This window comes from Alosa pseudoharengus, unplaced genomic scaffold (genome assembly GCF_046254945.1).
Source record: "Alosa pseudoharengus isolate Yale_2024_CS ecotype anadromous, Long Island Sound unplaced genomic scaffold, YU_APseudo_1.1 YU_APseudo_1.1_scf_5, whole genome shotgun sequence".
NCBI classification, from domain to species: domain Eukaryota; kingdom Metazoa; phylum Chordata; class Actinopteri; order Clupeiformes; family Clupeidae; genus Alosa; species Alosa pseudoharengus.
The window spans coordinates 15,947,483-16,019,571 of NW_027468837.1; the positions used below are offsets into that span (position 1 = coordinate 15,947,483).

The window sequence follows — 72,089 nt, forward strand, 5'->3', positions numbered from 1 at the left end:
ACCGGGGTTCGAGGGGGGCCAGGTGAAGCTGCGCCAACGCCACTCCGCTCCGTCGAGTCGCCGACCGGGACAGACAGGCACCGACTCCACAGCAACCGGACCGCGCTGAGCTCTCCCGCTGCAGCTACCGTCTTCGGCGTCCCTCCTCGTGTTGCCATCTCGCAGAGCCGTACTGCTCTGTTCCCAGCCCGTTCCACTCCTTCGCGGCCTCGGCGAAGGCACGACCCCCGAGATGGTCGTGCTATCGAACTCCACACAACGAACTTTTTTTTTTTTTTTTTTTAAAGGCGCCGGCCAACAGGCCAACTTGAACTAGCGCCTAGCACTGCACGGTGCCCCTCACACGCACCCAAAAGTTAAAGCACACACGAAACAGTCACACTCTAGAGAGCCTTTCCGTCGAAGCTGCCCCACCGTCGTGAGTTCGCTGCCCTCAGCGGCTCCGCCAACCGTCCATCGTCTAAGAACCTCTTCCTCGCCGCACTCCCTCGGCTCTGCTCACGCGTCGCGGCTCGCCGTGGAGTCAGCGCCCAGGCCAGCGTCGTTTTCTCCGCGACCGCTTCTTCCGGCCAGATCTCCTCCCATGGCAGCAGGCAGGTCCCGGTAACAGCTCCTCTCCTCCGGCGGCAGTCACGATAGAAGGCCTCGAGCTTTTTAGTAGCCCTGACAAGGGCTCTCTCTGGATCCTCTTGCGTGGGCCTCCACCCAGTGATGAGGTCTCCCGCTCCCAGCTTCTCCCGCTGAGTGGAGGCCATGTTCGAAAGTCGCTTCTGACACCAATGTAGCGTTCAAAGGTTTCAGGACGCCAAGAGTAGTTCAAAGCAAGCTTTAATACTCGGAACGAGGGCAGGGACTCAGACAGACCAAGACCAAGACACAGAACACAATGCAAACAGGGCAGGTCAAGCACGCACACACACTACACATACAGGGGAGGACGCAGCCTCCCACACAAAAAGGATCACACACGAGGGAGAACTAAAAGGGAAACATGTCACAATAAAGACGCTAACATTACACTTATAACTTAGGAGAATAACGACATAAACCCCCCAAATGTTCACCCTCGTGTCCCAGCATGCCTTTCGCTGGAGAACGCTAACACAGTCTTTATGCGCCGACGTTACAGTATGTTGGTCTCAAGGGCCCACATCAACCTAGCCCATAATCACTCATTTGTGATTTGCACCCCCCCGGTAAAAAATGAAAATGTAATATCATTCTGCTTTAATCGCCCCTCTCTTCAGTAAAGACGTTCAGAACTGCACCAAATTTTATGTGTATGATTAACCTGACATTCTCTGGGGGTATGCCAAGTTTCGTAGAATTTCATCCATGGGGGGGGGGGGGTCTAAAAAATTAAGTTATGTGTATATTTAGTGACTGTACACTCATTGGCCTGTAGATGGTGGTGCACACATATACACACGCACACACACACACAGGCACGTATACCATCAGTATCGGCAATTAGAACGGCCGATACATAATTACAAATTCAGTAGGATTAAAGCAAAACCAAATATTCATCATAATAATAATTTGGCTGCATTTCCAGTATTGGCGTCACGTAGTCGTTTGTCCACTAGATGGCGCATCGTTGCAGTGAGACGTAATTTTGTTGGAAGTTAATCTAAAGTGGGTTGGAAAGACTACACTTCCTACAAGGACAAGACTGTAGCTTCTAGGCTACAGTAGTTTACCGCAGAGAACGTCTAAGGGTAGGATGATTTCTGCATGACATGTAATTCCTATTTCCTCTTGAAGCCGAAATAAATCTGAGAATGTTTATCGGACATGCTTGTTTTTTACTGCAGGTAGGCTACGTTAATCCTATCAATAGCATCAATAGCAGAACATATGTAAAATAATGTTACCGTTAGCATGGTTGAGTGATGGAGGCCAATTTGATTATTGATGTATTTGTAGAAAACCATAAATGCGTTTATAGGCTACCAAGCAAATCGATAACAGCACTATTTGTATCTTTGAACTGTCATCTCATTTGCTTATGACCATAACCTAGGCTACTAACAAGAGATAAGTGAGTTAGCCACAACACGTTCGCTACGTGATGGTTTTTTAATGGAAAATATATAGGCTACCTGAAAGATAACCAGTCTATGATGCATCCTAAACACCGCTGGGACATTTCTGCTCAAGGTCTCAAAAAGCATCTGAGTCAACGTTCATTCCCAAACACCCATATAGGCTACTTCAATCCTCTATTTTCAAAGGTGATTCAAGTAAGGAAGAGCATGGCTCAAAGTAAAGTAACTGAAACTACATACATTCGTCAAAGTGAATAATTTGTGTCAACTCGCCGCAATGTAGATTTATTAACGCACCCGTGATGATCTACATCTCCATTTAAACCAGATGTTTTAGAGCGCACGTTGAGATGTATTCAGGGCAGGGCTGTACCTACACATATTTGTTGCACGTGCTACAAAAATCATTCTTTGCGATGGATGAATTAGTACCAACGTTACACCGGTCAGATACAGTTTTGCCTATGGCTATTCCGTGAGACTGAGGCGCTTTTTGTTTGTTCGAAGTGCGTGTTTAGGGTGTGAGAGGGGAGTCGATGTGATTCCAACTTGGTAGTTAGTCTATGCGATTAAAAAACACGTGTGTGTGAAGTATCCAAACAATGATAACGCTTTCATTATGGCTGCTTTAGCCACAGACCTTGAGCTACTGTACAGTGGGTTGGGTTCCATTTAGAAGTGTCCACTTCATCCGCCCTTTCCGTGATTCGCCAAGAGGTGGCAGCTTGATACTGTAAGGTGTAAGCCATTGGTTCCAAAGGAGATTTTATTTGGGTCGCTAGCATAGCGACAAGTGTTGTGTAATAGGCCTAGCATAGGGCCTACCTTATATAGCTTATAGTTTGTTAACAGTCACGGTTTTATAATAACTCCCTCTATGCATTTTTGCATTTAGCTCTGAAACCGGGGGGCGAACACGTCGCAGGGGGGGCGCCAGTGCGTGGATATCTCAATCGCAAAATTAAACAATATTTCTATCGGGCGCATACCATGGACTAGGCTGGGTGAAAGTCAAAAGATTGAGCTTAACCATGGACCTCATAGTTGCAAAATGCAAGGGAACATGAATCAGCATATTATTTGCACAAACAATAACGGACAGCTCTTCAACTTTGCCCGTTAAAATGTGTATGAACAGTCTCGCAACGCATTTCATGAAGGCCCTTTTGGACATGTCAGTTATTTGCACCACTGGGTAAAACGGCATTTTGTTTTAGACTACTGGTATTTAATTTGTGCATTGACAATAAAGCTGAATATCATTTGAACTAGATGACTAAATTTATGCATATGTAGAAGAAGAAACATTCACAAAAATCCATGACATGACCTCTCTTCTTGATAGCTGTTGAAAACTGCATGGAACTGACAGGGATTGTTTTGTTTAATAATAAATAAATAAATACATTATGCTGCTACCTTCTGCTTTTCCCAAATACAATGTAGCCTACAGGTGTACCTTTCATCAGTCCAGTTGCAATGGATGGACTGTGATGAACTGCCCTACTTGTGATTGTTTAGAGATTTTAAAGGTTTTATAACAATGCTACAAAATTTTTGGCCCAGAAACAAATCTATTCAACTTTGCAGCGCCAGTAGGCTTTGTGTGCGGAATGTGTGCACACACACATTCCAAACAAGCATACACAAAAGTTTCAAGAGCGGGGGATGGAGTAGAAGATGGAGACAAATTCATTAATATGATTTATTTTCGCGGAATGGACAGGACTGAGCGGCGGTCATATTTTGTACCGCTATGCGGTACATCTAGTTATGTAGGCTAGCCTACTAGACTGTTCTCACGTTGCAGCGCTTTACTTATATGAAGTAGCATTAATCAATATGAGGGGCAGAGGGGGAAAAATTTTGTCCCCCCCGACGATAAAAATAATTTAGCAGAGATAGGAAAACCAGAGGGGGGGAAATCCTCACCATCCCCCCTGCAGTGTTGGGAGTAATGCGTTACAAAAGTAATGTAATTACTGTAATATATTGCTGTTTGCGATAACGCGGTAATGTAAGGCATTACAACAAAAAAAGGGTAATATTTACTCGGTACAAACTTCAGTAACGCGCGTTACAATGCAGTTTAACCCAAAATTAAGCGCTTGTTTTGTTTTGATACATATTCGCAAACACCACGCGAGAACAACAGAGGAGAAAAAATCGGCGCAAAATAGTAGAACGTTATCTCCTGATACTGGTTGAATATGACTGTGGCTGCAGCAGACTCGCAGGCGGACTCTATTTGCTGGATGGACATAAGCCTACGCTCATTATTTTCAGCTTGTCAGAGACAAGGCTATGAAGAACATAGTGCACTTTGTGTGCGAAACCGAAAGATCTCTCAGCTCGCGAAATAGCACAAGTAAATTAATGAAACATCTAAAGTAGTGCCACGCTAATCTTTTTGATTCTTGATAAAACACAATCGTGTTGTGCATGTCAGCTTTGTGCTGTGAACTTGAATTGAAGAGAATAAAGGGATAGAAATGCAGAAAAAGATTGTGTAGCCTGGCAGTGCCACCGCTCCCACCACGCGCATCACGCACTTTGCGTTGGGCACCAAAGGACAGAGGGGGCACCCAAATGTAACCAATGAATAGTAGCTTTACTGCAAACTGCGTTTCACTCTTCATCAATAACGTTTACAATGTCAAAATGCACTAACACGATGTTACATGCAAGTTTGATACCTTTTGGGTTCTCTCAATCACCACGTAGTACTAGAATTGGTGGGTCTTCAATCATTCGTTTTCCAAGCATTTAGGCTACATGAAGCACATGATATGCTGAGTCGACTGAAACGCATTCCATTCAGATAACTAGGTGGATACCAGGCTCATAATTCACTTGTATTCACAAAACGAAATGTGAAGCAACATGTCATTGCATACTTCCATTTCCAAAGCAATGAACATTGCTTTTTAACATTGTGCATATTATTGTTAATATTGTGCTATCAATGTAACTCAAACAAATAAGGCTTGTAAACAAGAGCTGGCAAAAGGGCATTATGACAACGTAAAGATCAATGCTCTTAAAGTGACAGTGCACCATTTATAAGTAAAACAGCATTTCTTCAGAAATTAATGTTTAAAAATACACAGTAATGGTCTGTAAATAATATGCCTTTTATTTTACTTTAGGTGTTGGAGTTATCATTTAAATGTCACTCACTCAAAGCCACTCACTTAGGGCACCGAAATGGCCAGCAGGCATCATGTCTTTATTAAAGGAACCGTATGTAAAAAATGTATTTCAATTAATCATAAAATTGCCCTGATATGTCACTAGACATTAAGAAATCATGTTCATTTCAAATACTTATATCACTGACAACAGTAGTCTGGCCAGGATATTGTCATTTAAAAAGTGAAGTTGCAGCCCTCAACTGATGTTGATGTTGTCATGTTGTGTTTTGGCCTAATGCGCCACCCTCCACCTATCTACTAATCACAAAGTCAGTAGTGTTTCGTCATCCGGTTGCCAACTCTGCCAGTCAGAGGGGAGGGGAAGGGGATACACCGCACTACAGTAATTTGAAAGTGATTGTAGTACCCGTTTTGGCCACAATCTTACATACGGTTCCTTTAAGCTTTGATTTACAATATAGTAGGCTCTCTATTGATTTTAATGAGTAGGCCTAGGCCTTAAAGTTACAGTATTTCTATCACAATTTACCAGACTTTGACCTTTTGTCGGTTTTTAACAAAATTCTGACTATGATTGTTCCTTGTATTGCATTATGAGCACTGCGCCTATTGCATTCTACTGTTGCCTTAAGCCTAGCTCATGCTATACCACATCTCCCTCCATTGGAAGAGCAAGCTGCATTGAGCGTAATTAACTGCATTTAGAATGGCAAATCCATATTTCTAGATATTTTGGTGAAAGTAACTTAAAAGTAATGCAATAGTAGTGTAATGCCTTACAATTCAGAGACAGTAATATTATAATGTAACAAATTACTTTGAAATGACAGTAATAAGTAATGCATAGTACATTACGATTTTGAAGTAACTTGCCCAACACTGCCCCCTTTTGCTGCCAGCAAGTTGCTGTAAATTTTATGTTAAAGTTTTTACAGTGTTCCTTCTAAAGCAGCCATTCAAAATAATAAGTAGGCTATCGGCCTACCGAAGAGAAGCTATCTCTCCACCCCAACATGAGCTGCTTAACAGGCTCACTCTCCTAAGTTGCGTGGGAACTTGGATCTGCAGCACTTGGTCCCGTCTTCTATTAATCCTCGAAATATGGTTAGATTTTGTTATGGACACGTCGACACCATATTTTTGCACAGACCTGTTTATTGAATCAGAGTCACATCTGCAGCAAATACGGTAAACCTGCTCGTGATAACGTGCTAATTGTTTATCCCCAGTTAACATGCATCCCATTAAGATCCACGACACCGGATTGGTTTGTCCTCAATTTGTGGTGTTCCACCTCGTTGATAACAGCGGACATTGTGAATGTGTCCATCTGCATACTGAAGGCTTTTCTGACCTCTGTTTTTTGAATATATCAATATTACTTGACGCCCAGAAATCCAGCATATTGTTGCACTCGGCTAAATGGGGGTGCTGCGTCCCCATGTTGAACACGCGTTCTCGCACACTTTCCTGCAAACTTGTCCGACTTAGCAACAGTAACTATGGGACTGACAATGGGAGGAGGGGCTTGGGATCGGTCAATAGAGTCCCGAAGCCATGACGTAGCGTTGCCAAGGCAGCAATTTCACTGGATCTAAACAAATCAATCTAACCATTGAAATCGCCATTGACCTCTCCAGAATAAGTCCCGCCTCCGTAACTTCCGTATCCATCCAACTTCCGGGCGTGGATTGTCTATGAGAAATAACATGGCGTTTCGAAATATCATACCGGTAAAACATCTGTAGGTAGCGAAGTTGAAAAAGCTGGTGGGCAGATTGGCCTACACACTTCTGCCATATAGTTTCCACTGGATTTTTTGATTGTCGGTGCCGTTTAAGTAGTATACTATAGACTATACTACTTAAACGGCACCGAAAATCAAAAAATCCAGTGGAAACTAGATGGCAGAAGTGTGTAGGCCAATCTGCCCAGCAGCTTTTTCTACTTTGTCACCTACAGAGTTTGACAGGTACAATCTTTCAAAACGCCATGTTATTTCCCATAGACAATCCACGCCCGGAAGTTGGATGGATACGGAAGTTAGGAGGCCGGATATATTCTGGAGAGGTCTATAGCGGTGGCTTTCTTAATCTATTTCAATAATTTTACAACGTTTCTAAGACGTTAGTATATTTTTTTACACTGTAGGAATCACATACTACAACATATATTCATACCAACACGATCCAATTTGTGACTACAGAGTTTTATTTTAGCATGGGTTTCCTCCTTTGAGAAGACGTGAAATATCCACTGGAATTTTGTTTCTTTCTATTACACCTGCCAGGGAATCCGTGTTATGTGGCTACACTGCTGCCTAGCAGGTAAAACACGTTTAAATTGATATATTTATTTTTATTAGCTAGAAATGATGCCACATGTCTACATTCAATGCTATTTATGCCACTTCGAAAGTTTGTTTAGATCCAGTGATTCTGCTGTCATGGAAACGCTACGTCACACTTCGGGACTCTATTCTCTGAAACTCTTACACCATAATTTTGCTTATCAGTTGTTCTACCTCATACAAATCCAAAAAAGCCACAATAAACAGTAATGAGAAAAAAAGAAACATTATAAACAGGAAAGTAGCATTTACCCATAATCCCTAACTGCTTTGTATCAACTGTGCCACTAGTTTATGGGACAATAACACCAATTTCTAAGTTATTTGAACAATTGTCTTGAATCATAGTCAACTTCAGACATCAGACAGGATGGCAGCTCTTCCAGAGGCCTCCCATGGATGTTATGAACCGATCCATTGTGGCTGCAAAAGGGTGTACTATGCGTTGCAGGTGCAAGAAGGCTGCCTTCAAGTGCACTGATCTTTGCTCTTGCTCAGGAGACTGTTAGCCTGGACACAGCCAATAGAGACATGACATTAAAAAAGGAAAACATTGTTGAGACAAATACTTGTGTTTTTTTTTAAAGGGGTCTTTATTAAATTGCTCTTTATCATATTATTTACTATCTACCATTCCACTATGTATCTATCTATATGACATAGCAGTATAGGCCTAAAGGTGAAAAAATAAATCACATTTGTATGTGATTAGAATGTTGCCAGTTAAAGGTTCCATTTGATACTGTCATAATGAACTCAAGCAACCAGTTTGAATGGCAGTTAATGTAAGTTCTAGATCTTTACAGTAGAATTCTGGAATGATTTGTAAAAATATTTTACTCCTCAAAGATGTCAAGTCAAGTCAACTGTATTTCTATAGCACATTTAAAAACAACTGAGTTGAACCAAAGTGCTTACAAACAAACATAAAACAATGACAATGGTACAATAACAATAATAACATAACATGGGGGGGAAATAAATATGTCAGGATCTGGCCCGGACCTCTGAGTTTGTGCCACCCTGGTGGCCTTTTTGTGTATTGTCGTGTTTGTTTTTGCCTGTTCCCCATGTGCTTTGTGTTTACCTGCCTGTCACCTGTCTTGTCTCCGCCCCATCTCCTTATTTGGTCTGTGCTTCCTGTCTCGTTTGGTTTCCCTCCTTTTCTGCCTCCTCACCTGTTCCCTGTTATTGTCTCGTTGGTTTCGTCCAGTCCTCTGTCTTTCTGTTAATTGGTATGTGTATTTGTACCCTCCTGTTTCTTTGTTCCCTGTCGGCTCGTCTCTCTGTTTCGTCAAGTCCAAGTCCTGTATTTATGTATGTATGCATGCATGCATGCATGTATGTAAGTCAGTAAGTCAGTCAGTCTGTAATAAAGTGTGTTTTCCGTCAGAAAAGAGTCTTGCGCTTGGGTCCTCCTTCACAACCCTGACAGTACGAGCCGACCCAGAATGGACCCAGCAGACTCTGATTTCCCGATGGACGAGCTGAGTGAAGTGGATTACGCTCTCGGCAGGCTCAATTCTGAGCTTGTCAAGTCCACTGACTTGGAGCGCCGGCAAGCTATCGTTACCTTGATGCAGAGGACTATTTCCTCAAGGCCCGGGCTACTGAAGGTTCCAGGAATGGCTACCCTGGCCAACCAGCTCTCAGGTCTGGGTAAGAGCCTTCAGTCCCTCCTTGTTCCCTCCGGCAATCCAGTTTTTGAGGCTGCTAGTCTCGCGCCTGACCCTGCCCCTGCCCCTCCAGCTCATTGCCAGGGGCTTAGGGTGGGCGTGCTGCGCCTGCAGCCGGTCACCTCAGGTCCAGAGCCTCAGCCTGACTAGTTCCAGTTCCCCCCTGAACTCATCCAGGTCCCTCAGGCTACCTCCAGGAGGAGACGTGCCAAGCGTCGTCCAACCCGGTCCTCTGACACCATGCCTCCGGTGCCCAGCCCAGAGGCGCCTGCTCCTGCGCCCAGCCCAGAGGCGCCTGCTCCTGCGCCCAGCCCAGAGGCGCCTGCTCCTGCGCCCAGCCCAGAGGCGCCTGCTCCTGCGCCCAGCCCAGAGGCGCCTGCTCCTGCGCCCAGCCCAGAGGCGCCTGCTCCTGCGCCCGCAGCCGAGTCAGCTCCTGCGCCCGCAGCCGAGTCAGCTCCTGCGCCCGCAGCCGAGTCAGCTCCTGCGCCCGCAGCCGAGTCAGCTCCTGCGCCCGCAGCCGAGTCAGCTCCTGCGCCCGCAGCCGAGTCAGCTCCTGCGCCCGCAGCCGAGTCAGCTCCTGCGCCCGCAGCCGAGTCAGCTCCTGCGCCCGCAGCCGAGTCAGCTCCTGCGCCCGCAGCCGAGTCAGCTCCTGCGCCCGCAGCCGAGTCAGCTCCTGCGCCCGCAGCCGAGTCAGCTCCTGCGCCCGCAGCCGAGTCAGCTCCTGCGCCCGCAGCCGCGTCTCCCGACGCCACGCCTGCAGCCGCGTCTCCCGACGCCATGCCGGCAACCCAGCCTCTGCCCGAGCCGGACCCGCCTCCCTCTGACTTTCTGGCCCCGCCTCTGCCCGAGTCGGTTCCGCCTCCATCTGACTCTCCGGCCCCGCCTCTGCCCGAGCCGGCCCCGCCTCTTCCCGAGCCCTTCTCTGTCCCTGTCCCCATCGCTGTGCCTGTCTTTGTGCCCGTCCCAGTCACCGTCCCAGTCACCGTCCCCGTTCCCGTCTCCGTTCCCGTCTCCGTTCCCGTCACCATCCTAGTCACCGTCCCTGTTACTGTCCCAGTCACCGTCCCAGTCACTGTCTTTGTTCCTGTCCCTTCTCCTGCCCCTGAGTCTGTCCTACCTGAGTCTGTGTCTGTCCTGCCTGAGTCTGTCCCGTCTGCTTGTTCCCTGCCCAAGCCCTCCGAGTCTGCCCCGTCCGAGTCTGCCCCGTCCGAGTCTGCCCTGCCTGCTTGTTCCCTGCCCAAGCCCTCCGAGTCTGCCCCGTCCGAGTCTGCCCCGTCCTTACGGTCTGTCGGACCAGTCCCTCCGTCCAGGCCCCCTCCGCCCACCCTGGTTGGACTTTTCTGGGGACGCCAGGAGGCGTCCGTTGAGGGGGGGGTACTGTCAGGATCTGGCCCGGACCTCTGAGTTTGTGCCACCCTGGTGGCCTTTTTGTGTATTGTCGTGTTTGTTTTTGCCTGTTCCCCATGTGCTTTGTGTTTACCTGCCTGTCACCTGTCTTGTCTCCGCCCCATCTCCTTATTTGGTCTGTGCTTCCTGTCTCGTTTGGTTTCCCTCCTTTTCTGCCTTCTCACCTGTTCCCTGTTATTGTCTCGTTGGTTTCGTCCAGTCCTCTGTCTTTCTGTTAATTGGTATGCGTATTTGTACCCTCCTGTTTCTTTGTTCCCTGTCGGCTCGTCTCTCTGTTTCGTCAAGTCCAAGTCCTGTATTTATGTATGCATGCATGTAAGTAAGTAAATCAGTCTGTAATAAAGTGTGTTTTCCGTCAGAAAAGAGTCTTGCGCTTGGGTCCTCCTTCACAACCCTGACAAAATAAATAATTGAAATAATAAAGAAATTGGTCTAAAATAAAATAAAGTGTGTGTGTGTGTGTGGGTGGGGGGTATTAAGGTAGATTAAAAGCTTGGGAGAAAATGAAAGTCTTTAAGTTAGACTTAAAGCAGTCAATGGTTGGATATGTGTATATTATACAGCAAATATCTAGCCCCAGAGGTCAGATCTGAAGTGGCTCCACGTCTGAAATTAAACCTTAGGGGGTGAAGAGTATCCTTGTATCCTCTATTTGCCGTGAGTTTCCCCGAGTTCGGGCTTTCAACCAAAGATTCTAGAACAGAGCTCTGTTCTAGAATCTTTGCTTTGTCTCCCCGGAGTGTCGACTCCTTTACATGCTTTTATTTTGATAAAGAAAACCAGACGCAAAACTGGTCATGTCGTCACATCCGTTAGAGTGTGGCGTTCCCTGTATCAGGCTGCGCTCCAGTGTCAACACGTGCAATTATGTCCAAAGCTAGTAAGTATGTTCTTTTTTAACTGTAACATGTGATTTCTAGGTTCCTATAAGAGTAATTTACACAGAAGTTGTAACTTTGCCAACTGTCTTTCAGAACAAAAAAGAGCGAAAAGGCTTGGTTTCATCGGTAAAAAGGTAACTAGCGTGAAGTGTTTTATGGGTTACTACCAGTTCGCTGATGGCTAAGGAGCATCGGTAGCAGATGTGCATGTTGTTGAATGCAATACTAGCAGAATGCAATATGTGTTATTTACTTGTGAACAGTAATGCTGTGGCCTGTGTCTATTTAGGTACAGTATTAGCGAGTTGTCGAGTGTTGGTATGGTAATTTACTGTCTCACATAGCAATTAATTGTAACGTTATTTGTCAGAGCAAGGATGGAGGGCAAACCAGCACCCAGGGAAGCAGAAAGGATCCTGGTGTGCCAAACGTTCGACACTTCAAAGAAAATGCGCAGAGACAAGCTGAACTTCGACAAAAAAGGGTGAGAACGATTGGCTGATATTAATAGCAAACCAATCATTTTGTTTACTTGCTGGCTGTTGTCATTAGACACCGTCTTGAAATTGCGAATAGGAATAACGTTGTTATTTTGATTAAAAAAAGAAAGAAAGTAGTTGATGTCATTGTTTTGTAACTCAAAAGGCACACGGTCCTGCCCATGTACTGTATGTCATTTAGCAGATGAAGTCATTAGTCTCTGACAGTCTGTAACAGATTGTGCAGACACCACAGCAGCAAGTGTATTCCCCCCCCCCCCCAGCGCCCACATATTTTGGTCAACTTAAAGGAACCATATGTAAGAAATGTATTTTAATTAATCATAAAATGGCCCTGATATGTCACTAGACATTAAGAAATCATGTTCATTTCAAATACTTATATCACTGACAACAGTAGTCCGACCAGGATATTCTCATTTAAAAAGTGAAGTTGCAGCCCTCAACTGATGTTGATGTTGTCATGTTGTGTTTTGGCCTGATGCGCCACCCTCCACCTGTCTACTAATCAGTAGGCTAGTGTTTCGGCATCCAGGTTGCCAGCCCTGCTAGTCAGGGGGGAGGGGGAGGGGATACACCGCTCTACAGTAATTTTAAAGTGATTGCAGTACCAGTTTTGGCCACAATCTTACATACTGTTCCTTTAAAACTACTGTTGTCCTATGTATAAAAGCACAGCTAGCAACATAGCAAGAGGCTAACAACCATACAGTTTAATTAACGTTAGCCTATTTCATTACATGTGTAGGCTAATAGGCTACTCATAAACAGACGCCATAGCTGTAATCTTTTCCTCGTTTCTCCTCTCCTTTTCCTCTCCTCTCCTTCTCCTCTCTTCTTCCTACCTGATGGCTTGACTCTTTCTTGTCCTGTGTTTATTTGGCACATCAGAATCAAATCACCTATCCCTCAACTACGACGGAGTATTAGGGCCACACATGAAGAAAAAAAAATTTTTGCCATTTTTTTTTTAAACTCGACATGTTGACTTTAAAGTCGCCATGTCGACATTAAACTCGACGTTTCGAGAATAAAGTTGAAATATTATATCTACTTTAATCTCGACGTGCCGACATTCAACTCGAAATACAGTTTAAACATACCCTACAGTTTAAGCTATGTAGCCTACACTAACACACAATATGTGACATGAATAATAGGCCTACTTCAAATAGGTGTTATTTCAGGTAGATTAATGCTAGATTGCTGATAGATTCAGATAGATTGCGTCTTGTCTGTTAACAACTCATTGTCGTCATATATAGCTAGAAAAATTATGTTTCCAATGATATAATGTTTCTATAAAACAAAATTTCACTCGGTTTTTACGTGGGTATAGGCCACCGCACATCAAAATAACTGCCCTTCATGACCCACAGGCCGTCACTCTCATTTTTTTAAAACTGCTATTCCATGTCTCACGTGCATAAAATATAGTAGGCTATAAACATAGATATGTGTGCATTTACTTAGAATACATGGGGTTGCCTGGTCAGGAGGACAGCTTCAATCGTCGCTCCATAGACATTCAGCGTAGCTGGCTGTTTTGCATCCATTACAAACAAACGTGCAATGTGAAAGTCTGGGATTAGGGAGAGCACTTATGCCTAATGCCTAATCTAGTGCATGTCAAACCTTTAGATGAAAAACACTCTTTAATAATAGGCCTACAATAAATAAATAAACCGATAATGACGTTTACTTTTGACCATCACATCGCCTGTAACTCCGTGATAAAAGGACGTAACAGGAAAGTATTTGGCTGAGCAACGGAAGTTAATATGTTCTATGTTTTGTCCACATGATGTCTATGTCTATCGTTGTTGCATTCGAAGAAAACTGGAATGTTTCATTCGTCCTCCTTTTCAATCGTGCCGGTGCTTAGGCCTACCCTACTTTGGAGCGGTCGTTCTCTCTCCAAACTAACTTTATTCTTAAAATGTTGAGTTTAATGTTGACACGTCGAGATTAAAGTCGACATGACATTTCAACTTTATTCTCGAAATGTTTAATGTCGACATGGTGACTTTAAAGTCGACATGTCGAGTTTTATCTCGTCATGGAAAAAATATTTTTTTCTTCATGTGTGGCCCTAATACTCCTCATAATACGTACTCAACACCGTCAACCAATTGTCAAAACAAATTTAGATTTAATAGAGACTCAGTCAGACCAATAGTATGAAAAATCAGGAACAGAGTTTATTTACAATGATGCGCATCAAGGGAGAGACAGCATGACTTCACCTAAAGATCCTTCAGCTGCTCTAACTAGACAAGGAAATAGTTAGGGTTTAAGTATCCTTCCAGGCTGACGGGAGATGGCGTTGGTCATCCCATCTCATGTGGACTACACTGAATCAGACCCTGATTAGTGGCAACCTGGCAATCCGGAGCAGATAGCTACTGACGCAGCCATGCAGAACAGTGAAACACTGCAAAGTCATAATATTCCTGCTTATCTTTAAATACAGTCACACACAGATATACACAGGGACAGTACAGATATCATACTTTTAGTATCAAAGTGACCCACTGATGAGAAATGCAGAACATTAAACCACATATTGGAATATTGGACATAATGCAGAACATTAAACCACATATTGAAATATTGGACATAATGTTCTATTCCACTTTCTCTCAGTCCCCCTTTTTCAGCCTTTATGGCTGGAACATTTCATCAAATAGTGCCACTATATAAAATATAAATGATTATACAATTGTTTCATTAAAGTTAGTCAGATCCAAATAAGCAGGTAAATGACAAGATACATGATTTAACTGAAAAATAGCTACACATGATTGGTGTACAATAACAACCACATAAATCAAAGAGCAAACCATCATGACAATTAGAACAAGAGCTATAAAACTAAAAAGAATATATTTGGTCATTCCCCCTAAACTATCCAGAAACTCATCTATATAATTTCTATATCAGGTTGGGATAATCCCATTGGTGTACCACCTTTTCAGATTATCAACCGATTTAGAGGCATCAGGACATAAATCACATGTATAAAACTCTCAAGTCCCCCTTTAAAAGACTTGAAGCCTTTGACACTAAACAATAGCACAAATCTGATTTGAATCAGAATGAGCCTACTAATTAACTGAGAGCAATGCAGTAATTGTGTCTTTTTACCATGTGTATAATACCTAGGCAAAGCTGAAAATAAACCAAAACACGTAAGAAATGTCTCTCAACAATTCTCAAATAGAAGCCAATAAAGGAAATGAATCAAATGAAACATGGTTACATGTATAAAAGTGGCCCTGACTGTCTTGATTTCTCACAGGGTGTGAAAATAAAGTTTACAGACCACAGAGTACTAGTGATAAAACAACAATAACCAAACAGTTATAGGGGGAAAAGAAACAATAGACAAAGGGAAAAAACGTCTTTAGTCTGTAAGGCTGCCCCTTTTTTAACCACTGATTGCACCTGAAACAAAACACAGAGATATACAAATCTGGGCCCAAGGCCCCAGTTGTGCTTCCTAAGTTTCAGCTAACATTATTAAAAAGATTTCAATTGCAATACCAACACCAAATTATAAATTAGCAATGAAATATATATTCACATGATCATGATCTTCATGGATACTCTTTTTTTTTTTGTGTGTGCCTCATATCAAGAATTGTTTATCATACAGCAAAGCTAAACTAGACTGCATTTCCGGCGGGAACTGCGAAAGTGTGCTTGCCCTGGTCCGGTCAGCAACGTGAGCAGACAGTGGCATATGCTATGCTGAACCTGGCTTGATCCAAGCATTCTAACAGTGCCTTTCAGTGTTGGAGCAGTGGCAATATCTCAAAAGCTCTAGAAGAGGGCTATTCAACTATTGACATGCGGGGTGAATGCGGTTCGTTGGATTTTACCTGTGGCCTGCCTTCGAATTTAGCTTCTATGACTAAGATCAAATCAATAAAATAAAATGACAGCAGTGATTGGCTGCAAAAATAAATAATGTCACGTGTCTTGCGCCTCTCAAACTGGGCTATCAGGTAACCTACAGAAGAATTGAAATTATGAAATATGACCAAGGCATTAAAATGTTGCTTGTTTGTCAGGATACTTTTTCACTGATTTATTTAAAAAAAATATGAGCTATGAGTGTTATATATTCCATCCCCTAATTATGTTTTACTGGTTTATTTGACAAATAATCTATATGGATTTGCTCTATTTTGAGAGCCTGGGATTGTTTTGAGAGCATCTATATCTCAGATGTATCTTAGAATAAAGGAATACTTCATATTACTCTAAACCACCTTCTGTAAATCAACTGTATACTACTGTCTACATTGCACTATATTTCTTGTCTCTGTATATTTCATCCCCTTTCTATACTTTGCATCACATTACATGTATACATGCATCACAGCTAAGATCTTTGGTTGCTATGAAGGCCAGTCGTTCTAAATGGATGGTTGCTATGGCCAAAGGCCAGTTCTATCTCTGCCGTTGTCAAGCGGGCATATCCTAGAATTCTGATTAAGTTATTTTATTTGAAACAGCTCTAATTTACTTAGCCTACTTCCATACAGTGAGTCCCATTAAGAAGTGGCCACTTCATTCGCGCTTACCGTGATTCACGCAGCAACATTAATCTGTCACCATATGCCTACGTTTGCAAAGAGGAGAACATTTTAATTTGATTCACAATGAAACGTTACATTTAATGTACATGTTGACAATGAGTAGGCTAGTTTTGGTTGTTGTTGGTGGTGTTACTGCATCCCTTAGTTATGCCTACAATGCAACATTGTTCCCTCGCGATTGGAAGCTCCTTTCAAAACATTGCGACGTGAAATGCCACCACAAAAAACTGTTTGTGAATCGGTCGTAGTGAGTTAGGAGGAGTCCTTGTGACTTCTTTTAAGCTGTCACAGACTCAGGTGCTACTTTTAGGGCTAAAATTCTTTCTGAATTACTCTTAGTAAAAAAAAAATAGGAGTCCTAAAGTTACGAGTGACGAAGTTATGAGTACAAGCATCTCATATCAAATGATGGCATTACGCTAAGCAACATAAATCCCATACAGCAGGGATTCCCAAACTGTGGTACGCGAGCTGCTTCTAGGGGGTACGCGAGATGAAAAGGGCTATGGCGGACAGGTAGCCTATAAAATGAAAATTTTAAATCTTTTGTAATTAATTCATGAATAAATACAGAATTTCGAATCAGGTCATAATGATATGAAAACATGAAATTAAAGGATATCATTTATAAACTCTGTATGTGTTCATCAAAAAAAGGGCAGCTTATTAAACATGACGCCTGGAATAGCTAATAGAATGCGTTACTTTTGAATGCGTTGGATGGTCCGTGGGGGGAAAGTTTCGCGGATATAACAGGTTTTTGAAAACAACAAAAACACAAAGGAGGGAAGGAGCAAAGCTAGGAGTTATTTCAGATGGGCAAGAAAGGTAACATTAAGCTAGGCTTTACATTTAACAAACTAAAGGTAGCCTAAGTTTAGCCTTTCTAGGCTGTATAGTGTTGTACAAACGAATACATCCTTGTCATGCGTTGTTGTAGGCCTATTATAAGATAAGATATTGTATGTGGATGTAGTTAGGCTACTATGCAGGCTAATTTTCATAACTTTTTAACTGACCAAATGCATGCACCTAAAACCGGGAAACGGACAAATATTGTCAACGTGGGGGGGTGTTATAGAATGCGTTACGTTTTTAGGCTATGTGTTTATGTGTCGGATGGTGGGGGTACGCGAGCCGAGTCGGAATGTAGGCGGTGGTAGGTTGACCACTACAACATGACTCATTATGTCTGTAACTCTATAAAACACTTACTTTCATAAAGGACGCACACCATCCAGCACATACACATGGAAACCGATATTTTAGGTATTTGGCCACGAACTCAAAACGTGTCTCTCTGAAGCTCTGTTCTAGAATCTTTGCTCTGAAGGCCGTTCCCAGCGTTGCTATGGGCAACATCAAATAAACGAAATGAGAGTCTTTCAGTATTAAATGTGTACGTGTACGAATGGATGTGTGTGGTTTGCAGTTAGAATAAACAAGAAATAACATTTCCAATAATTTCCCGTTATAAATTACATAATATTTGCACCTTTCTTACTTGCTCACATAATTCTAATGATGTTACCGTATGTATGTGAAATACAACGTATGATGTGTAATACAACGTTGCCACCTAGCGTTCAGATGTATTTAACATTAATGTAACATTTCCTGCTTGTACTGTCGTCAACTCCATGCTTTGAGGAAAACAATCTTTTTATCATAGTTTCCTCTTCAGTGAGCGATTACCAGGTCGTTTTTGTAACAGAGATGGCTGTTTTATTGTCCCTAGGTTTACAACACCTATTCATATTAATACGTATGGAAATCAAGTTAATGCTGTCGACCACTGTTTGTCTATTACATGGTCCAGAATGCCTTGCATGTCTTTACAACAAAACAACCCAGTAAAACCTAATTTCCCGTAAACATATGAAACTTGTAACATTTTTAATAATACTCTCCTAGGGGTGTAACGGTTCATGTATTCGTATTGAACCGAAACGGTACGGACGTCACGGTTCGGTGCATGCATTTACACGGAGAATACACGGTATAAAAATACATAAAACTCGTGTGCGGATTAATTAATGTCATGCGCAATTACTGTTAAGTAGCGAGAGTTACGGGAGTTCTTTAGCGACACCTAACGCTAATCTGTAGCCTCGCTTTAGCTCTGAAGCTCTGATTGGCGCCTATGTTTTTTTTGTCAGGTCGTCGGTCGAGTCCGTCAGTCATTAGCAGCACTAAGGTTAGACCCACAAGAGTTAGAGGATCCGCTGGTCTCTTTAAGATCGCAAGTTTGAGAACTTCAGTTACAGTAACGTTAGTACAGGCGAAAGAGTGGTGGATAAGATGAAACTGTGTGTCGGCGTTGTTCAGCAGTTGTTGGGTATGTGAGTGGAAAAAATGCTACACATATTCGAAGCCATCACCCAGATGATGTAGGCTACCAATCACTGAAACGAGGGGAAAAAACTTCCCCTGCGCTTCAGCAGCCTTTGGATACAAATAGGGCCAAAACCTATGGCTTACATTAAATGATTTCGTAATGACAGAAAGCTATGTAAGTCGCGTGGTAATTACCTTTATGTTGGGGTAACTTGTAACTTCTCACATGAGGTTCTGGTAGTGTTAAGTGCATAGACAGTAAAATAAAGTGACAACGCTAACCAGGCTAATAAACAAACCATGCTACGGTGAGTTAACGTCAAAGGGCAAAGTCACGTGACTTCTAGTTGTAGTCTGTTTATGAAATGAAAGGAGCCATTTCGTTTTTTAAAAAAAGGCAAAATAGTGTGATATTTTCACAGTTAGTAGGCTAGATTATTACTTTACACACAATAAAAAAAATATTGAGGCAAATTGTAGACCCTTCCATATACAACTAAACACAGATGTTGAAGGTCTTGCTTAAGTGGATTTTTAAAAATCATTTTTCTATGTAATTTGCACTTTCAGAAATAAGAGATGCTGTAGGCCTATTTTCAGTTTTATAGCTGATTGTCTTATTTTGTTTACAAGTTACAGATGGAGTCTGGGTACTTATTGTACTGTTTAGCCTACATCTTACACACTTCAGGCTGTTGCAGATGGCTCAGGGAAGAGACTGTATGACACTAGGTGGTACAGCCTGAGACATGTACAAAAAAAAATGCTTTCTGCATTTTTGTTTTGCTTTTCCCTCCATTGTACCGAACTCGTACCGAACCGTGATGTCCGAACCGAGGTATGAACCGAACCGTGACTTCTGTGTACCGTTACACCCCTATACTCTCCCATCATGACATTTAACAATAAGGAAAATTTTAATTTGAAAACCGTCAATGTGAAAACAACTGTATTATGTAAGCTGTATATAGCTACTGTTCTCCTTGCTATTTCAGTTCGTAAGTCCATACTATCCCATGGCAGAGCAAGGATTTCATGATTGGGCAAGGCTGCCCAGAGACATTGTGGCTGGCCAGAGACATTGTGCATACTTGTAAGGCATTGTGATAGAAGTGTAACTGCAAAGTTGTAAGGGGAGTTACCAAATATGGGTGGGGGGGTTTGCCAAATGCTGGAAACTTTTGGAATATTTCTTTTTTTTTAACTTATGCACCCTCACATTGGAGTCCCGAGTTCATATACAAAATTTGGTATCAATATGTGACAGTGTTCCTGAGATATGGACTGTTTCGGAGCTTCGCCGCCGATTTTGTTTGGCTGTGACGGGCAAACGCTTCTGAAAATCAAAAATCCTTTCTGTAACTTTTGTGAGGCTTGGTCCAAGGATCATGTACGTCAAGTTTCGTGAAGTTCGGACCAAATTTGTGACCTGTGAAACTTTAGTTTCGCTTTCTATTCAATCCAATATGGCGGAAGAATGACAAGGGTCAGTGACATCATTTTCAATTTCCACACTACACCGGTTCCGGCCGGACGTTCCAGAGTTGGACCGGTGGCGATATCTCAAAAGGTCTTGGAGCAGGAGCTGGCCAAAAATCGCAAAAATTTGCAAGCACACTTAATTATCTTAACTTTTTTTCGACATTGTTTAAAGCAGGCCTAAAGGAATGTTTTAAAGAATTTGGTTAGAACTTTATTCTTAAACAAATGAAAAGTTGTATTTTATTTTATTGCATTGCTGTATCCAAAATAATTGTAAACAATATAGTCTAGTATGCATATCATCATACCACATTATCATCTTGACACTGGTTTGCATACAGTAGCTGTGAAAACGGTTGTAAAGACCTTTTCATGTCAATGAAGAGAAAAAAATAATAATACCAATATAATAACTGCAGTGGGTGTGTTAATAAACATATGAGCCTATTAGTTCAATATTAGTTCAGAATAGTGAAGTGAACATCAACAACCTCCATGAAAGTAAAAGCTATCTTTAATTATAACTTGATACACTGCAAGAGCTAGCTGTCAGACTACTCTTAATCAGACTCCCCCTTATGATCTGCAGCAAGGCTACAAGATTATCCCCTTAGCTAAAGTGTTGTGGCGTATAACACTGTGTCCTAGAGCTAAGTGCATCAGAGCATCAACAATTTGATCAATTCACTGCTGTTGGTAAGATTACAACTTTGCTAAACTGGCCCCCAAGTATGAATTTAAGCGATATGGTTCAACTCTTGTCAGTGTTGTCACTGCCAGAAGCATGAGATTGTGGAGCAATGCTTAATACATATGTCCAAGCTAAAAGTTCTGCCACTTTTCCCCCTCTCCCCCTTTTTCCAGAACCTTCTCTGCCCTCAGAACCTGTATGTCTTTTACTTTCGCCCATTCAGCCAGTCGCTCACCATAGTGTATTGTGCCCTCAAAGCAGGACCTGGCAGGGCTTAAGGCCGACACACCTAGCCAAACAACAGTCAAAACACATCTGTGTCTACCTTGAAGCAGGAACATAGCGTCCGCATGGCTTCCAGTGTTTGCGGCCTACATGTGGAACATGATAACTTGGGTCTGGTTCTATTAGCATGGGGAGCAGGGAGCTTGGAGAAACAATTAGCCTGTATTTAAGCAAAATGGTCATACTTTCTATGGGGCCTTCATTAAATTTACAACTGGAAAATCTAACCAAAACTGGAATATGTAATCTGATATAATTAATTAATTAACATACCTATCATCTCGCATATGTGCTCCTGTGACTTGTAGTGGATTGGGGAGAGTGTAAGACGTGAGAAATTATATATAGCCTCGGAAACATAGAGACGTCGAGCTATAGGCTATCCTCGCTTGAAAGAGCTTGTGTGGACAAATAGGGTGAAGAGTTAAATGGCAATGATATTATTACATACTCGTTAATCTGACTCCATTTGATTAATCATTTGTATCACCAATCAATTACCAAGTAACTAGTTTATCAGCTATGGAGGAGAATGGCATGGCACACTACGAGAATTGAAGTTATCCGACTGGTAGGCAAATGAACAATTTATTAGGCATTAAGCCTTAAAGGTAAATGTAACCAATATCACTTCAGTTGGATGTACAAGTAAACTCACATGGTCTACTGTAACAAAGTAACAACCAAAGGAACAAAGGAAGCTTATCAAAACACAGAGATAAACTTAACCAGTTAACAAGTTATGAATTTACAGATACATCAGATAAAACAATACAAATCCAAAAATAGAGGAAAGGGAGAGAGAGAAAGACAAAGGGAGACAGAGAGAGGAAGAGGGAGAGAGAGGCAGAAGACCAAGCCTCAAGGGCCTAGCTCAAGAGGAGAGTGGAGATGGAAAAGGAGAAAGAAGAGCGAAGAGGACAAAAGCCTCCACTTTTATCATTAACTTGGGCCACCCCCGACTCATCAGAGCCTTTGTTGTCTGAGGTGGCCCAGGTGGATATCATAACTTTATGCTACAGTTTAATTCTTAATCTACAACTATGCACAGATACATTCAATTGTAACGAAACCATAATCAGACTGTTTACCACATTACAAGTATTAATTTAAGACCAAACATGAATGTATTATTCACAACACATATTTACAGAGCAATACTGTATGATAATGAGGTTGGCCTATCTCACCATAAGACATCAAGTAGGCCCAGGACTGAGTTACCTCTCAGTAGAGGGGCCAAAATATTTGGGGATCTTTGGCCATGGCCAGCTAAGACAATACAGATCAAACACAGGCATCCACACATGTAAATTGAATGCAAAAGGCATTCTTTAGAAATGCATATGGTTTGGGCAAAAGACGGGCCTTACAAGAGCAAGGATGGCTTTGATGCTTTGGTCCAGGCATCCAACACTCTATAGCACTGTTGTATAAAATTATCCTATGGGTTGTAGACATCATGATGAGAGAACGAGTTTGAAACTGTAAAGCATGTATTCATATAACCTTAATCATAATCAAGTAATACACTGAAGTTATTCCTAACCATAATACTCTTATAACATTTTAAATAACAAGTTTAACTAATACTATTAACATACTGAAGCTATTCTACCAGAATTCCCCCTACGTGCGCTCTGTATCCCTATGTCTCTGTTTGCTGCCCTGTGTCTCATTTTGTTGCACTGTGTCTCATGCTGCCTTAGCCTAGGCCTTTTGAAGAAACCAAAGTCGGCCTTGAAGCTGCAAGATAACGCTTACACAGGGCGAGCTCTACTCATAACAACCAGTAGGAGGGTGCAGGGGGTGAACGATATTTAACCCATGCACAATGTATGACCTGTGATCACTCTATACTGTACACCCCTGAACTTTCTGTAAACTTAAGGTGAAAAGTTCGTTCGGGGTAGTGTTGTGTCAGCATTTTGGAGGGGTATAAATAAGAGAGTTCTACCTTTGTTCGGGAGTGCGATCGTGCGATCCACTCAGGCTTTGCGCTATGTAGTCATTAAAGGAATTTTTGCACGGAACTCTGCCGGACTTTTGCGCCTTCTTTTTGGGACAAGTTTTTGACTTCAGCACTTATAATGGTGTATTTTTGTTACGTTGTGGGCAAGATGTTTGGACTTCATTTCTGGCCCGAGTCTGAATATCTGTCACGACAGCACAGCACACAGCATTTAATTTTCTCTGCAAAGATTCACTAAATTTAGTTAAAACAGATATTCCTAGGTGGAGATATCAGATATCAAAATGTATATAAAACACTGGAGGATGATGTAGGAGGTTGCGACTCTATGACATTTTAGTCATTGATTAAATCAATGTAATTTGAGGCTAACCGTGTAAATATACACTTAGATCATCACAAATAACATACAAATTTGTTATTTCCCTCACCAATGAGCACTACGTAGAGGTCCTTATAAATATCCAAAGGATCTCATAAACCTAGGTTTTTCTATTTAGGATGAATCACCCCTGAGCCTCTTCGCTTTGGGTTTCTTTTCATCATAAGACTACTTCTACCAAATAGCCCTCCTAGTAGTTTTCTTATTTAGGATGAATCACCCCTGAGCCTATTCGCTTTGGGTTTCTTTTCATCCAAAGACTACTACTACAAAATAGCCTCGACTCCCTCCGGAGGAGATTTTTTTATTTTAATTTTACTTTACTCACCGAACGTTCGCCTTTTTGCTTGATCACTGGTTCTCGCTCCGACGTCTCAGGAGAATTCCCTTTCAGTAGGATCCAGTCACCAGTGGTCAGAAGATTAGCCATCTCGCCTTGCTGTCTCAGACAACTAAGGGCTTTCAGGATTCCAAATCCAAGGTCCCAGACCTCACCGTGTACGTTTTTTCAGGAAGCTGGTTTTGAAGCATGTTTGAATCTGCAAGCACGTTCACTAATGAACATTTCTTGATGAAGCTGGCCTATCTTAGCGATATATTTGATATATCTTAGCGATACATTTGAGTTAAATGTCCAGTTACAAGGCAAAGACAAGCACCTACCTCACCTAGCAAATAAGATTTGCGCCTTGATCGCGACAGTATTATGCCTTCGAAATCGCTGAAACGTCTGATTGGGAGGCATTCTTGTGATCCCATGTATTAAACAGTAGGCCTACATCACATCCCTGCAAAGTTTATTTCAAAAATATTTCCCAACCAGCAGTGCTCAGTATGACTGGATTATGGATCCATTTAATGCAGCATGTTGGTATTTCATTGAATATATTGTACAATGCTGTAAAATGGCCTATGCTTCCTAATATGTTGCTGGAAAACAGAAATATATGTGTTATGTATTTATTTATTATTATATCTGCAGCACCAGCTGATTTTAACTCTGTTGAAGGGGATATATTTAGAACTTGTCATTATTTCAATAAATTTGACCATTTTAAGCTTGACCTACCACTTTCTTAGAGCGATGAGGGACAGGTGGGGCTCGAGAATGCCCCCTTGATCAAAGTGGGGAATGAAAGAAAAAGTTTGAGAACCACTACTTTAATCAAATGTTGGTGGTTTGTTTCCTTACTTGTTGTTGTGAGCAGATCTCTCATATATTAGAATCTCAGGCTTCTCTGAGTATATCTTATTCTAGGGCTAGGGCCTGAATCACCAGGGGAAAAAAAATAAGATGGGCTGTAGCAACCTAACAGCCCTGGTCTGGCTGTAAGTCTCTGGTTTATCCGTTGCTGCGTGTTCAGCTCCCTTACGGGTGTTTCTAAAGGCCCATCCCCAGAACCAGGACTGAAAGATCACCCCCCTCCATTTTGTTTCAGAGGAAAAACAAACACTTAGGACGGTAGAAATTATTAAATGACAACTGTAATTCAATGGCACATAATTTTCCAGAACTGGCAAATCTAACAAGAATATCAAACAAGGGCATTACATGTCTCGTTTAGCATTGACAGGAAAACAAACAAAATAAAATAATTAAAGCATGTTGACCAAACACAAACCAAAACAAAACATGTGCCACTTTTAAGAGAAGTAACTCTTGACTGAATTAATATGGTATGCTATCAACATTAAAACGTCATTTTAAAAGAGAATTTAAGACACCTCTGACAAGCAACACCTTCAAATTGTTTGAACTTAGATATAAAATATTTGTAACTTCATAATTCAAGTGTAATAAATGTATTTTCTCTTCTCCACTCTCTCTCTTTACACTGGCTCCCTGACCTTCAAGTGCAGAGATAACAACCACTCACACACACACACACACACAGCTAAGTCAGAGAAGATCTGTACCTTATGGTTAAGTGTGTTAGTGTTTTCCGTACCAGCAAGAGTGCCCTCAATGGTGACCACAGAATATCCTCAACTCAACAGGGGAGGAGGAATTAGACTTCAAACACTTAACAAAATCTTGGCTTCAGTTTAGTCGAGAATAGTTCAGTAAATCAAACAAGTTTGAATCCCAAGCAAAAACCCAAAAAGAATTCTCTTATTGAGAGGAAGCAAAAAAAAAAAACAATTCAATACAATTAACAGTCAGATGCATCTTTCTTATGTGTATTCTCAGTTACAGTCTGTAACAGATAGGTGACCTTCATGCATATCAGCTGGCCAACATACACACACACTCGCACTCAGGCCTCATGTCGACTGACAGGAGGGAAGACAAAGAAAACAAACTCAGTCTTTAGTTGCAACACATACAACACATAACATGTAGCCTATAGTTTTAGACATTCTTTCTCCTAATTATTTTGTGGTATATTTGATTAGCTGACACACAATGTTAGCAGCACTGGGATGTTTTGAATAGGCGTCCCCACCTTTATCTTAGTTTGGCCCAACTAATGCTGCTGACCATGTGTGGCTGCCACAGACAGACAAAGCTGCCAAGTAAGTTAACTTTCCCTTAACACGCAGATGAGATGGAAGTTTTCTTAGATTCAAATAGCTTTGCAGCTCCGAACAAACTATGTCAACTAGTAGTTCAAGCAGGGACAGGTTGACACTCAGACATGTTAGTATCAGAGAGTACCTTTAGCAGACAATTGCAAAGCACACATACACATAATCCATAGGTCAGAAACATACATAGACATACATGTTGAGACAAAAACTCAGACTCATGTTCCTGATTGGTTATCTTGAAGTGACTGGTCTCAAAATTTGACAGATTTTCCAATTTAGCAAACCCAGTGATGGTGATCCCCCACCCAGACCCAGCATCAACCATCTGTAACTCTCCGGAGATTCGTTGACGTAGGCCCAACCTGTGTGCGCACACAATTTGTTCCTTCTTTTACGGGCCGATAGCTGCTACAACAAACTATCACCCAAACTGTCTATTCTGTTACGAAAGACAGGAGCTTTACTTAACGCAATCCCCCTTTGCCCAATGGCAGTCATAATAGCACTTTAAAGGAACAAAACATACTACTCACCGAGAGCGTGTCTTACCAGCGGGCTGAGGGATCACACACAGTAAGTTTGGTAAAAAGAACAATCCTTAATTCAATAGATCAATATAATCCTTATCAATCTCGGTAGAACCTCCATAAACTGATGGTAATTTTGATACCATAGATTTAATAGAGACTCAGTCAGACCAATAGTATGAAAAATCAGAGTTTATTTACAATGATGCACATCAAGGGAGAGACAGCATGACTTCATCTAAAGATCCATCAGCTGCTCTAACTAGACAAGGAAATAGTTAGGGTTTAGGTATCCTTCCAGGCTGACGGGAGATGGCGTTGGTCAACCCATCTCACGTGGACTACACTGAATCAGACCCTGATTAGTGGCAACCTGGCAATCCAGAGCAGATAGCTACTGACGCAGCCATGCAGAACAGTGAAACACTGCAAAGTCATAATATTCCTGCTTATCTTTAAATACAGTCACACAAAGATATACACAGGGACAGTACAGATATCATACTTTTAGTATCAAAGTGATCCACTGATGAGAAATGCAGAACATTAAAACACATATTGGAATATTGGACATAATGCAGAACACTAAACCACATATTGAAATATTGGACATAATGTTCTATTCCACTTTCTCTCAGTATGGATACTCTTTTAATCCCGTAAGGGAAAATTTAGTCTCTGCATTTATCCCATCCGTGAATTAGTGAAACACTCAGTGCACGCGGTGAACACACAGTGAGGTAAAGCACACAGTCAACACACTATGAGGTGAAACACACACTAAACCGGAGCAGTGAGCTGCCTGCTACAGCGGCGCTCGGGGAGCAGTGAGGGGTTAGGTGCCTTGCTCAAGGACACTTCAGCCGTGGATGTGGGCATGGAAGAGCAGTGATGTGTGATATAATAGATAATGGAAAACAGCTTTGTGACACAGAGGATTTCTTTTTTTTTAAATGCTTGTGCCACCCCCAATGCTGCCCGCTTTGTCCATGCCAAAAACCTCTACTGATTTGCAGAATGGATAAATGGTTAAACTAGATGTACCGCATAGCGGTACAAAATATGACCGCCGCTCAGTCCTGTACATCCATTCCGTGAAAATAAATCATATTAATGAATTTGTCTCCATCTTCTACTCCATCCCCCACTCTTGAAACTTTCGTGTATGCTTGTTTGGAATGTGTGTTTGCAGGCCGCACACAAAGTAGCCTACTGGCGCTGCAAAGGTGAATAGATTTGTAGCACTTGCCAAAAAATTTGTAGCATTGTTATAAAACCTTTAAAATATCTAAACAATCACAAGTAGGGCAGTTCATCACAGTCCATCCATTGCAACTGGACTGATGAAAGGTACACCTGTAGGCTACATTGTATTTGGGAAAAACAGAAGGTAGCAGCATAATTTATTTATTTATTTATTATTAAACAAAACAATCCCTGTCAGTTCCATGCAGTTTTCAACAGCTATCAAGAAGAGAGGTCATGTCATGGATTTTTGTGAATGTTTCTTCTTCTACATATGCATAAGTTTAGTCATCTAGTTCATATGATATTCAGCTTTATTGTTAACCCTTAGAACCCGATTGACGCAAAGTGCGTCAAAAAACACACCCTTTCTTCTCTGTTACATTGCTCCAGAACGGTTCATCGCAGCGAGATGAAACCTTTATTGCACGACAGAGCAGAAGTGGGGCTTTCCAACGAGACTACACACTTGTCTGTACGATCAAGTATGAAAATTTAAAAAAATCATGAAATTAAATCAAATTGCATCATATTTACAGTCTATACTTCTCTGCATTCACCTGCACACACATTACTCTAGTTTGAATTACTCGCGAACCCGTGATCGCATCGATATGGCAAGCATATCAGATGAAAGAGGGGGCACAGGGCTATCCATTGATACCATGTTTATCGATCCTTCTGGCTTATAAAATCAGACGAAGTGACTGCAAAATAATAACGTCATGTACACAAACCAACGCTGCACACTCATTACTCTCGTTTGAATTACTCGCGGACCCGTGATCGCATAGATATGCCACGCATGTCAGATGAAAGAGGAGACTCAGAGCTATCATTTGATACCAAGTACATCCTTCTGGGTTATAAAACAGACGAAGTGACAGCAAAATAATAACTTCATATAGCTGGACTTACCCCACGTTTTTGTCTGTTCTTGTGGCAAAGCATGCAATGCTATCATGTGTTTCTCTATGGCAAAGCATGTTCATATTCCGGTTTTGAGATCCTAGCAAATTCCTGCATGGCATCCAATTCAAGGCTCACATTGCATCCCAATGTGTTCAACAAATAAACACCTTTTTTGCCTTTACTTTGTTCATGGCAATGTAGTAAAGAGTTGAGAATTATTATGACTGCATACACACAGGCACGCAGGCTAACACGCAACCTCGGGTCAAGTCAGGTCAGATCAGTTCGTGTCACAGATATGGAGCGCAGAAAGGTCATTTTTCATCACTAAATAAAAAATGGCATTTATTTCCGTAAATCACACAGCAAATATTTCTGTAAATTGCTCAGCCCCAGAGTATACCTCCAACATGGCAATTATATTGCCCGATTCAGGACAGTCTGCCCTACACACACATGAAATGCATGTAGAGCTGTGAGCTTGCAGTGGTGAGATACATGTCGAAATATAAGAATTTTTATAATACACTTTTTATATTTTAATTCTTTAAAAATCAAAATAAAATCAATGCTAGTATTAATACATGAAATGATGGCAGATCTGAATAGCCTAAACTCACCTGAAAAAAACAATATATAATATATGTGTGTGGCACTTACAATGACCAGAATAAATCCTTATGAATAAAGGTAGTGAAAATGCCCTAAAAACAGCTTAGGGTTCTAAGGGTTAATGCACAAATTAAATACCAGTAGTCTAAAACAAAATGCCGTTTTACCCAGTGGTGCAAATAACTGACATGTCCAAAAGGGCCTTCATGAAATGCGTTGCTAGACTGTTCATACACATTTTAACGGGCCAAGTTGAAAATACTGTTTGTTATTGTTTGTGCAAATAATATGCTGATTCATGTTCCCTTGCATTTTGCAACTATGAGGTCCATGGTTAGTCTGGCTTTCGCCAGACCAAGCTCAATCTTTTAAGAAATCGAAAAGGAATCGCCGGCAGATCAGGCTGAGTTCACCCAGCCTAGTCCATGGTAGGCGCCCGATAGAAATATTGTTTAATTTTGCGATTGAGATATCCACACACTGGCGCCCCCCCCCCCCCCGTGACGTGTTCGCCCGATAGCTCAAGATCTGTGGCTAAAGCAGCCATAATGAAAGTGTTATCATTGTTTGGATACTTCACACACACATGTGTTTTTTAATCGCATAGACTACTACTACCAAGCTGGAATCAAAGCACATCGACTCCACTCTCACACCCTAAACACACACTTCGAACAAACAAAAAACGTCTCAGTCTCACGGTATAGCCATAGGCAAAACTGTATTGGACCGGTGTAACGTTGGTACTAAATCATCCATCGCAAAGAATGATTTTTGTAGCACGTGCAACAAATGTGTAGGTACAGCCCTGCCCTGGATACATATCTCAATGTGCGCTCTAAAACATTTGGTTTAAATGGAGATGTAGATCACGGGTGCGTTAATAAATCTACATTGCGGCGAGTTGACACAAATTATTAACTTTGACGAATTTATGTAGTTTCAGTCCTAGTTACTTTACTTTGAGCCATGCTCTTCCTTACTTGAATCACCTTTGAAAATAGAGGATTGAAGTAGCCTATATGGGTGTTTGGGAATGAACGTTGACTCAGATGCCTTTTGAGACTTTGATCTAAATGTCCCAGCCCGGTGTTTAGGATGCATCATAGACATCTTTCAGGTAGCCTATATATTTTCCATTAGAAAACCATCACGTAGCGAACGTGTTGTAGCTAACTCACTTAGCTCCTGTTAGTAGCCTAGGTTATGGTCATAAGCAAATGAGATGACAGTCGAAAGATGCAATTAGTGCTGTTATCAATTTTCTTGGTAGCCTATAACCGCATTTATGGTTTTCTACAAATACATCAATAATCAAATTGGCCTCCATCACTCAACCAATGCTAACGGTAACATTATTTTACCTACTCTAGGCTATTGATATAACTTAAGATTAACGTAGCCTACCTGCAGTAAAAACCAAGCATGTCCGATAAACATTCTCAGATTTATTTCGGCTTCACGAAGAAATGGGAATTACATGTCATGCAGAAATCATCCTACCCTTATTAGATGTTCTCTGCGGTAAACTACAGTCTTGTCCTTGTAGGAAGCGTAGTGTCTTTCCAACCCACTTTAGATTAACTTCCAACAAAATTACGTCTCACTGCAACGATGCGCCATCTGGTGGACAAACGACTATGTGACGCCAATACTTGAAATGCAGCCAAATTATTATGATGAATATTTGGTTTTCCTTTAATCCTACTGAATTTGTAATTATGTATCGGCCGTTGTAATTGCCGATACTGATGGTATGTGCGTGCCTGTGTGTGTGTGTGCGTGTGTATATGTGTGCACCACCATCTACAGGCCAATGAGTCTACAGTCACATAACTTAATTTTTTTTAGACCCCCCCCCATGGATGAAATTCTACGAAACTTGGCATACCCCTAAAGAATGTCAGGTTAATCATATACATAAAAATTGGTGCAGTTCTGAACATCTTAACTGAAGAGAGGGGCGATTAAAGCAGAATGATATTGCATTTTCATGTTTTACCGGGGGGGTGCAAATCACAAATGATTGATTATGGGCTAGGTTGATGTGGGCCCTTGAGACCAACATACCATAAAAATTTCTTCATCCTCGGTGCCACGGTTCAGGTAGTTATTTAGGAAAAACTGCATTTTTTGGGTTTCGGGGGGCCCAGCGCCGGGGGGGGAGTGGCCCCCAGGGACCAAACGAAATTTTTCCGTAAAAGTCTAGTGGGGCTACATACCCACTAAATGTCATGTGCCCCGGTGGTTCGGTGTCCCGGGTATCATTGACCAAAAATTCAGGAAGTAGATGACGGGGGGGGGGGGGGAGAGAAACTTTGACAATCCCTGTATGACCGCTTCGCTAGCGGCGGTCATAATAATCTTTAACAATTAGGGCTGTCACTTTACGTTCGAAAATCGATTGCACAATCGATTGGACCAAACAACACAAGTTTCGAAAACTAAAATAGGGAATCGATTTTAACCAAATATGTACACTATTAACTTTAAACGAATTAAACAAATAAAAAGGATAGATGTTACAAAATTCACAAACAAAAATATAAGATAAAAGAATTCCGAAATGCAGTAATCATTGCGAAAGCTAAAAAGAAAATTCCCATCAATCGTACGCACCGGAAACAGCTGTTTCAATCAGCTGCTGTGCAGCTCGTGTTTTGCCAAAACATGGAGGACAACGCGATGAACCTGTGCGACATGAGAGAGACGAGTGATAGGCCCTAATAACTTAAAGAGTTTGATGTAGAAGTACTTTGGATTTTTGGTATATCAAACTATGGAGAAGAACAAAGCGGTAGGCTATGCAAACTGTGCAATCGATTTCTACGTAGGCGAAATTTGTTTGACATTTCTAATCGTAAACACAGACACAGCTACGTTAAATCCTGCAGTAATGTTTGTCACTGATGTAGGCAGTCCACTCGGCTTATTGTTTTTCGAGAATGTTGCACTCCTGTTTGTCATTGTGCACGAAACTTTACACCAATAAATCATCAGAAATATTGCTGGCTTGCGTCTACAAGTGCCCTCTGTTCGTCCTAATGCCTGTTAGTTGTTTGTGGATTGGCCTATATTTGGCGTTGAAAATGTCTTTAGACATGAAAAATCGATTTTACAATCAATTCAATGAACACTTATGTCTCAAAAATCGAACAGGGTTTTTTCACAAAAATGACAGCCCTATTAACAATTGCATTTGGATGCAGAGTGAGAGTTAGTGTACATTGTCCAAATATTGTTTTGCTTGTACTGCTTGGTTAGCCTGGGAACACCCAGACCTTTACATGCCCGTGTTTTAGGGACATGTTAGGGCATGTTTTAGGCCAAAAGGTCGTATGGGTGAAGCTTGGTAGGTGCAGTGCGCACATTTTCTTCAACATCAGCATCTCTCAGGACACTGTCATGATTACTTCATACACTAAATGGATTGTTGGATTGGAAATAATGCCTTCATATATTAAATGATTTCTAATTTGTTCTTTATATATTTGTTCCTTATATATGTATTTTTTTAATGCCACCATCAGCTTGAGGAACTCCAAGAGAAGCAGAAACTGTCCAGGGAGAAGGAGCTCATGAAAAGAAGGAGTTTGGACACTTTCCAGAGAGATATCCAGCAACGGCAGCAGGCTTTTGAACAGAGGGTAATGATATCAGGACTGTTTACATTTATGTCAGCAGTGTGGGATAGAACGCTCATTTGGGTATTTTTTTAAATGCATCTTATCGGGCGGACCAATCAAATTGGGCTTTATGATGATGGACAGGTGAGCAACAGCGCCTGGTCTATCACGTCATCTGAGCACGCTTAGATTAGGCTTATGTTTGAAACAAAAACGCTGTGGCTAGAAGGATACATGGCTTTTAAGACCCCATACGGAAAATGCATATTATTTAATGAGGTTTTATCACGGATATTGCTGAAAACTTTGGCCAAAGTTGAGATGTGGGAAAATTCGTGGTATCACTTTCATCAAGGAAAAACAGCACTGTTGCATTGCAACATGTTCCCTCGTTAGTTTGACATCTCTGATTGACCACCTGTTCGAGGGATTTGCGACAGCCTTTCCCAGCTGTTTAACATGTTTGTAGCATATAAGTGTTCAACAGAATTATTTTTAAAAAAACAGAGGGATAGGCTATCAGTTTTTTCCTAATATTGCCTACCCTACTACGTATCTCTTAGATTTCGCTAATGAGTGTTGTAGGCTAGGAGTTATTGACGGCACTAACTTTTACAAAAGACCAGAAAACAATGTTAAGGCATTTGTGGAGAAGGATGGTCCGTGTGTTTTCTTCCTACACCTCAGGGTAAGCTATTTCGTTGCTCTGATTGGTTAGGTCTATCCAATTGAGTGCAGAGGCATTCCCCCCCTGTATCGGTTGAAACACGCCCCATAACTACGTCCCAATGGAGCAGTTTCAGACTCATATTTTGACTAGAATTGAGTATGACTACGTCAGGCTACATTGAATGACCTCTATGTATGAAATGCGCTATATAAATAAACTTGACTTGACTTGACTACTTGGATGCAGAGATATCATGCAACACATCAGTACTTTTCTCACTTGCTACATCACGGACAATCTCTGCGCCCAAGTAGCAGTGCTTCGCCCCAATAAAGCCTCAAGTCAATACCTGCCTGGAGATCGCCTCATCTTAATCTGCATTGCCATGTGTACTCGTTGTGAAGACGGAGACCACAAGAAGTAATTAGGGATTTTTTTTTTTTCTGGCTCACTTTTACTCACAACGTACTATCTGGCTACAAAGGATTCTATTCTCTATGCTAAGATAACCTAGCCGGGGCGCTACCGGACTATGACAATGCATGCACGGAGACATAAATGTTTTTGCTCACTTATCTAACTCTAGGGGAGAGGGTGAATAACCCATTTTTATAAAACGGTGGCGTGTTCCTTTAAATGTGTGATTAGTAATCAATGTCTATCCATCTTTGTGTCCAGGAAGTGGAAATGCAAAATTTGGAGAAGCATGTTAATTTTGAGAATGAAAGTTCAAGGAAGGCGTATTACAGGGAATTCAAAAAGGTAAGAAAAGTTGGTCACACTTCACTTGGATAGTCTACCTACAGACAATCTGCAGATGCCAAGATTATCAGTGAAGTATCTGTAAACAATATGTTAATTACAATTAAAGGTTAAGGTTAGGGGTTGGATTTTGGTACGGTCATGTTCATTTGTTCATCCATAATTTTACATACTGAACTTAAATTTTAAATCTGGGCAGACTAGCCAAGTAAAGTTTTACTGAAAAGTTTCCTGATATGTTTTGTTTACCTCTGCATCAAAAACTGAAATTCTAAACAGAATATTTTCATATCTAGATACTTCCTTTCAAACAGCCAAAACCCATTTACTCAAAACAAAGATAAATAATAATATACAGATGTCTGTGTTTTTGTATATCGAACTTTCATAGACACTAGTCAAAACGTGTCTGTCTTTTTTTTTTTTTTTTTATAAAGTAGCATCAGGAATTAGTCCTTTGCCTTTGGTGAGACATTTCTAAAAATCAATTTGATGGAACATTTTAAGTGATTGATTTTAATTAGCACTCCACCCAGTAGGGGAACAAAAACTATTTTGTTGCACCTGCATCAACAAGAACTGTGGAAAATAACAACATATAATTCTCTTCTCTGTGGTTTTGTGTCTCTCTTTGTTAAGGTCATTGAAGCTGCTGATGTGATTCTGGAAGTCCTGGATGCCCGTGATCCTTTGGGATGTCGTTGTCCCCAGGTGGAGCAGGCGGTTGTCCAGAGTGGAATTAACAAGAAGATTGTTCTTGTTCTCAACAAAATTGGTAGGTTGGAAAGACTTGTACCCATGCCAAGTGGCCATGTGTTATTTGTACAGATTAATCTGTGCACCCCCTTGTTCCCTTTCTTATCTTGGTAAGTGCTCTCAACCACTCTTACCTAAGAGGAGAACAAAATAAGAAAACATTGGTGAATCCCAGAAATCAATGGGTACTAAAATATAATAGCAAATTGAGGATGTGTTGTCAATGTCTCTGATGGTTGTTGCAGTATTTTTTTCTGTTAAGACGGGTGTCACTTGCGCTCAAGCCTTTTCGTTGCTCACAGTCCAGGACCAAAGGGTCAGAGAGACTGGCTGGGCCACTTCAGAGACTAAACCCAGGGATGACCGGAGCACTCAGAGAACTTTTTAACTTTTTTATTGTGGTGCGACGCATTGCGTCTTCCTCAGAGTCCACTTCCTCAGAGTATTTTTTTCTTTGTTTATTGTGTTTGTTTTGTCATTTTAAGGGTGCAGATTTTGATTTAGAATTTTCAGTTTTGCAAGTAGATTTACAAAACTCTTTTTTTAAAGATCTTGTGTCTAAGGATATCATTGAGAAATGGATCAAGTACCTTCGCCATGAATTTCCAACTGTGGCCTTCAAAGCTTCTACCCAACAGCAGAGCAGAAACCTGGTATGATTTTAATCCCTGGAAGTTTGTTAACATTCCTCATACTCTGTTAATAAAGCAGTTGTACTGTGCTTTTACTATTTCATTTGTTTGTGTATGTTGATTGCATGTATCACTTGTTCAAAATGGTAACGCTTGTTTTTCAGAAACGCAGCAATGTACCAGTCACAAAAGCCACAGCTGACCTTCTGGGTAGTAGTGCATGTGTGGGTGCAGAATGCTTGATGAAACTCTTGGGAAACTATTGTCGGAACCAGGACATCAAGACAGCCATCACTGTTGGTGTTGTAGGTGAGTGTTCAGCCATAGTGAAATCGTATTGTCTTTAAAAATACATGAGATTGCACTGTAGTTGGACTTTTGTCTGTCAATAAAGGATCAAGTAAATAAATATTGTTAATTTATCTTTAAAAAGTCTGAGTGATTTTTTCCCCCTTGATTTTTTTCCTAATTTCAAAGGTTTTCCGAATGTCGGCAAGAGTAGCTTGATCAACAGCCTGAAGAGAGCACGGGCCTGTAGTGTGGGAGCCACCCCAGGAGTGACAAAGTAAGTGTAAAGTGTAGTGTACAGGCACAAAGTCCTCACTTGTGACATGCTACCAATCTTACTACCTTATGTATGTTATTCAGATGCCTTCAGGAAGTGCACTTAGACAAACACATCAAGCTTCTAGATTGCCCTGGAATCGTTATGGCAACCTCCACCAGTGATGCAGCCATGATTCTTCGGAACTGTGTGAAGATTGAACAACTGGTAGACCCTTTACCAGCCATTGAAGCAATCTTGAGGCGCTGCAACAAGACACAGGCATGTTGTTTCCTTTATGCATTTTAGTTTGCTTTCTGTTTCTATGTGTAAACAATGTGCTTAGTTGATTCACTGATTCACACCCCCCCCCCCCCCCATGTTTTTAACAACTGTAAAACATTATTATTGAAGTCTTCTGCTTGTTTTTGTTCCTCTTAGATTATGGAACATTATGGGGTTTCAGATTTCCATACTGCTCTGGAGTTCCTGGCCTTGCTAGCACGGCGGCAGGGGAAGCTGAGAAAAGGGGGACTTCCAGACAGTGACAAGGCTGCCAAGAGTGTCCTCATGGACTGGACAGGGTGGGTGTCAGTTGTCATGTTTTTGGGTTGCAGCAGATATTAGCATCAGGAAGTTTGACGGTGCTGCCATCTGGTGGCCATGGGATATACTGTATGTGTGTGCGCGCATAGATAGATAGATAGCTAGATAGATAGATAATATTCTAACCTAATAAGAAACTAAATCTGGTTTGAAACTTTTGGTATGTTGGTAAACTGGCACACACAGCACTTTGAAGCCGTTTGCAAATTCCGAGTGATGCTGGAGCATCACACTCTCAAAGTGTTCAGAGTGCACTCGGGACACTTCAGCTGATGGGACAGAGCGGCAGAGCTTGAATCAAACATTGTTTAGAACACAGCTGATCAACCGTCTGCTTTCACTTTTGAATGAAGTTCCAATGAAGAAGTGACTGGACTACTTGCGGAGTGATATGAAAGATGTAAATCAGAAGCACAAAACCTGTTGCCATTGACAGCGGTAATTGTATGTTTCAGGAATTACAGGTAATTACAGGAATATATTTTACCGTAGAATATTGGGAAATCCCATTCAAGTCAATGGAGCATTCTACTAGCATTGTGAAGAGCCGTGTAATAAGTCATGATATTGTTTGGCGATAATTATATAAATGGCGATATGAAAGAAGTCATGTCATCTTAGTCTTGAGAACCACAATAAAGTAAAACTTTCCCGACCCCCAATTAACTCTTCTTCCTCGTCTACAGTTTGAACTACACATTCAGTCATCTTTGTTCTCATTTTACATTCTACATCCTCCTTGCAGCACATATAAATACAGTGGGGAGAATAAGTATTTGAACCCATGCTAAAGTTGACTAAAATGCTCATTGGGTTCAATGCAAATCAAACCAGCTAATAGGCTAACTGAAAAACACACCATGCCAATCTCTAGGTATGGTGAAGGGTATGTGATGATGTGGGGCTATTTTAATTCCAAAGGCCAAGGGAACTTTATCAGGATGCATAGTATCCTGGATCCATGAAATAAGTGGCCTTTAAAAATAAAAAATCTGCCTGCCTCTATGGGAATTTAACATAGGGGTCAAATACTTATTGCCCCTGTAATTTAAGGAAGAACATTTATTTATTTACGATACATTCTTCATTCACTAAGAAAATTGGTGTCCTTAAAGGTTGGATTTTTACTATTTGTTTTAATTAAGGCATTAAGATCAATTTCTAACAGATGTTTTTATATTTTTCTTTTTAGTCAACTTCAGCATGGGTTCAAATACTTATTCTCCCCACTGTATGTCATCACCTATATCATTGATGTCACAATATTTTTTTCAAGTATACAAAAGGAGAGATGCAACCCACTATTTGTGTTAATGCCGGTTTTTATCCATGACAGAGTGGCTGCACACTCGTGATCTCTTTGTAGGTTTATTTATAAAGGCTGTTTGCCGAGACATCAGTCTTAAATAAATACATAAAGAGAATAGAGTGTGCGCCTACTCTGTCTTCAATTTGTTAACCTGGTCAGCTCCTGTACTTGGGTGTGCATCCCTCCTCGCTTTTTTAATTAATTTTGATCTATGAGAAACTCATTTATAAGGAGAATATAAGGTATATAAGATATAAGGAGAATGCAGAGCGCTTTTCTATTTTCAGAGTGCCAGATTGAATTGACGAATGTCAGTGTTTCCCATACATTGACTTAATTGTGGCGGCCCACCACAATATCAACATTGACCACCACACAATGATTTTCCAGGTTGTACTAAATTGTGCTTAAATCTGGTTAGCATCATAACCACACTGCTAATTGTTAAAAACTGTATTCAAGTTAAAAACTGTATTCAAGTTAATTCTGCAAACCAACCACCACAAATGGAATTCAATTCTGTGGGAAACACTGAATGTACCCTCAATAACAGGTCATTGCTATGTTAGCATTCTGTTTCTTATGCTTAAATACCAGGTTATTGTGATCAGTTATAAAAAACAAGATTGTTTCTATATGTCTGTTTACTATTCCAGAGGCCGCATCAGCTATTTTACTCATCCTCCAGAAACGCACACAATGCCTACCCACGTCAGTGCTGAGATCGTAGCAGAGATGGGCAAGGCCTTTGACTGGGATGAACTAGAGAAAGGAAATGAAGAGGCACTTGCTGGTACAATTACTTTTGCAGCTGTTGTGACTACTCCCGTCTAGTTTACTTTGAAGATCACGGTGCTAGCCATGTCAAAGCCTTTTACTAAACTAAACAAAGCCATGTACCTGTACTATTGCTTGCTATTGGCAGGCAGAGTTTGACTGTGGCTCCTATTTGGTTGTTTTAATGCCAAGACTGAAGCTCAGAATCATGCTTTGTGACCTCTTCTCTATTATAGCATTGGACCCCACTGAAGTTGAAATGGGATTCTGCATGGCAACATCAGGTATGACACAAGGCACTCAGCTGGACATGCCAGTGGAAGATGGCGAAGGTTTGGAAGATTGCGAGTCTGTTAACAAAGCTGAATCAATGGAGGATGATCAGGATCCAGAGGTATTCTGACAAATGCTTTTGTGGTTTGGAGTTTCCACTGTCTGTTGTAAACCTAAGTTGGAACTTTGAATGAGGAACTTGTCAGGCAGGAGGAACTTTGTTTTTTTCTCTAATGAAGTGTACAATATCTCAACAGAAATAGATGTGTTACGAAGGTGCTGCGCACTCATAAGCAGAGTTTTTGGTAACACTTTATAATAACTACACACAATTCATCATTTATTAAGCCTTTGTTACTTATTAGTTAATGGTTTGTTCATCATTAGTCATTTCTTGTTCATACATAATTTATCATCAGTAAAGCATTCACACAATTATAAATGGTTTGTTCATAGTAAATAAGCCTATATCTAAAATATGTTTATGAATTATGGTTAATTATGCAATAATATTATGAATGTATGAATTATTGTTAATTATGCAATAATATTTTGTTGATGAAGTAATATTTCCATTATTTAACAGTTGTTACATACACATGCACTAATGATTAGTTAGGGTGAGGATACATATTTTATAAACCACTTCCTAATACTATAATTCATGATTAACTCAGGAGTTACAAGTGGTTAGTTAAAGGACAATTCCGGCGCAAAATGAACCTAGGGGTTAATAACACATGTGTACCGAGTTCGACCGTTCGCTGGGATTTGTTTTCATGCTAGTCGAATGTGACCAGTTTTATTGCAAACCGCTTATTAGCGTTTAACGCTAGCCTTCGGGGCACACGTACAGTAGAAAGAAATCACTATTTCTATACCACTAACAAGGCTCAAAATAGCACCACACTTACACAGTAGCATAATGATGAGGGTCTCTACATGTAAACCGAAGCATTGAGAACTTTGTAAGTGTACAGGCAGTTTATTAAAAAGAAACACATTACCGTTCACGTCTGGTTCACATATACAGGCAGGCGATGTGAACTAAAATCAAACGTAATTTGCTCAATATAGGCCTATCAGAAATAATAGCTCTGACATAACTCGTAACATTTCCTGCGGAAACTCAGGCGAGCAAGTGCTCCACCAGCCATCATGACCACATTCTACCGAGGCACCATTGAGAGCATCCTCTCCAGCTGTATCGCTGTGTGGGGCGGAAGCTGCACTGAATACAACAGGAAAGCCCTGCAGCGCATAGTGAACACAGCTGGAAGGATTATTGGTGCTTCACTCCCCTCCCTGAAGGACATTTACACCACCCACCTCACCCGCAAGGCGACCAAAATTGTGAGTGATGCAAGTCACCCCGCTCACAATCTGTTTGATCTACTGCCCTCTGGGAAGAGGTACAGAAGCCTGCGCTCCCGCACTACCAGACTCACCAACAGCTTCATACACCAAGCTGTTAGGATGCTGAACTCTCTCCCTCCTCTCCCCCCTCCACCCTCAGCTACATAACATCCTGGACATTGGACCCACAAATGGCCGCCTGCACCACTCCACTTGCACACTTGTACACTTTGCAACTTGTTGTTGTTGTCCTGGAAACACAACACTTCTGCTGCTCTTACATAACTTGCACCACTATGCCACTTTATTTCTTACTTAGGTCAAACAGAACTACCTCAGCCTCTTATTGGCCTGACTTTGCACTAGTATTTTATTTTATTGACTGTCTATGCACAATTTCAACCAAATTTTGCTGCTCTTATTTTTTCATTATATGTGCCCTCTTATTTACTTATTTACTTACTTTTTTGTTTACTTGAATGTTATGTTTGTCTGTGGACTTAAAATTGTTAAAATATGTCTTGTCTCCACCGTGGGATAGTGAGAAACGTAATTTCGATCTCTTTGTATGTCTGGAACATGTGAAGAAATTGACAATAAAGCTGACTTTGACTTTGACTTTGATAACTTGTATAGTGTACTTACTTAGTGGATCCATCTGGTCCCTCTGGTATGGATCGCCGCCGCCTGTGTGTGGTATTGACTACAGGTAGCTTCTAGCTCTCTCTCTCATAGCCCTTTCACGGAGCTCCCGCAGCTCTTCGTTGGTATTCCGACTCGAAAAGATAAGGACGTCCAATAAGGGTTCATCCTCGATGCCTTCAAATTCGTTCAAATAACCTGCCATCTCTTATGTCTCCTGTTGCGTTCAGTGCTTCTCTTTTGCACAGTCCTTCTGCAACAATGTTTCACCCGAGATTCACTTCACATCCCAGTTCTGTTTAACCAAGGCGCCTGCCTGTATGTGAACCAGACGTCAACGGTAATGTGTTTCTTTTTAATAAACTGCCTGTACACTTACAAAGTTCTCAATGCTTCGGTTTACATGTAGAGACCCTCATTATGCTACTGTGTAAGTGTGGGGCTATTTTGAGCCTTGTTAGTGGTATAGAAATAGCGATTTCTTTCTCTGTACGTGTGCCCCGAAGGCTATCGTTAAACGCTAATAAGCGGTTTGCAATAAAACTGGCCACATTCGACTAGCATGAAAACAAATCCCAGCGAACGGTCGAACTCAGTACACATGTGCAAGGATTAAAGTTCTCCGTCATAGGACGGATTTCCGTCAATTTGATTTTAGAAATGTCATATTTGAGATCGATGCAGATCCGATGAGAAAATAAATAGGGGGGGGGGGGGGAACTATCACCTTTGCTTTTCTAAAGAACACGTATGGAGGACTATAACGGTCTAAAAGTTGGATTATAGTGAGATGGATTACATAGAGACAGCTGATGAGGTTGGCCAATCCGTTTAACTTTTTTGGATATGATATTGTGAGCTCTATGTGCGAATTCGGAGAAGAAGCGTAGGCTGTGTTCTTTCCGTGCATCAATGTAGACAATTTCTTACTATCGTGAACTCTTGTCAGGGGAGGTCATTCATTTTGGGTGTCACCTATGACTTGAACAGATAGCCTTCTATGCCACCCGATGTAGGCTACTATTATTGTTACAGTTTTTAATCAATGCAACTAACATTATGTGTAAAGCGACGCAATATAAACCGTAGCCTATGCAATTTATTATCCCGTCTGTTATGACATGTACAACAATGTTTTTCACAATTTGCGACGGAAGGTTTTGACTGAGCGTGTTAGCATAAAAAAAAAAAATATATCACTGTCATCATCGCGAACTGTTGAAAGGGGGTCAGTCTGTTTGTGATGCACAGTAGAGGTCTGCGCGGTACTGATTTTTCAGTCCCGCGCCCGCCCGCTCCCGCAATATTCTGTCCCGCTCCTGCCCGCTCCCGCATTAATGTGTCATTTTGAGTCCCGCTCCCGCCCGCATCTGTAACATGATGTCCCGCTCCCGCCCGCTAAAGCCCGCATGCAGGAGAGATTTCATTTTTTCATTTTTCAGTTTTTCATTTCTGTCTCACGGAAGGAGCACACACACCTGAGAAAGACTCCAGATGTCAGTTTCTTGGTTCTTGGTTCTGAATGTAGACTAACAACTGAAGTAGGCCTAGTCTGGTACCCTCTTCCTCTGTCATGCTTTCGATTTCGAGTTTTGACAATGAGCAGCAGGAACAAATTGAACCCACGTAAACGACAATATAGGCTTAGGCTACTATCCGTCAGTTATGCTTAAACCCCGTTTTTTTAATGCTGCCTAACAGAACATCCAGCTTATATGAACACTACTTTTCATCATTTCCATATTTAATTTTACGCACATATTTAATTTGCGGGAGTGCAGTGAATCATCAGTTTGTCCCGCACCTTCGAACGCACCTCTCTCATCCCGCCCGCTCCCGCAAATAGCTTTCAAAAGTTGTCCCGCGCCGCACTCTTTTGTGCCAGGACCCGCGGGTCCCGCGGGTTTACCGCGGGAGTGCAGACCTCTAACGCACAGACAGCCTTGTAGCCTATTTTGCTTAGGCCTCACTTTTAACGACAGTAGGTTGTTAGTGTATGTTGACAAAAAATAACCATACAATTAAAATAGTCAACTTAAAACTTTGCTATAAAATAGTATTAATTTATAGCACAAAACCATAACCAGTAGGCCTACCAGAACCTCGCATATTAGCGTCATGATTTGTGTGCGTCTATTTGGCAAGGGATGGCTGTCATGGGTGCGTTGTTGCTAAAGGAAGACAGGTGTCAAAAGTTAAAAAATAAATGGAGATGGGCAGTTGTTGGAAACGGGGGAGAACTAACAAGCCATGGTGTAAAGAAGTTAAAGTGCCAGGGGGTTGCTTTTGCGCGGTTCGCTGCAAGAAAATTGTTTATGGATTCAATAGGAAAACGTTTTAGCACGCCACCAATCAGAAGACCGCCATAAGGTTAACGTTCGTGCACTTCAGGACATCTTCCCTACCTGGTGCAACTAGCCACCACGACAGAGGTAGGCTACGTTTATCTATGGCTGACCGTTTTTAGAAAGTAGGCTACATGTTCTTTCATAGCGCAACACGACCTGTCCCTCACCATATCGCAACCTCTTGTCAACCAATCTGTTGCTGAAGACAAAAGCACCGTCTCCAGATTGTCGTTATCAAATGCGCAGACCTCCTGCATGAGCACACACAGTATTGCTGCTCATTGGAAAACTGAGTTGTCTGTAAAACTCAAAATTACCATGTTTTTATTAAATGCGGATGAGGCAACAAATGGAAATATGAACAATATCTAGAATGTTCTGATTCGTTACTTTGATGAGGAAATGGGAAGTCTTGCAAACTTGATTTTATAGATTTTACTTGGTGTTGAATTGCATATTAACAAGAACAAAATCTCCCCTTTAAACACTTTTGGCCTGAAGGTGTGTTAAAGCCTTTCTACAATATTGCTGCAGTAGAAAAGAACAGCAATGGCTAATCAGCAATGGTCAGGGATGGTACTAAAATATATTTTTGTTCATCAGGAAAACTCAATCTCAATCAAGAACACTCTCAATTCGCCTTATTCACATGGCGGCCATTGGCGGCTAAAACGAGGCTACAGGGTACACAAACCATAGGATTGTTATGTTCTATGCATTCACCTGTAGGTGGCCTTAATTATATAGTAAGTGTACCCTGTAGCCTCGTTTTGGTTTAAACAATGGCCGCCGTGTGAATAAGGCTAATACTCCCTTTACTTTGCTGTTTGCATCTTTTTGTACATTTAAAACCAATAGGTCGCGAACGCAAAAGGGGTGCTATCTCTATAGGTAGATATCAACAACGTATGACTTATGGCCTGAAAAAAGTTCAGTCAAACGATTTTTTTTCACTTTAATCCCTGCATGTGTTATTAAACCCTAGGTTCATTTTGCGCCGGAATAATGATATTTTGTGAGCTTATCTAAAGTGAGGACTTTCTATGCCTTGCAACACATTTTCAAATTTAACATACATTAACATACAATAACATATATTAACATACAATAAAACATATTATTGCATCATTTATTAAGTTTTAACATTAATGTATAAACATATTTTAGATATAGGCTTATATACTATGAACAAACTATTTATAACTGTGTGAACAAATGCTTTACAAATGCTTTACTAATGATAAATTAGAAATTACTAATGATGAACAAACCATTAACTAATAAGTAACAAAGGCTTAATAAATGATTAATTGTGTGTAGTTATTATAAAGTGTTACCGAGTTTTTGAATTCCTAGCCCCGCATACCTCATTACAATTTTGGCCTTTTTGTGGCATGTTTGGTCAAAATTTGTCCAATCTGTAGCACTGAAATAGCCTGGAAAAATCCGAACTCATTCACAAAGTGAATACAGTCTGGTGATTCTCGATTGGGAAACGTTTGCAACCAGTAGCGTAGCTAGAAATGTTCAAATGGGTGGGCACGGAAAAAAACGGGTGGGCAAAGACAATTTCATTGACCATAAGAGAACCCTAGATGAGATACACCATACAAACATTAATCATAGGCATGTTATATTTATGACATAGTGGAATTTACTGAACGCATTTGATCACAGCTGACAAATTACGCAGAAATATTTTCAACTGGAGCAAAACAATGCATGAATGTAGCTTTGGCGCATCACATGAAACACAACTTAGACAATAGATTGACCATATTGTACAACTGCAAAGCCTTATCATAGGCATGTTACATTCATGACATGAAAAGTAGAACTTATTGAACAAAAATGACAAATTACGCAGTCGTCTAAACATTTTAAACTTGCGCAAAACTGCATGAAACCAGCATCGGTGCGTCGCATAAATTAAAACACAAATTGAAGCAACCGCTTGACCATTGGACAATCCTACTACAAAGCCTTTCCATAGGCACGCAACGTTTATGACATAAAAAATAGAATATGAACGCATTTCATCACACCTGAATTAAACGGAGCTGCCGGCTGTTCGCGATTTGACTGATTTTTGAGCTCTAAGTGCAGTGTTGACTTGCGCGTCTTTTTTAGATGGTGAACGTAAACGAAGGAAAGCCCTCTAATTGGACGGGCAAGACTGACAAGTAGACGGACCTAGGCCCGTCCAGGCTCGCCCGTGGCTACGCGTATGTTTGCAACACTTGCATCTCAATGGGCACTAACTTTGAAATCATTGGTCCAGCCTTACCAATCACATTGATCAGAGATTCCTAACGCTACTTCCTACTCCGCCTAGCTGGGAAAAAAACCAGACGAACTTCTGGCAAATTTGAGATTTGCTCTGAAAGTCCGTCTGGCCAAGAGCCCATTCTAGCCCATTTCAAATTTTCTTAAATCTAGGCACCAATCAGAACCGTTGAGCGGGCTTTACACGATGACTATTAATAGAGAACCCTGTTGAAAAAAAAAAAAAAATATATATATATATATATATATATCAACGATTGCTGCTGCCACTTGTTTGAAGCTGCTATCACGTTGGTTTTAGACAGGGAGTTAGAAGAAAGTTTCTTGTAACTGCTTCCTTATGTTGGAATATGCAACAATGTACAAAAATGTGAGGGATACCTATGTGATATTTGCAACAGTGGTAGGCTACTGAAAGCTGTTTGATATTCTGTTCATTTATAGGCCTACAGTAGCTGCACGTAGCTGTCGGAAAACACATATTTTTGAATTGATGTGCTATGCTGACTTGTCAAATGTAAGCCAACAATGGTTTATTAAAACATCACAGTAGGCTAATTTATTTCGTCAGTCATCATGTTCATTTTCGCCATATCTGGTCATCTCCTTTATCATTAAGGCTACACCATTTTAACCAGAAACTCAGAATGCTCAAAAAATGAAATAGGCCTAGGCTAGCCTAAATACATTGCAACATCGAGAGTTTATTTTTTTTTTTTTAAGTATATTTTTTGGGCTTTTTATGCCTTTAATTAGATAGGACAGCGGAGATCGACAGGAAGTGAGTGGGAGAGAGAGTCTGGGTGGGATCCGGAAAGGACCACGGGGCGGGAATCGAACCCGGGTCGCCGGCGTACGGTGCAGGTGCCCCAGCCAGTCGCGCCACCGCTGGGGCCAACATCGAGAGTTTTTATGGGAAGAAAATAATTTACAGACCACTAGCTGCATTAAGCTACAATTCCGGCATAATTACTTTGAACGTTTCAGTCTCGCCCCCCATGCCTGCTTTATCCGGCCGGCCAGAAATGACGAATGAAACAAAATGCTCGTTTGAACGTGAGCGGTTTTGTTCAGAGCTGAAAATGCAATTGTGTTTGAGAGAGGGCAGTAGGTTGCTAGTGACAAAATATTAGCTTTCAGTGTGGTACGATGTCTTTGTTAATTAGCCTACATTTAATTAAAGTGTTTAATTCTTCCTGGTTCTCCCTAGAACCAGACAGTAAACTGTTGCAAATTGGTGGTTCCCGTCACTCTGTCTCTTTTGTTGCTCTGATTAAATTTTAGCCTCTCCTATTGCGTCCGGCGGCATTTTGATCGGCGTCCGTTTGGGAACGCCCTTTGGAAATGGGCTGTGAATTAATCTTCCCCAGACCCACTCTCAGTTACTGAGAAGGGTCTGGTTTCAACCGGGCTATACTTCGCCTAAACTTTACAAACTGACAATAAACCGCATCAGCAGTCAGCAAACAATGTATATGGGTCTACCTTTGCTGTAAATAAATTTCTGCATTTTTTGACATTTGCAAGTGTTGTTGCTTCTGTTTATCACAATAAGCTTCGGTTTCGTCTTTCCCTCTCGGTGACCACCGCCATGACACTGAAAATGAGGACACTTGTGCCCAAAAGTTAGGACAAAGGTCCAAAAGTGAGGACACATACGGAATCGGAGTAACATATAGGGGAATAACATTAGAAAATAAACCATTTCTATAGAAGGCACCTATTTATTATAACATAATTTATTATAGTAACATTTGTTGTTGTTTTTTTCCACATTAGTTAGCTGTTTCCAAAATTCCCATACTTATTATAATAGCATAGTAACATTAGATTTTGTGTGTTTTTTTTTTTTCACATTAGTCAACAAACCCACCTTTTTAAGCCAATAACTTTTTAGTAACTTAGTGAGCTCTGCAGCTGTGGTTGTTGCTGGAGCAAAAACAGAGGATTTTTCCTGGCAGATCTGGCTTTTTCTTTGTGCGACTGCCTGCATGCCTGTGAGTGAGAGTGTATGGCACTCTTGCCCCTGGAGCTGACATCAATATCTGTTTCACACTTTACAAAATGCATGGTATGCATCTGTCCTGCTTTTGGTAGTAACGTGGTGTTCAGAATACCATGCAGAGTTGAAAGACGTATTTTGTTTCGCCATATGCAAACGGCTCAGCAACGGTGTTCATTCATTCAATCACGAGAGTTGTCGCATTGATTGCTTCGTGAAAACGAAATCGGTGGAGTTTTGTGATGTCCCGTGCTACGGTGGTGGCGGATAGGCTACTTGGGCAGAGGGTCAGAAATGATGACGCGTAACAGAGATGAGTAGCTTACAGAGGCCTTAAAATGAGGCATAGCCTATGTGCTCATAAAATGCGGACAGGTGGCTAGTCATGACAAAAATCCGGACAAATGTCCAAAAAGGAGGACACCCTCTCTCTGTCCTGACAGAGAGCTTAAAAACCGGACTGTCCGGACGAAATCCGGACGGATGGCCACCCTACTCTCTTCGCTGATTGGCCTGACATTTTTCTTGTCTGAGGGAAATGGTTATGAACTATGGTGTTCCAGACTAAATCTCCCTGAAAGAAGATCTAGGTGGACGGGCCAGGCTAGCACTGAACCACTTTCCTAAAGAACCAGTTGAAAAACATGGCTGATGTTAGTGTTGGTCAACTGTTGCATGTCTTTGGACTGATTCTTGTCTTTGTGCTTTGGTAATCTCTTATTTTTCTTCCTTCACTCAATTTTCTTCAGTTTGGACCAATGACTGTTGAAATCAAAAGGTCCCAGGTTAAAAATGGGAGTGGTTTGGAGGGTGCAACTCCTAAAGCTGTAGACCTGAGAGACATCCTTGATGTGGATCCTCTCCAACAAGGCCAGGCTCTGTTGGCTGCTGGCAAAAAAAGGAAGAAACAGCAAAAGAGAGCAGGTACTAAATATGTCCGGTGGTTGCAGCATATGTTGTGTCATCTTTTAATGGTTTCATATCTACAACTGTACTGTTTAGAAAATCTTGAGGGACTCTGTAGATCCCATGTGTGTATTCTAACTAGCCTACTTTTGTCCTCTGCAGACAAAATTGCTGTGAAGCTCTCGGACACACTAACATCAGCTATGAACACTTTTTGGGACAGTTGATACAATGACCAGCAAACATCAATTGGAGTTGGCTGTTTTTTGCTTGTATTTTCAGTATTAATGTAAAATGGTAAAATGATGTATCTGATGTACAGCTATCAAGAGAAATAAATATAATTATCATCAATTTCTCATTAAGAATTCTTGTATCCATTACTGAAATTATTCTCTGGGTTGACTTAAACGCTTTTCTTAAACATTGCTGTTTCTGGCTTAAAGTATTTTTTGACTGCTGGAAAAGCCGTAGGTTATGGTTTTTATAGAAACTTTACATATAATGTCAATAGTTTTGGGTTATATTCCAATGGGTATGATGATAATTGGCACTAATGTTTAGGTATGATATTTATTGTTGTGGGTAGGGGAGATTCCCATTGAGCTCTGTATTATGTGACTAGTATTTTAAAGAGGTCCAGCTATATAAATGAGTCAATCAACCAACCAGGAAGCTTGCAAGAATGGCACTTGTAGGCTATGGGCCATTCTTCAAGTAGGCTACCCAGGAAAGTGTTGATAGAATAGAATGCTTTTTATTGTCAATACACTGTACAATGAGATTAAGAGCAACTCCTTTTTCCAGTGCCAACATGTACGTAAAATAAATATAACATAAAATAAGTCCGGGGGGTGGGGGGTGGGGGGGGTGTAAGGTGCACAGTTCTGAGACGCTGTATACATATACTGTGAAGTCAGTGCATATGTGAGTTTAGAGTGGTTATGGCATTTGGGAAAAAACTGTTATTGAATCTGTTAGTCCTTGTTCTGATGCACCTGTAACGCCTCCCTAAGGGCAACAGGTTAAACAGATCAGAGCCAGGGTGGGAGCTGTCCTTAATGATGGGTTTTCCTCTGCTGAGGCAGCGGGAGGTGTAGAGGGCAGCCAAGCAGCCAATGATCTTCTGTGCTGCCTTTACAACTCTCTGACGCCTCTCCCTGTCTGCCACGGTGCAGCTGCCGTACCATACTGTGATACAGTATGTCAGCAGGCTCTCGACTGACGAGCGGTAGAAGGTCAACAGCAGATTGGAGTCCAGGTTGTACTTCCTGAGGACCCTCATGAAGTGCAGCTGCTGTTGAGCCTTCTTGATGTCCGCTGTGATGTTGTCTGTCCAGGAGATGTCAGCAGAGATAAGGACGCCGAGAAACCGGAAGGTGTGGACCCTCTCAACACACTCACCATTGATGAGGTCGGTGTTATGCTCACTGAATTACAATGATCTTGGTTTTCTTAGTGTTTAGAGCCTAGTTGTTCTATAGATATAGATATATATATAGATATATAGATAGATAGATAGATAGATAGATAGATAGATAGAGGGGAGAACCGGCACAATTGTAACACTTTTTTATTTTTCCAATTCAAACTCGATTTACACAAAGACGATACGAGATGTGTAATTTGACCAGAACAGAGTCGTACATGTCTACTCCATGAAAGTTGAAACAGAATTTAAAAAATATGTTATAGTTTGTAAATCATTTAACTTAACAGCGACATGTACCTTTGTTACAACCTTGACACAGCCATAAAAAAGTGCGGTACAGTTGTAACAGCGTATATGCGCCATAGATGTCCGATTTATTTTAGGCTATTCTTGCTCAGATGTTCAGCATACTGTATGTATGCACGTCCTCACATTTCGTTTTAGCAAGAATAATAATGATGGAAGTAATGCAGTGTTTCTCAAACTTTTTTTCTGGGGACCCACTTTTCTCGTGACTGTGGTAGTTAACAAACTAGATCAGTGGTTCTAAAACTTCTTTTTTTCATTCCCCACTTTGATCAAGGGGGCATTCTCGAGCCCCACCTATCCCTCATCACTCTAAGAAAGTGGTAGGCTAGGTCAAGCTTAAAATTGTCAAATTTATTGAAATAATGACAAGTTCTAAATATATCCTCTTCATCAGAGTTAAAATCAGCTGGTGCTGCAGATATAATAATAAACTAGATGTACCGCAGAGCGGTACAAAATATGACCGCCGCCCAGTCCAGCACATGTTTTCCACAAAAAGAAATCACGCTGAAAGGCCTATATGATTCTAACTGTCTCACTAAATTGCATTATCCACACTCAATTCTCACTGGTATCTGCTAGACAACAAGTACCAAAACATGATTAGTTCATAGATTTCACATGTAAAATTCATTTTATACAACCCCACCTCCATCTTGCCTGTTCATAATTATGAGAAATTCTTGATTGTTTGTGTTATGTTTGTGTTATGTGTGTGTGTGTGTGTGTGTGTGTGTGTGTGTGTGTGTGTGTGTGTGTGTGTGTGTGTGTGTGTGTGTGTGTGTGTGTGTGTGTGTGTGTGTGTGTGTGTGCGCGTGCCTGCGTATGTGCCTGTGCATGGAAGCGTACATATGTCTACTGTGTGAGTATGTGTCATACGCAGTGCCGGCCCAAGCCTTTTGGGGGCCCTAAGCAGAATTTGATTTGGGGGCCCCCTCCCACAACGCAGTCACCTGTGCTTGGCGATAATTGACAACTTCACACTATAATGTCATATTATAAATTAATACAGTGAGGTTATGTATTAATACAGCGACTGATTATGAACTACTGTCCCCCTGGACACAGATGCATAAGGACCCTCTCCCCCTACCCTGTTTGTGCAAATGTGGGTACAAACGGGTGTGTGTGTGTGGGGGGGGGGGTTAGATGTGATTTCCTGTATTCTGGTGCATTTTTGGGATGGTCAGCTGGAGAAGGGCAGTACCTAAATTTGTTCAGATTCATAGCCTTTTGCTTTTTGACTTATTGGTAGTGAATTCACACAACTACTTGGGGTTCAGGGTCCCTTGACCTCTTGGGCTCGGTAGGCTCATTCAGTAATCCATCCTTGCTCACATGCCAAAAATGTTTTGGGGCTCCAATCTAGACTTCTGGCCCCATGTGCTTGGTAAACCAATGTATTAATATAGTTGTTATTTACACCAACCCTGTCACCTTTTAATCTTAGAGGGTACTAAAATCACAGATTTATTTGAAACATTCATATTCAAAGTGAAGCACTAAGGGTGGTTTACTGAAGTTGAATTGACAAATAACAAAATACAACAGCATTTGTATTTGTTGTAAACAAGTACATCAGTTTAATGACTTGTTTTTCAACAGATTTGCTGAACAAATCCGCAAATGTGCATTAAATGAGCAATTTTCAACTACAAAATAAAAACAAAATAGACAAACATTAATAATCAAAAATAAAATGTCCCAAAAAATAGATAATTATTCCTACTTCGTTCCTGGTTTTTAGGCATCTGCAACTCTGCAGTGGACGAACCTGCAATGATTAAATAAATACATAAATAAATAAAATAAAAAACGATGTTAAATGTGTCGTGTCATATTAACAGGCTATGTAACCATTTGCCTTTAAGAAAACCTCACCTTCTGGTAGGTAGAGTTAGGTAGAGGTAGAGATGTGCTCCAAAGGACTTCAACAGTGTCTCTGAAAAAAAAAAAATATTGCATAAGTGCATAGTTGATCGAGCAGAATGAGTTTATTTTGCTATCATTACTTACACTCAAATAACAAGCAATTCCACATGTAACAATTCATATTCTATTGGCAAATGAGGCATAATCAAAAGAGTATACTTAATTGCAGTATGGTGAACGCTTAACATGGTGATCTACTGCAGCCTAAATATTAGGGTAGCACCGCTACATCACTTGCCACTATCTTAATCAAATGTAAGTTTATTTTCATCACAGAAGTCTCCCCACCCAACATGGTATATTTTCTCAAACACTACCATCTCTCTCCAAAGATCTTAGAGCAGAGCGCACTGCTGTTCCATCTTTGCCTATGAAGCTGGAACGTTACCGATGCCCAGAGTCGTGCTAGTCAGTGGGTTGGGTTGGGACTGGGAGCCTGGGCTTAGTCTGTTGTTGCTATCAGACTTACCACTATGTCACATATTATAGAGCAGTAATAAACTATCAACACTTTCAGGTACGAAATCAGAAACAATCCCTCTGTGGTAAATTTGCCTTCAGCTACGTTTTCATGTAGCTACTGTAGTGCTAATGTCCACTTCAGTCAGCTAGCTAACTTTAATTTACGACATAATAAGCCCACCTAGAGCAAGGGTAACGTTACATGCTTGATTGAACATCCAAAACAATCCCAATATCCTTGTTTCCAATATCGTTTTTCTCCTCCTCTGTCATTTTCTTCGTTCTGTTTTCGGCACCAGAGAGATACGTCCTTTTTTGTGACTTGTCTTAACATTACCGTCTCTTCCGATTGTTGAACTTGATGCAGTGTCTGCACGAATTGCATGCACCCGAGGTGTCTACTTTATGCGCGTGACTCAAAGGCTGGCAGACACAGTAGCAGTAGGCAGGCATATTGATCATGAAATCATAATTTTCTTGATTTGAATGATAATTTCATTTATTCGTTCATTGATGTCACTTGTTTACGTTATTTATTATGTAAAAAAAAAAAAACTCGATTGGGGGCCCCCTGGTGGCCAGGAGGCCCCAAGCAGCCGCTTAGTTCGCTTATGCCTCGGGCCGGCCCTGGTCATACGTATGATTACTGTGAATGTGTGTGTGTGTGTGTATCTGTTTGTGCACATGTGTGTACATGAACTGGGTTAACATGACCCCTGGAGGCAAATATACGGAAAAAATGGTCATCCTAGGCCCTACAGTTCTCAAGATATTCACAGAGAACTGTGTCTGGCCTACCCTCCTTTCGGGGGGTCCAGTCCAGCGGGGGGGCTACAGATCAAAACGAAAAATGACAGTTCCATGCTATCCATGTGGGGGTACATGCCCACCAAGTTTTGTGTACCCCGGTCTTTCAGTGTCCCGGGAATCCTTGTTGGTGTACGTCACTAAATGTACACATAAATTGTTTTATTGTAAGGCCCCCCATGAACGAAAGTACACAAATCTTGGCATGCATTCGGAGGGTGTCATAATGATCCTACAATTTCAATTTCGTGCAGTTTTGACCATGTCAGCCAGAGATATTGTGATGAAAACACCTAATTTTTTGCTTTTTAATTTTTAACTAGGGGGCGCTATACATGAAATAAGTGGTAATGGGATGGGTTGACATGGCCCCTTGAGATCAACATACAAAAAAAAGGTGGACCTCCTAGGCCCTACGGTTCTCGAGATATTCACAGAAAACTGTCTCCGGCCACCTACAGGCCAGTTGGTGTATAGTAACATAAATTAATTTGTTGTGTGGCCCCCCATGAACGGAATTCCACGAAACTTGGCGTGCATTCAGAGGGTGTCATAATGATCCTACACTTCCAATTTCGTGCAGTTTTGACTATGTTAGGTCACAGATACCTGCGATTACAACACCTCATTTTTACTTTTTTTGTGTTTAACTAGGTGGCGCTATACATGAAATGAGTGGTTATGGAATGGGTTGACATGGCCCATTGAGATCAACATACAAAAAAAAATGGTCCTCCTAAACCTTACGGTTCTCGAGATATTCACAGAAAACTGTGTCTGCCCTACCCTCCTTTCGGGGGGTGCAGTCCAGCGGGGGGGGGCTACAGATCAAAACGAAAAACGATGGTTCCATGCTATCCATATGGGGTTACATGCCCACCAAGTTTCGTCTACCCCGGTCTTTCAGTGTCCCGGGAATCATTGACAGAAATTTGGACATGCGAAAAAAAAAAAAAAAAAAAAAAAAAATCTGACTAAACCTATATGACCGCCGCTTCGCTGCGCGGCGGTCATAATAAATACATAACACACATATTTCTGTTTTCCAGCAACATATTAGAAAGCATAGGCCATTTTACAGAATTGGCCTATGCTTCCTAATATGTTGCTGGAAAACAGAAATATGTGTGTTATGTATTTATTTATTATTATATAATATAATATATTCAATGAAATGCCAACATGCTGCATTAAATGGATCTATAATCCAGTCATACTGCACTGCTGGTTGGGAAATTTGAAATAAACTTTGCAGGGATGTGATGTAGGCCTACTGTTTAATACATGGGATCACAAGAGTGCCTCCCAATCAGACGTTTCAGCGATTTCGCTCAGAAATCTCAAAGGCAGGCTGTCGCGATCGAGGCGCCTGTCCCATAGGCCTACTCAAGTTTTTTTGGTGAATGCAGTAATCTTATTTCCTAGGTGAGGTAGGTGTTTGTCTTTGCCTTGTAACTGGACATTTAACTCAAATGTATCGCTAAGATAGGCCTATATCAAATATATCGCTAAGATAGGCCAGCTTCGTCAAGAATGTTCATTAGTGAACGTGCTTGCAGATTCAAACATGCGCCCTTCTTCCAAGAAGAGGTGACTCGGAGCTCAAACACGCGCGACAGCACTTTACCTCGGGAAAGCCACCTTGCCTCGCTGTGAAACAGTACAGCCTTTTGGTCAGCTACCATCTCTTCGCAAAGTGCGGAGAATAGACACGCTTTTAAGGGCCGGGTTTTGATGAAATTCACCACTCTCACAACAACGTTCAAAATCTCATGTATGTCGGGACAACTAAGCTGCCTTGACACGAGCGCTTCCCTATGAATAACACAGTGCGTCCATTGCGCATCGGGTGCTACCTGGGCCCAGGCTACAGATAGAAAAAAAAAATAAAAAAAACTCCTGTTTTTCACGTCAGTTTGCGCCCCACCTGGCATGTCTCCGCGACCCAGTAGTGGGTCGCGACCCACAGTTTGAGAAACGCTGACTTATGAAGGTTTTGTCAACCCCGGTTTAACAAAGTAACCCATCTGGGTAGGTTAAGCTCCCTTCGTAGCCTAGTACAGGCCCCTGGCTGCCAAGTTCAGGACCCTCTCTGTAGGCTGCCTCATCTCCCTTTGAGATGAGTCTGACCACTGTGGTGTCGTCAGCAAACTTGATGATGAGGTTGTTATTGTGGGCCGTACTGCAGTTGTGGGTGTAGAAACAGTACATGAGGGAGCTACAGCAATGGCATCCTCTGTGGACCTGTTTTGTGCGATATGCAAACTGATGGGTCGAAGTCTGGGGGGAGCTGAGTGCCACAGGACGATAATCATTTAGGCTGGTGGTCGACTTCGGCACTGGGATGATTGTGGCTGATTTGGGCCAGGGAGAGGTTGAAGATTCTGGTGAAGATGAGTGCAAGCTGGTGGGCACACGCTCTGAGCACCTTACCAGGTAGGCCTAGGCTACTCCGTCTGGGCCGGCAGCCTTGGTTTCACTGCCAGGAGCATCCGTCTGACATCGTGCTCCCTCACAGATGATGGAAATTTAAATTAATTTTACACTCCTCAAGCAGTGATCTCACCATGAAGATTGAAATGTAAACAAAAGTTTAAAGAACTTTTAAACCCATTCTAAACTTTTTTTCGTCGAATCTCTGTTACTCCTCTACCACCTCCATGTGTCAGATTTCAGCAGGTGTGTGACGTAAATCTCTCCATCTGGCGTCAGAGGCAGGCAGCTTCAGTGGAAGCTTGCTGAAACTAATGTCAATAACAGCTAGCCGATTTGCTAATAGCTGCATTGGAATAACGCTACTGATTACGCACTTACAATGAACTGGTGAGCAATCTTACATGAAGATATGTCATCCAAAACGAAATCATGGGATACAAAATAAGGACATTACGCTACGGTTGTGGACATCAGAAAATACACGTTAGGCGAGAAGGCTAACTGGTCTTCCATGATGCCTAAACATCCATGTGTAACTTGCCTAACCCTAACATAGCTAGTTTGCAAACTAATTGGGTAAGCCGTATCGATTTTGAATATGATGTTTTAGTTTGCAACAAGGTACTGTGTCGTAATGGCTACATTGCTAAAACTAAGGCGGTTGACAACATTGTTTTATTTGTCAGAGTAACGCTGCACAGTAATGCATGGTGTTAAGTTAACTTAATGTTATCATGGCTACGATGTCAACTTAGGTGTCGCTAATTTAGCTGGGTAATTTAGCCCACATTTTAAGATCACAAAGCATTGAAAGCAATATTGCATTTGTTTCTTGTTCCTTGTGTACTTGCCTAACACTGTATATATAGTGATTAATTCAATTGTACACAACATTAATCATGATCAGTTATTGCTACATGCTAAATTGATGTTGTGAAAGTTTGAGGCTAATTTAACCCTTTGGTTAGCGAAAGTTGATGTACTACAACGTTAGTGTACTACCCAGCGGATATAAACAAAGTTAATTTGTTTTAATAATCAAAATTGACCTGTAACGTTACAGGCTGGATAAAACAAAGAGGATTTGATATTATGAACTATGTGCTCGCTATTAGCCTTTCTAAATTTAGCACGCTATGCTAGGTTGAATTTAGCTAGTTCTAGCTAGCCAACGTTATCTGTCACAATGGCTTACTTCCGTTATGCATCATTAGTTTGATTTGACTCTGTCAAATATCGACATTTAAGTTAACCAACTGACAACATCTTACTTATTTGATATTAGTGGTCTAGTCTGATGTAGTAAATATTAGCCGTTATGGGTGAATATTAGCTAACTTGTTGGCCAACCGGTGATTGGTTAACGTTAGCATGAATAAGTTTATGCGGATCGTCCATTGTGAAGACAGTAACGTTTAATGTTAATAAACAGGATGATGATTATTTCTTGATCAGGAATTGACGTTATACTTATTCACTAATCGTTTGTGTTTGTTGATATCCATCAACTTTATTAGATTTGCTACCTGTGGCCAGCATTGACGACGGTGAAAACGTGTGAGGGTTGCTAACATCAACTGTTTTGTAGGTGAGTAAGTTGATTTACCACTGTCACGCTATCCGGAGAAATAATATTTGGTCACCGCTATTTGCCGATTTACGGCTCCCATTGACTTCATTCAACACATGAAAACAATACTTCGTGTTCAAAGTCTCAAACTAACGTCGGTGACTTATGCCAGCAACCATTCCACGTTGGTAATAAACTACATTTTGGTACAACATATACATGAATAAGGCCCGTTTCACACCGGGAACGTTGTGTGAACGTCGCTTGTTGTCAGTGTAACTGGGTAGACTTCTGCGTTGTGTTGATTTTTTAAATAAAGATGACTCAAAACGAGCACGGGATACTGCTGAAGTTTTATTCTGCACACACGCACAGCAAAGCATACAGTACAGGGTGAGTTCGCCAATTGCTCCTCTCTCCATAAAGATATTAGACAGGCAAACAAAAATGCATGTAAAGTGAAGAATAATAATAAAACATACCTGCACACACGCACAGCAAAGCATACAGTACAGGGTGAGTTCGCCAATAGCTCCTGAAAAAGTTCACACGTATAACTATATTACAGGTGCGCGTGCAAGTGACGTGCGCGTGCAGCCAGCGCTTCTCTCTTTGCTGTCGCTGTGCAGGCTGGTGCACAATTGCACACAATGAACATGTAGTACATTATGTCATATATTATAACTCAGGCCCACACAGAAATTAATTCCAGCAGCTGTTTTTATTATTAGGCTGTAATCTCCCTTTGCTGTCCAAACAGTCTACAGCAACATTTTTCACTAAACGGACCGGACACTTGTCATCTGACGGACCGGTAGCAGGGACGTTGATAGTATTTTGTGAGAGGTGGTGCTGATCATATTACGGGGGGTTCGGGGGTGTCTCCCCCTGGAAATTTTCGAAATTCTGGCTGTTAAATATACCCTTTTAACGCAGTTTGGAAGGGGCATACAAACTTTAACAGAGCAAGCAGGGCCCGTTTTCTGTCTGACTCAGGTGAACATTGGCTACCTGCATGATAAGGTTTTCACTTCACTGCTGCTTGACACTACCTTGCATGGAGATATATTTCACGTTAACAGTGGAGATGTTAGCAAAACTAGCGTTTGGTAAATGAAGATGCAGATCATCTCCCTAATTAATTTCTTTGCGCAACAGCCCATATTATGCGCTCACTCCAGCGAGACGAGTGAATTAAGTGTAGGCCTATCTGTCATCGGCATCGCCATAGGCTATTTGCTACGATATAAGCTACTGTTAGGCCTACAAGTCGCGATTTATTAGGCTATCCAATCGCTATGCTGTTTTCATGAACATTGCAGGAATCATTCACCTACTCACGAGTGGGTCAGTTTCACTTTCGCAAACACGCATACACATTGAATGAGCACTCCTACCACTTCCACCTAATGTTATGCCTCTATATTTTATGAATTAATATGTATTTATTGATCAGGAAAACATTTTGTTTATTTTTCTTTCGGTCCGCGGTTCCATAGTTGTGCCGCAAATTAACAGACAGAAGCACCGGGCATAATCTAGCCTAAATTCATGGCAATTTTTTTTTAAATCCGAGGGCCCCCATTGGCTGAGGGCCCCTGTGCACGTGCACACTTGGCACAAGCCATGATCCGTCCCTGGCTGTAGGGCTATTTTTGGCATGTGGCTAGACGGAGGTATACAGCATGTAAACAATGCATAACTCACAAATAATATACATAAACTGAATACAAACAATATAAAGTGAAGCAATCTTATGGATGACAATATTTAAAAGAAATATTTAGATTTAAACTGTAACTAGATAACCTAGATCTATTGTGCAATTATGTGATTCATACAGTAAGTATAAGGTCTAACCTGTTACATCAGCAAAGATTCTAGAGCGCTAAGTTGTCAGTAGCGCTGCAGGCCTCTCTGCCAATTAAAACATCTCCTTTTCTCACGTCATTTTTTTCTTCACTGTTTCCACTGAATGGAAACGCTTCCAACGCGCTTGTGGCGTGAGTAACGATCCCAGCACTGCAGATGGATTATACGAATAATTAGTAAGGGAAAACAATTTCTACTGTAATGTCCTGTTAAATTACAAATGTCATGGCGACATAGCACTGCACGGCCACCAGATGACACCATTGCACTGTACCTCGGGCCCAATAGCTGCTGTTACCAGAGATAGTGCAGGGCGATATGTAGCAAAAAAAGGTGTTTGGAACATTTCATATAGATTTTTGCAAATTATGTTTTTTCACTTCTTCAGACCCTATAGTTTGCAAAACTACCTGTTTCCAATTTTTCCCCGGACTGCACAGGTTCAAAATCCAAGATGGCGGATATATCACCAAAAATTGCAAATAATCGCCTTGTAAAACATTTTAAATGGATATGTTAGGTATTATCATTATATACATACATTTTCTAATAAAATTGAATGGCTTAGGTAATAAATATGACCATGGGTGACATGAAATGTCATGATTATCAACCAGTGATGGGTGTAACCACCATTATGCTATTTATTGGCATACCCGGAAAAACACATTTACTGATTAACAGTTTCCTTCACATAACCTAATAATCATTTGAATTAAAGTAATGTTCTGCACTCACCACAATAGATTAGATTAGATTCAACTTCATTGTCATTGCAGAGTACAAGTATGAAGACAATGAAATGTGGTTTGCGTCTAACCAGAAGTGCAAAAAAGGAGAAAAGTGCAATGTGATATACAAAGTATAAACAGGTGGTGCATAGACAGGTCAAGAAATTTAGTGCAGTGTAGACAGTATTATACAGTTGATTTATATAAGGTAGAGAGGTTTAGAGTAATATAAATTTGTGCAGTGTATATTAGCAGTTACCTTATAAGAGCAGAATAAATATGGCTATGTAATGTGAACAATGTATAAACAACATACATTGGGGGGGGGGGGGGTTGTGTCTGCCTCCTTGTTGTCCCTGTCAAGGTTGCTATGGTCATGGACACCTCAATAGGCACAGGCAAGGAGGCATTGGGCGGGGATGGGGGGGGGGGGGGCATTGTAGGTTGGTTGTTACCGGGATGCAGAGCTAGAGTTCAGCTGCAGGAAAGCTTCCTTTGAACCTGCTGTGCGCCTTATGCAAACATCACTTGCCCTGGATGGCCTGAATGGAGGGGAGTGAGGAACCGGTGATGCGTTGGGCAGTTTTCACCACCCTCTGCAATGCTTTTCGGTCGTGGGCAGAGCAGTTGCCATACCAAACTGTTACACAGTTGGTAAGGATACGCTTGATGGTGCAGGGGTAGAAGTTCACCAGGATCTGAGGAAGGCAATGGACCTTCTTTAGCCTCCTCAGATAGAAGAGACGCTGGTAAGCCTTCTTGATCAGGGTAGAGGAGTTGAGGGTCCAAGAGAGGTCCTCAGAGATGTGGACACCCAGAAATCTGAAGCTGGTGATACACTCCACTTCAGTCCCATTGATGAGAATCGGGGTGTGTGCTAGCTTTAGACTTCCTGAAGTCCACAATGAGCTCTTTTGTCTTCAATAATTCTGTTAACTGTACTTGCAGGAAATTGTGGGAACATATGAATTTGTTGATTATATGCAAGCCTAATGCTGCCCACTACAGCTAAGTCTGCCTTCATCCATGAATTGTGACTGGTTTCAGAAACAACATTATCTGAACAATCTACAGAGAGTAGCTCAGTGCAATTAACACACACATTCGATAGCATCTTAATAGATGGCATGGCTGTTGTGCAGGAGATGGTTGTCAGGAAAAGTGACATAATGCTAAGATCTGGCAGAATGCTTCTTTGAAAATGCCCTTCGCAGGGTACCAGACATCAACAAAGACAGTCTCATTATCATGGGCACTGGAGAACGTCGACAAAAGATACATCTCAGCCTAGAAATCTTGACATAGCCTAGCGGCAGCAAATGTAATTTCCAGCCAGGGTAGTCTAGCAACTCTCTGTTGGCTTGTGAGGTGGAAAAAACAAACTTCGGTCCGGCCAATCACATCGTGCATAGAGTCGGTGGACCTATCGGGTATCCTATCAGGAAATTGATAGACAACCGTTTGTCCCGCCATTTACCGTTTATGCCGTGGGAAAGGAAAGGTTTCTGTTTCAGTCAATTAAGTCATGATGTCATTAACACATTTTGAAGGCTTGTAGTAGGTCCTCATCCATCTCCAGACGTTTTAGCTGGATGTGAGAAATTTGTGTGTCAGCTCCTCAAAACATGGTTTTCAAACAGCTAAAGCCCTTCGGTGGAACTCGGGAACTAGGGAAATCCCATCCCTATGATTGCCCTACCATCGCCTATTGCTGTCCCCATGCTCGGTTTCCTGCCCGCGCAGCCTAGAGACCCACCACTTGCCCTATGGACAATTCATCTCCTACACTGGACTATTTGAACTTAACACTAAATAGGATTCATGCATTATCATACTGGCTAGTAACCATCTAACCACTTTGTAACATATACCTCAGGTGGCTCTAAATACCATGTTCTATTCTCTGTATATAGACCTTACTGTCCTGTAACTGACCCCAGGCAGATGGGTCAGGCCCTTGAGTCATGGATCTGCTTGAAGTTTCATCCTATATGTTTCTCCAATTCTTGGGAGTTTCGTGAAATTAAGTTGAAATGTAAATTCTGAGAGCACACAGGCAAGCAAATGTTTGTGCACAAGATACAATGCCTGCTCCAAAGATTCTTGACTCACCATCACTGGGATGAAGGCAAATTGTTGATGGGCAATGGGCTTCTGTTTTGTCAAAACTTCCACCAGCACCAGAGGCTGTTGTGGAGCTTGTGAAGTGCTGTTGTCTTGCCAGCCAATGCAGTAGAAGGTGTTCTTGCAAGAGTAATAACTGACCATTTACACAACTTTGCAGGTATGAAGGCTCTGAGGAGATGTGCACCAATATTAAAAAGACAGTGACCGTGGTGAGGATAAATACTTGAGTGACAATGACAATGTTTTGTTGAACTCTTCAATAATGAAACAAGATGCACATTTTTAATTTTTTTTGTTTTAATTTGTTCTCCAAATTTCTTGGCAAATGATGCAATACATATTTTGTAAATAGTCTGTATTTCACTTGTCTACCTTATTATGTGTATATTTATCAAAAAATTTGACCACTTTAAGCCTTTATATTATTTTTCTGCATATATTGTCTGCCATCTTGAATTTTGGCACTGAAAATGAAGAAAAAAATTGGAAACAGGTTGTTTTGTATTCAATGGGGTCCTAGCAAGTAAAAAATCACCAGTTGCAAAAATCTATATGAACCATTCCTAAAATGACACGATTCCCCATACTAAGACACAGCACTCAAAAAATCCTCCATAGAAATGCATCGGGGTTAGTTTGTAACGCCAATATGGCAGTTGTCTACATATATACCGCCCTTTCCACGGCAAAAAAGTCGACATGTGAAAACATTGTGCCAATCGTGTGGTATGTTGTGAATACATCGTGCCAATCATGTGTTGTAATCTCACCGCTGGAGCAAGGTTGGTGTCGTGAAGCCTTGCGCGCACACATTTCTGCCGAAATAGATGCCCGATAAGTGCCCAAAAAGCTTAACAATATGGCTGCCAACTTGCCTAAAAGGACTTTGCTGTTACTTATGAGACCAGCAAGCCTCGAGATTTTGGAGTCGTTGTTAGCCATAGCCTATACTATATATAGGCTATAGTATATAGCCTATATATCTACTAATAGTACATATATATATAGTGTGGTTGAGTGAGTGTGGTTAAAGTTGTGAACTATAACCGCATATTTTTTGAATGTCGGCGACTGGCTACATAAAAAAAACGTGTGTTCATAATACGTGCGTGCTTGAGATGAAACCAGCGGTTTTCAGCAGGATCATGCGAGAAGGACCTGTCTCTTAATTCATTTAAAACAAGTCAATGGTTTTACAATGTTTCAGTCAAGCTTTGGTTGGTTTAGATACAACTGGTATGCAAAATGTAAAGTAGTGGATTAACTTTAATTTGCTGTGCTGCATATTGGACAATATGCACATAGTACATTATATAAAGCTTATGAAAATATGTAAATAGCTTAGTCTAACTTTGAAAAAAATATTGAAGGGAATCCAGTCCAGTGCACATGTCTTTGGCAAGTAGCCTAGGCTACTACAGACACAGGTGAAGAACAGTCAGCCTCAGCAGTAAGCAAAACCAAATATGTACAGCCAGCTTCAAAAGCAAGCAGCCCAGACCCTAAAATTGGGCGTTTATAGCTTTGAAGGTAATTCACACACAATTATTTTTCTTTCGCCAAAATATATTTGGTAACTTCTGTAGACATCCAAAATGGGGTGGGGGTTAAAATAAAAAAACTATTGCATAAACAGTCATATATATCTTTTTGCCGTGGTATAGTCTTAAAGGAGAATTCCGGTGTGATATTGACCTAAAGTGTGTTGAAACATGATACCGAGTGTGAACGTATGTCTCATAGCCCATCTCGGCTTGTCCCCTGCACTCCAAAATCTGGCGCTAGTTAGCCGATGCTACCAACAGCTTTTTCAATTGTGGTGCTTCGGCATCGGGCTAGCTATGCAAATAAATCACTGTTTTACACCATTTACGAGGCTCAATGTATCTCCACACTTCATTGGTAGACTACCGAAGGCCCTGACATTTAAAACGAGACATTGAGAACTTTTAAAAAGCACTGGTAGTTTACTTACAAGACGATTTATACAGACAGTATCTTCACGAAGTTTAGCGTTTGCAGCCATCTTGAATTTAGTCACGATAAGTCGAGCGAGAGTAAGAATGAACAGGTATGATAAGGGATCAGATTCCAAAAATAATTCAGTGGAAATGCATGGATTCCAGTTTCTTCCAGTAGCAGCAACTGGAATCCATGCATTTCCATGGAATTATTTTTGGAAACAGGAGATTTTATTTGGGTCGCCAGCACAATTTATGTTGTGTTATAGGCCTAACTGATACTATTTGTCATTTGATACCAGGAAAGCTAACACTTTTTGTCTATTAGGATGTAGTTTGTTAACTACCACAGTCACGGTTTTGTCATAAAAGCTCATGCAACTGGCGCATGAAACTGGGGGACGAACGCATCGCAGAGGGGATGCCAGCATGGATATCTACCTCTCAAAATGAAACCGTTCTGTGGGGCGCCTGCCATGTACCTCGCAGTTGCAAACTGCAAGGGACATGAATCCGCCTATTTGCACGAACATTAATAGATGCAGCTCCTCAACTTTACCGATTCAAATCTAGTGACCGCGCTGTCAACTAAAGCAGACATCCATAGACCGGACATAAGGCCATTCAATTTGCATACAGTTTCGATTGCAGATGCAATCTTTAAAGTTAATAGCAACAGTGCATTATAGTCTACAATTTAAATGGGCATTTTAAACACTATTCCTCTTGTTTTCTACGCCAAAGTAAGGCGCATTCTTCCGGCTATTGCGCAAACGCCTCTTGTTCTGATATAACGACTATACAATATAATATAATACAACAATAAAATATAACGACTTGAGTTATTTGCTGTTTACATTGGAATTGACGTCCACAGTGTTATGGACCCATTTGTCTGCAACGCAACATAGCCTACAACATTTTTTTTAGAAATAGGCCTACAGGAACAGCTTTCTATGCTGACAAATGACGACTGCACAACATGCGAAAATTTCCCCTACACTCGGATGCGCATTAAAACGTATCTTTTCAGTAGTCATTTCCAACTTTTCACGCTGATGGTGCTCAAAATGCAACACAACCGTGTTCAAAGCAGGGATCCTATAGCAATGTATGGTTGGGGGAGGCATAGAAAAGTTGGAGAACCTGTGGCCTAAAACAATTTTGGTGGTTGCAGGGTAGATTTGAAGTGAAATGGGTCGCGATGTTCTGTCATTTTAAAAAAGTGGGTCGCCAGAAAAAAAGATTGGGAAACACTGCTATAGCCTATATCCAAAATATAGCCATTGCCGGTTAAATTGTGTAGGCTACCCTATGGTGAGATGTCATGCAGTGCAAAGCAGATGCAGCAGTTGGGAATAGGTTAGAAATGACTGCATTTCAGCCACCTGATGCTCGTTCTGGTGTAGGCAGAAAAAACCCCCGGATAAGATAGTATACATAAATGTAAAGTGTACCAATTAATACTGTATATAAGTATTAAAACAATTATATTTCAAGAAGTTGCCTATAGGAGAAAAGCAAACAGGCGTAAAGGGGAATTAAAGGGCCATCAGGTGGTGGTGGGGGGCGGGGGGCGAGTTCTCTGTTGGGCTATCGTGACTATTAGTTTGTGTAGTGCTACACTTTGTGTGTTCTCTGCTTTCCATCTTAATTTTGGAGTAAAGCAGGGTTTAAAGGGGAAGGTTTTTTTCTCCTCTCCAACCTTTACTTTCCCGTAGATTAGCTTTACCTGCCTATCCACCATTCAGTTTTTTCATTCTCTTTTAAAGATCGGATGGGGGGGGCCCCATACATACCTTCGCCTTGGGCCCCCAATTTGCTAAATCCGCCACTGTCCTTGACTCATGGAGCCGCGTGAATTTTATTACAACTTTTCGCCACGATATGGCAGTTTAAGTCCGCTTGATACTGTAAGGCGTAAGCCATTGGTTTCCAAAGGAGATTTTATTTGTGTCGCCAACATAGCCTATTGACAATTTATGTTGTAAATAGGCCTTCCTTATAAGCCTACCTGTAGCTTAGGGAAGCTAACAGCTTTCTATTAGGATCTAGTTTGTTAGTTACAGTTTTGTCATAACTCCCTGATGCATTTTTGCATTTAGAATAGCCAGAGCGTGGACATCTCAATCGGAAAATTAAACAATATCGGGTGCCTATGGACTAGGCTGGAACCCAGCCTGATCTGCCCGCTATTTATTTTTTGATTTCTTAAAAGATTGAGCTTGGTCTGGTGAAAGCCAGACTAGCCATGGACCTCAGTTACACAATGCAAGGGAACATGAATCAGCCTATATTTGCACGAACAATAACGGACAACAGCTCTTCAACTTTGGCCCGTTAAAATGTGTATGAACAGTCTAGCGACGCATTTCATCAAGGCCCATTTGGACATGTCAGTTATTTGCACCACTGGTTAGATGTAAAACAGCATTTCGTTTCAGACTACTGTTACTTAATTTGTGCATTAACAATAACGTTTCAGACTACTGTTACTTAATTTGTGCATTGACAATAAAGTATTACATGAGCTAAAGATGACAAATCTTATGTAGAAGAAGAAACATTCACAAAAAATCCATCCATCCAAAAATGACCTTTGTTTTTGATAGCTGTTGAAAACAGCATGGAACTGACAAAGATGTTTTTGTTTAAAAATAAATAAATAAATAACATTATGCTGATACCTTTTGCTTTTCCCAAATACAATGTAGCCTACAGGTGTAAGTGACCTTTCATCAATCCAGTTGCAATGGATGAACTGTGATGAACTGCCCTACTTGTGATTGTTTAGAGATGTTAAAGGTTTTATAACAATGCTACATCTTCTTTGGCTATTCTACAATCTATTCACCTTTTCAGCACCAGTAGGCTACTTTCTGTGCAGCCGCACACACACACTCAGGCATGCCAAACAAGCATACACAAAAGTTTTAAGAGTGGGGGATGGAGTAAAATATGGAGACAAATTAAAGTGTGATTTATTTTCGCGGAACGGATGTACAGGACTGAGCGGCGGTCATATTTTGTACCGCTATGCGGTACATCTAGTTTAACATAGATCTTCTTTAACTGGAATATGTTCAAGCTGCATAATGTGAATGTTATTTTTTTTGTATGGCCATGCCTCTTGATGAAACCATGATGAAACCAAAGGTGGGGTTTGGAGATCTGTCTAACTTTGACAGGGCATATAAAAGGCATGAAAAGAGCAGTGAGTGCATAAGATTAAGTTGCATGAGACAAGTGTTTCCAGAGGAGGCTTTCCAAGGTGTCCTGAAAAGTTATGCCCATCACTTTGATTCAGAGAGACGGAGAGGTCTGAACTGTATTCAGATCAGGACTTGCAGGGTAACAGGGGAAAGCTGTGTGATTTACTTGGTGTTTTCTAAAGACATGGAGACAGTGCAATGCCTCAGCTTTACAAACTGTTGTCATTGGAGCTACATCTGCAGGTGTAGAAAGGAGCTTCTCTTGAAGTGGCTCAAGTTCTACAACCACTCTACTGGCCATTGACAGGACACTGGTCAAGTCACTGGAAAAGACGCCTAGTTGGTACGGCAGGGTCACAGATGCTTCTCTTGAAAAGGAACATAGGGAAGAATTTACGTATAAATAAATGGATAATTTGTATGATGTAGGCGAAAATGAGCTTCCCCTCTTTGAAAGACCAGCAGCCGCCACTAATATGAAAATGATCAGGTAGAAGTGTGGACCGTTACACAAAGTTGTTGCAAGGACACATGCTTCAAGAAAACAATTCAGAATGTGTCAAGCATTAAGTCAACTCTGAATCATACTTTGCATGGATCATTACATACAAATACTGAAATGCATATGTGTATGTGTACATGTAGGATTACATGTAACCAGCATCAAATAAATCAAACCACAGTAAGAAAGACAGTAACACAACACAGTAATACAAAACATTCATATACAGGAATCACTGAAGATGAAGTTTACCCTTCTTTGCATCCTCCACTGATGTAAAAGTGAAGAAACTAGCCAATCTAATTTGTACATCCCAAATTATAAGCCACAATGTTTAAACATACTTCATTTGACAATTAGCCTATTGTTTAGTGTGAAATAAGTTGCACAACACAACCTCACTGGCCCTCAAATGGCCATAACCTCATTGTCACAAGCATATTCATACAATTTGTTGTTGATACATACAATGCTTTGTCCAAATCTACTCTGCCATGTCACATGTGATCAGAGAGTAATGCATGAAAATATTGCTGCTCACTACTATGTTTATGTAGTCAGAAATAACGCTCATCTTCATTTCTGACTTTGTTTGTCCAAATCCCATTTAGAAGCAAAAGAGTAGTACTGTAAAATCTTCAGTTGACTTATTTGAAACACCCACTGTAATAACATTTCACTGTAATATGTCCAAAATAAAACAAAAGAAGAATAATTTTCAACCTGACTTTATCCAGTGTTAAGGTTTCCGTACTTAAAATATGTAAGGGATAATGGACGACATGACGTTCAGTTAACAGAAATAAAGGCATGTTTGAGGTTGTAAAACGGCCCCGACACGCAGCGGAGGGGCGTTTAAACCTCGTAAGTTTGTAGAACTACTTCTTTCCGACACATATCAACGAATTCCTCAACTTGCAGGACAAACTGCCGTTAGTAGTTCTAAATGGATGGTTGCTATGGCCAAAGGCCAGTCGTTAGTTCCATCTTGCCTGTTGTCAAGCGGGCATATCCTAGGAATCATATGAACCTTATCTTTTAAAACATTGCTATTTTACTTAGCCTACTGCACCCCAACTAGCTAAAAGCCACCTCTGTCATATGCTACAATGTTGCTATGTTCTGAACGTCTGTATTTTACAGCTCGGATGCAACGTGACAGTTCAGTGGCAATACCAACAAAGATTTACTTAATGTACATAATCAGCTGTGGAAGTGTGTCTGAGTGAATCTTTTTAGCACATTCACCTGGAAGATATTCCTTTATACACAATGGACAATTTCAATTTATTTCAAATGTTGGTAATACTATACAGTAGGAGAGGAATAGCAATAATAATGTCAGTGCAATATCAATGGGCAATATCTTAATGGAAATGAACAAATACTATAATATACAAACCATGCAGGCGTCACATGACCACGGTATTGTGGTAATGCGGTCACCGTCCCAGCCCTAGGTCTGGCTGCCTGCATCGGTGCATTTGCGTTTGTGCTAGCACAGCACAATTGCTGTGATGATACACACTAAGGACTTCCAAAACAATTAGGACTAGGATCACAATTAATTGTACACCGCCAAGCACACCATTGTTTTTGTGATATTTCAAACACGGCTCGACATAAAGGAGTTTGTACTCTGTCTTGTTCAGGGAGAACTCAACCGTTTTGGTCCCCTAAGCCAGAAGCTGCTGCAGCTCATCTCTAATGTTGAGGTCATGACGTTGTAATGCAACACTGTTTGGTTGGGGGTTGTTATTGGGAAGGTCATGTGCTGCTGTTCATGAGTTAACAGAATGTCAGTGTTTGGAGTGCTTACAAGCCATTCATCACCTACTCTTGTTGTTTCTGTTCTGATGTTCAGATCTGATGATCTGTTATCCTTGATGGTCATAGTACATGGACATCGTTGACTATGGGTGGGTAATACACCACAAAAGACTTTGTTTGGGTGTCTCAAGAACGGACTATTATAGAGCAGATCCAGTTGATGTCTTTCATGGAGGTGCACATGTTCAAGTTCGGGATGTAGTGGACAAGGAGCTTGTCATAACGTTATGCTACCATGGATGTTGTTTTGAAATGTATGTGAACATTATCCTTCCAGAACCCTACATTCAGGACAGATTTTATGTCTTTCATAACGCTGTCATGCGCCTTTGCGTGAAGTGAAAAAAACTATTTCTGAGCAATTGATGTCAACCAATTCAGCACTTTCAGGGTGGACAGTGCCTTGTACGTCGGACGTAAGGAGCTTTTCGTAAGAAGAAGGGACTTCTGTCTGTTGAAATCTGTTATATTTCTAGTCTAATCTAAATATATATTCTTACATGGTCATCATACAGTGTTCAATAAATTCAATAAATAGAAACAAAATGTCAAAACATTCAATTAGAAAGTGAATTTGATATAATACCGCATACAAATACAAACACTACTTCATCCATTTTCAGTACTAAACTCACAAAACAGCGATCATAAGAAGGTAAACACTCCACTCTTGTGGTCATACAGTGTTACTGCATTTAGAATGCGACAAAGATGGCTAGTCATTCTAGATCGCGAATGTTAGCCACCTGGTTACCTGCATGGGTCAGGAAATACAAGTTCAGGGAGGGCATATGGATCTGGTCCGTTTGAACAAAATAAATGTCCTTAAAATTTGCACTAAAGCATACCAAACCAAATAAAAGTTACAAGACAATATAAAACATCGGCGGAACAGGAGTTCTGTGGATGGACATACATAATAATTGTAACAACAGATATAAGACATATACAATATAATTATAACAAAACTTTTAATGCGGACCCTCTTTTGCCCAGCTTACCAGCAGCAGTTATTTTCCTTTCTGCTGCAGGACACCCACAATGCAACTACTGTACAGAATAATTACAGAATACAAGTCTAGATCCATTTATGCACGATTTAACATTAACTATATGGAACACAGTTACATAGCCATGAACTAGAGGTTTTGTAGCTGTTGAGTAGAGCTAGGCGGAACGAAATTCATCTGGCGAGAGTCAGGATAACCATCCTTACAGCTTTTTTAAATTTATTTGTTTATTTATTGATTTATCTCATAAGTAGTTTGTCGGATTGATCCTACAGTTAAATGGTAGGTTTAAACTAATGTTGTTTGATTAGACAGCTCAGGAATTCCAAGAATAGGTGCAGGTTGTTGGTTTTCTTCTCTCTTGGAGCACTGAGTGTGCAGTGGTTGTGGTTCTGAGGAAATATTCTTGGGCCCACAAACTTGTTAGTGGAGAGACAGTTATTCTTTCATCCATGGTTTTATAACAAACTTTCACACTATTCATAAAAAGACAGTCCCGTCAGCCTCTTATTTGTTTTACCTTTTGTTACCTTTTCAGCTTGACCTCTGACCCCATCACCCTGTAAATCTTTCTCGGCCTTCAACAACCGCCCGCCGCCGGAGCCATGTCGTCCCGCGTCCTGCTGCGGCAGCAGCTGATGAGGGAGCAGGCACAGGAGCAGGAGAGGCGAGAGGCCCAGCAGCAGGCCTCGGTGGCCCAGCTCCGGGCCTCTGACTCCTCCCCTGCTATCTCTGTCACAGTGCCCCCCTCCGCTGCTCGCCCGCCTCCCGCACAGGTACCTGTGGAGGTGCTCAAG

At 41.2% G+C, this 72,089-nt stretch overlaps 2 protein-coding genes across 3 annotated transcripts in view; both read left to right on the forward strand.

Moving 5' to 3' along the window:
• The first annotated feature begins 11,440 nt into the window (after positions 1-11,440).
• gnl3l (G protein nucleolar 3 like) lies at positions 11,441-49,467 on the forward strand. Its single transcript, XM_076267573.1, has 15 exons — positions 11,441-11,519; positions 11,614-11,654; positions 11,891-12,004; positions 33,135-33,251; positions 34,579-34,662; positions 35,302-35,437; positions 35,968-36,071; positions 36,215-36,359; positions 36,528-36,615; positions 36,699-36,876; positions 37,036-37,178; positions 39,166-39,302; positions 39,523-39,680; positions 48,943-49,117; positions 49,262-49,467. The coding sequence occupies exons 1-15, from the start codon at positions 11,507-11,509 to the stop codon at positions 49,324-49,326; spliced, it is 1,698 nt and encodes a 565-aa protein (XP_076123688.1). The 5' UTR covers positions 11,441-11,506; the 3' UTR covers positions 49,327-49,467.
• A 7,289-nt stretch (positions 49,468-56,756) lies between these two features.
• The window catches only part of tfe3b (transcription factor binding to IGHM enhancer 3b), a 22,778-nt gene continuing 7,445 nt past the window's right edge, over positions 56,757-72,089 (forward strand). Inside the window, exons 1-3 of one of the 2 annotated variants that reach the window (XM_076268074.1) lie at positions 56,757-57,053; positions 57,995-58,065; positions 71,831-72,089. In XM_076268074.1, coding sequence (XP_076124189.1) covers positions 71,898-72,089 — 192 coding nt within the window. In that variant the 5' untranslated portion in view covers positions 56,757-57,053; positions 57,995-58,065; positions 71,831-71,897. The remainder of the gene's footprint in view (positions 57,054-57,994; positions 58,066-71,830) is intronic. The other variant, XM_076268075.1, reaches the window with a different exon arrangement.

Bases quoted from the DNA above. Each gene is read 5' to 3' on its own strand.
- gnl3l (XM_076267573.1), top strand. The intron at 35,438-35,967 runs GTAGGTTGGAAA...CTTTTTTTAAAG, and splicing joins TCTTGTTCTCAACAAAATTG to ATCTTGTGTCTAAGGATATC. The intron at 49,118-49,261 runs GTACTAAATATG...TGTCCTCTGCAG, and splicing joins GAAACAGCAAAAGAGAGCAG to ACAAAATTGCTGTGAAGCTC.